Here is a 72089-nt window from a genome sequence, read left to right as displayed (position 1 = left end):
TGAATGGAAAACCGCTTTTAAAACCAAGTTTGGGTTATATGAATGGTTAGTCATTGATGGAAAGATTAAGAAGAAGTGAAGAACTAGCTTCTCCTAAGCTCCTCCTAGGCACGGATCAACTTCAATGGAGATAAACCGAATGTAGAACACCTCTAGAAGATGTAGAACCTGCGGATTAGGATTCCTAATCCATAGAAGGAAGCATCCAAGCTCAAGCCTCAAGGGATTGCACACTTCAAAGAGAAGGAAAATAGGTTTTCCTAGGGTATTTTGAAGGCACTCTCTAAGACTTTCTCTCTTGGAATTTCGGTGACTTTGAGGGAGAAACTTGGCTCAATGGCTCTCAAATTTCTGAATATTCAAAGTAAATACAAATGGTGAAGGAAACACTTAAGTAAGCTCGGTTTTGCACACTTTGGGCGCCTAAATCAAAAGGTGACATGTGGCGCCCAAAATTTGAATTCAAATTTGAAATTTGAATTCAAATTTTGGCTCCCATGTGCTACTCCGAAAATTCAGGTACCTAAGGTGAATCTAAGTGTAATTTGGAGTGTCATTTAGGGTTAATTTGAGGTCACATGTTCAGCCACCAAAGGTGCAAAACATGTGACTCAAATGTAACTTAAATGGCTTCCAAATTAAACCTAATTTAACCTAATTAGCCTACTTTAGTATTCCTTGTATTTTCCTAATCTAATGACCTAAATACAATGGTCAAACAAATACAATGGAAAGGAAAAATTACAAGAATGAAAATGAGCCCAATATTGGGTACCAAAAGCCCAAAGGCCCATGAAGCCCAAAACTAGGCCCAACTAGCCTAAATCCTAAAATGCTACTCTATGTGGTCCAAAATACAAGACCAAAATATATGATACCTATACTAACATGATGTATACAAAACATATGAAAAATAGCTATAACAAACTATGGCCCATGAAAAGTTCAACTTGGGCCTTCCCAGGCCCATAAGGCCCATTGGGCCCTGACTGGCCCAAACCTTCATGTCTAGCCAACTCCTCTTGGTTCTTTGAGTATGTCACCTCTTGCACTCCAAAGCATGATTCCATCATCCCCTCCTTCTTGAAAAGGATTTGTCCTCAAATCTCGAGGATGAATGGAAGAAGAAAAAATTAACACCTACATATAAAACATGCAAGGAATAAGAAGTAACATTGTAAGAGAAAAGATCATGGATCCTAAGAGGAGTCCTAGTATCTAACCTAACAAAGAAAGATAAAATATTAGACTCTCTAGAAATAGGTTCCTCTTCTAAGCATAACCTAGAAGTAAAACCTAAAAATGTAAGAACACTATGACTAAGACAATGAAAAGACTGATTTTTAAACACTATAACATCTTGCCTAAAGTACCCTAAATGGTATCCTAGGCTTTTCCTAAAATATAAAGAAAATACTACTAAAAAACGTCCTAAACAATTTTGGATTTGATTGTTTATTAGATACTCATAGTCATATAATCTATTTTTGTCTTGTAGGGAAGGAAACATATTAAGTTCAAAATAAGAACTTCCCATAAGATCAAACATAGAATATAGATTATTACAAGTTAGATCTACTAAACAATGTAAACCGAAAATTGGGTGCTTTAGAAAATCCAAAGAAATACTTCCTTCCTTGTGCACCTTCAAGGAAGTAGTATAAGGAGTAACACTAGGAATAGTCCACTCCTTCTTCATTATATCTCTAAGTTGAGAATTCTTGGTTTGAAATTTATTTTGTTTTTCATTCTCAACTCTAAGATAAGTGGCAGCATTAGGACAAGAGTCAAAACTTTTATGAATAAAGAGAGTTCTTTTCAAGTCTTGTTTGGTCATAAAATAACTCTCTTTTGTCACAAATGTCTTAGTGGAGTCCCCTTTATCCACACTCTGTCCTTCTTTCTTTTCTTTGTTTCTTTTCTTTTTCATTTGCTTTTGATCCTCAAACACTTGGGGTGGTGTTAAAGGATTAAAAACAATTTCCTTATTTTTATGAATGAAGGATATTTTGTTAGTGAGGCCATCATGTATAGTTTGTTTATCAAATTGCCATGGCCTACCAAGCAAAATATGACAAGCTTCCATAGGGATCACATCACATAAAACTTTATCTTTATAATCCCCTATAGAAAACTTGACCTTCACTTGTTGATTCACCTCCAATTCCTCACCTTCATTGAGTCAATGAAGTTTGTAAGGGTGAGGGTGAGGAATGGTGGTAAGGGCTAACTTGTTAATCAACCTTGTACTACAACAATTTGAACATGATCCACTATCAACAATGAGAGAACAAGTTCTTTTGGAAACTAAACATCTTGTGTGAAAGATGTTCTCTCTTTGTGATAGTGAAGTGGGACAAGGTTGACTTCCAAGAAGCCTTTTGACCATAAGAAGATCACCATCAACAGGATATAGCTTTTCAATTTGAGGATCTTCCTTACTAGTCTCACTATCACTTGAAGTGGTAGAACTAGATTCATCAAGACTACTATAAATGTCTTGTCCTCTCAAAATCATGACCTTTTTAGTTGGACATTGAGAAGCTATATGGCCTCTCCCAAGACATTTAAAGCATTTGATGTCACTAGTTTTACTACTAGAAGTGACAACATTTTTATCATTTTCTTTTTCTTTTTCTTGACCCTTACTAGAGCTTTTAGAAGAGTCATATTGACCCTCCCTCTTGTAGTCATTCTTGATATAAGAGTTAGCTTGAGTTTTTCCTTTTAAAGAATTTTTCCTTAAATTTTGTTGTTCCACCCTTATACAAAGTTGGACCAAATCATCAAGGTCCCTATAAGGGAGTAACTCAACTCTATCTCTTATATCAAAATTTAGACCACTTAAAAACCTAGCAATGGTCAATCTTTCCTCTTCCCTTATGCCAGCCCTCATGAGATACAACTCCATCTTTTGTCTATACTCCTCAACACTCATATTCTTTTGTTGGAGTCTTTGGAGCTTATCCATAAGCTCCCTACTATAATAAGAAGGTATGTGCCTTCTTCTCATAGCACTCCTCAACTCATTCCAATAAGTGATTGGAGGGTCATTGTGAAGTCTTCTCTCTCTCTCTAAGGAGGTCCACCAATACATAGCTTGTCCTTGGAAAGCTAAGGTGGCCAAGGGAACTTTTCTTTCTTCACCTACTTGGTGACAAGTGAATATTTGCTCCACTTTCATTTCCCAATCCAAGTAGGCATCCACATCTTCTTTTCCATGAAAGTAAGGGAGATCAACCCTTGATTCCCTCACTTTGTGTTCCTTAATGACTCTCCTAGGTGTTGGTTGATAGTAAGCATCCATATGCATACTACCATCATTATCTTGGCTTTGAGAATCATTGGAGCTCTTGGTTGAGCTCCTAGAAGAACCTTTTGGACTTTTATTTTTATTCAATCTTTTCAAAAGTTTTTCTTCCCTTTGCTTAATCTTTTGGATTTCTTGTTCCAAAGCCATGATTTGTACTTCTTTTTCAAGTTTCTCTTTTTGTTTTTGAAGCATCTCATCATTTTTCCAAAGTTTTAGTGCTTCAACCTCCTTGACAATTCTTTCAAAACTTTTAGGAGTATCAAAGTCACTACTACCTTGAGTATGATGACTCATGGTTAAGCAAAAAGAATTTGTATGCTATGCAAAAAGTTATAAAATGTTTTTGGTATTTTCTAGGAATGAAAATAGCACTTGGAAGTCTAAGTGTACAAGTTGCACTATCAAGGGAGGTGAGCTACAAAGAGCCACTTAATAACCAAGCCTTTTCAAGTGGAAATCACTAAACTCCTTTGTGGTATTTCCAATTCCCCAAAACTTTTCACAAAAATTTTGTATGCTTTTTTTACAACTTTGTTTGTTTTTGACACTTAACTAAGCGTGAGCAAATAAAACTACACAATTCTAGACGTTTATAGGCAACAAAGTAAAGCAATTAAGTACAAGAAAACTTAAAAAGAAGCAAGTTAAGCAACTAGTCGGATATCCTAAGTGGAAGCTTCAAACATATGAAATTTCCAAGCCACTTCCACTAGTACTACACGTGAGAGTCTAGCAAGGATGTAGATATACCTGACCAGCTTCTTAATACTCCCTCCAAGCTTTACAAATTGATTTTAAAATACAAGAGAGATTGCAAAATTTAAACTAGCCTAGAAAGCAATAAATGGCGGTTTTGGTGACCAATTTAGTGACGGTTTTTGTTGTGCAAATTTTCCAACACTTAATCAAGTGTTTAATCCGCCACTAATCCTTCAATATGATGCTACTGGACCTGCAAAAGAAACACAACAAAGAGGTTAATGGTGGCTGCCTCACAAGGTGAAAGGAATGGTCACTCAAGTGAAGGAAGTTTAGGAGAAGTTTTGGTCACTAAATTAGGTCAAATTTTTAGGTCTTAGTGTCCAAACTTTTCCTACTCTTTGTTGAGAAATGCTTGATCCTTGAGCAAGTATTTGAGGCCACTTCCAGCACAGGGAAATTATTGAAAGAAAACTAGACAAGCAATAAAGCACAATTTGGAAAGCTTATACCAAAAGTTAAGAGTAATATGATGTATATGACAAGACTCAAAGAGGTTCAACAAGTAAAACTGAAAATTAAGACTCCAAATAAAAGCTAGCACTCAGAGAGAAGAGTTCCTAGATAGGTACTAGAATAGATGAACAAAACAAAAAAAAATTGAAGACAATTGGACAAGTATAGCAAAAGTAGTAGCCAAAACAATAACAAGGAATCAAGTGGATTTTTCAGCTTGTACACCTCTCGGCTTTTTCTTTATAAATTTTTTTCTCTATTTTTTTTTAATTATTTCTTTTTCCAGTATCAAATTAAGAGTCCAGAGATTATATTTGCCTTTTGTTTCAAATTTTTCAATGATTCCAAGCTATAGAAACCGATAATACAAATCAGCCAAAAATTAGGTCAAATTTCAAGTAACTTGAATAACTAGTGCACTAGTCTTTAGATTTTTGGTTTGGATTCCTTTTGAACTCTTTTCTTTTTGATCTTTTGAACACTTTAGGCTCTGCTTTATCTCTGTTTTCAGCCTCTAATTTTTTTAAAATTTGAATCCACAAAAAGAGTGCACTAGAAGTAGGTTTACACTTGAAAATTTGAGTCACAAAACTTTTTATAAGATTTTCAATGGAATGTAATTTGAAAACTTAAGAACATAATAGAAACCTAACTCTAAAGAAACTTGCTAGGACTAATAGCAAATTATGAACACAATAAGGTAAAAGAAAAAGCACATATAGGTAGGCAAAAGAGAAACAAAACCGAGAGCAATATGTAGACACAAAATTCAAAATAAAACTAGGTTAAACATGCTATTCAAGGAATTTGCAACATATAAAGACTAAACACAAACTTCTAAGACAAAACAAAGATTCAAAACCAAAATCTAAATGCAATGCATGAGGTCCAATCACGGACACATACAAGAATGGAGAGACTCAAAATAAAATCAAAAAAAATAGCACAAGCAAATAATTCCTAAACAAGTTGATTGAGGAAGAAATTCAAGAACAATCAACAATGGATCTATGAACACAAGAACTTCAAAATATAGATCCGAAAATTGAACAACTCAAACAAGACAAGACAAGAAACACACAAACACAAAACGGACACAAAATTTTGAAGAACACTTATCTCCTTGAAGACCTTGCTCTTGATACCAAAATTGATGGAAAGATTAAGAAGAAGTGAAGAACTAGCTTCTCCTAAGCTCCTCCTAGGCACGGATCAACTTCAATGGAGATAAACCGAATGTAGAACACCTCTAGAAGATGTAGAACCTGCGGATTAGGATTCCTAATCCATAGAAGGAAGCATCCAAGCTCAAGCCTCAAGGGATTGCACACTTCAAAGAGAAGGAAAATAGGTTTTCCTAGGGTATTTTGAAGGCACTCTCTAAGACTTTCTCTCTTGGAATTTCGGTGACTTTGAGGGAGAAACTTGGCTCAATGGCTCTCAAATTTCTGAATATTCAAAGTAAATACAAATGGTGAAGGAAACACTTAAGTAAGCTCGGTTTTGCACACTTTGGGCGCCTAAATCAAAAGGTGACATGTGGCGCCCAAAATTTGAATTCAAATTTGAAATTTGAATTCAAATTTTGGCTCCCATGTGCTACTCCGAAAATTCAGGTACCTAAGGTGCATCTAAGTGTAATTTGGAGTGTCATTTAGGGTTAATTTGAGGTCACATGTTCAGCCACCAAAGGTGCAAAACATGTGACTCAAATGTAACTTAAATGGCTTCCAAATTAAACCTAATTTAACCTAATTAGCCTACTTTAGTATTCCTTGTATTTTCCTAATCTAATGACCTAAATACAATGGTCAAACAAATACAATGGAAAGGAAAAATTACAAGAATGAAAATGAGCCCAATATTGGGTACCAAAAGCCCAAAGGCCCATGAAGCCCAAAACTAGGCCCAACTAGCCTAAATCCTAAAATGCTACTCTATGTGGTCCAAAATACAAGACCAAAATATATGATACCTATACTAACATGATGTATACAAAACATATGAAAAATAGCTATAACAAACTATGGCCCATGAAAAGTTCAACTTGGGCCTTCCCAGGCCCATAAGGCCCATTGGGCCCTGACTGGCCCAAACCTTCATGTCTAGCCAACTCCTCTTGGTTCTTTGAGTATGTCACCTCTTGCACTCCAAAGCATGATTCCATCAGTCATGCCCTTTGGTTTGACCAACGCTCCTAGCACATTTATGAGGTTAATGAACCATGTCTTAAGGGATTGTATAGGCAGGTTTGTAGTTGTTTATTTTGATGACATCCTTATCTATAGTAAATGCCTTAAAGAACATTTAGGACACCTTAGAAATGTCTTACTCATTCTTAGGGACAACCATCTCTATGCTAACTTAGAAAAATGCACATTTTGCCAAGAGAATGTGAATTTCTTAGGTTTTGTAGTTGGCAAAGAGGGGGTTAAGGTTGACCCCGAAAAGGTTAAGGCCATTCAAGAGTGGCCTACCCCTAAGAGTGTGGGAGACATTAGGAGTTTCCATGGGTTAGCAAGCTTCTATAGGAGGTTTGTTAAAGATTTCTCCACCATAGCATCTCCTCTTAATGAGTTGGTCAAGAAGGATGTGCCTTTTATATGGGGGGAGAAACAAGAGAAGGCTTTTAATAACTTAAAGGACCAACTCACACATGCACCCATTTTAGCTCTTCCAAATTTTTCCCAAACTTTTGAGCTAGAATGTGATGCAAGTGGAATAGGAATAGGTGCGGTTTTACTTCAAAGTGGCCACCCCATTGCTTATTTTAGTGAAAAACTTAGTGGTCCCACCTTGAATTATCCCACCTATGATAAAGAGCTTTATGCTCTCATTAGAGCCCTCAAAACTTGGGAACATTACTTAGTGACTAAGGACTTTATCATTCATACCGATCATGAGTCACTAAAGTATTTGAGAGGGCAAGGTAAGTTAAACAAAAGGCATGCTAAGTGGGTGGAATATTTAGAGCAATTTCCATATGTAATTAAATACAAGAAGGGAAAAAGTAATGTGGTGGCCGATGCACTTTCTAGGAGATACACATTACTTACTACTTTGAGTTCCCAAATTCTTGGATTTGATAACATTAGGGAATTGTATGAAAATGATCTAGATTTTCAATCCACTTATAAACAATGTCTAAAAAGAGCCTTTGATGGATTCTACATCATTGATGGGTACTTGTTTAAAATGGGAAAAGTGTGCATACCCAAAGGATCCATTCGAAAGCTCTTAATTAAGGAAAGTCATGAAGGAGGTCTCATGGGCCATTTTGGAGTTGATAAAACTCTAAGTTTTATACAAGAAAAATTTTATTGGCCACACATGAGAGTAGATGTCCAAAGGTATTGTTCAAAATGCATAGCTTGTTTGCAAGCTAAATCCAAAGTTATGCCTCATGGACTCTACACACCTCTACCTATAGCTAGCACTCCTTGGGTTGACCTTAGCATGGATTTTATACTTGGTCTTCCAAGAACCCAAAGGGGTCATGATTCTATTTTTGTGGTAGTGGACCGATTTTCAAAAATGGCTCACTTTATTCCATGCCACAAAGTAGATGATGCTAGCCATATCTCAAGACTTTTCTTTAAAGAAGTTGTTAGATTACATGGAATCCCTAAAACAATAGTTTCAGATAGGGATGTTAAGTTCCTTAGTCATTTTTGGAAAACACTTTGGGAAAGACTAGGAACTCAACTTCTATTTTCTACTACTTGTCACCCACAAACTGATGGGCAAACTGAAGTAGTAAATAGATCCCTATCTACACTATTGAGGGTTATCTTAAGGAACAACAAAAAGTCTTGGGATGAACATCTTCCTCACATTGAGTTTGCATATAATAGGGTAGTTCACAAGACTACCAATCTTTCTCCTTTTGAGGTTGTTTATGGCTTTAACCCTCTCACTCCTTTGGATATACTTCCATTGCCTAGTACTTCTTCTTACTTGCATAAAGAAGGAGTGTCTAAGGCTGATTTTATTAGAAAACTTCATGAGAAGGTTAAAGACCAAATTGAAAAACAAACTCAAAAGTATATTGAATACAACAACAAAGGGAGAAAGAAACTTACTTTTAAAGAGGGAGACTTAGTTTGGCTTCATTTAAGAAAAGAAAGATTTCCCACTCAAAGGAAGTCCAAACTAAGTCCAAGAGGAGATGGTCCATTCAAAGTCCTCCAAAAGATAAATGATAATGCTTATAAGATAGATTTACCTTCTGATTATGGTGTTAGTAATACATTTAATGTTTGTGATCTTATGCCTTTTTCAGGTGATGCTGACACTGATGATGAGATAGTAGATCTGAGGACAGATCCTTCTCAAGAAGGAGGGTATGATGGAGGACCATCCAAGGAAGATGTACACTTGAAGGCCATTGGACCTTTGACTAGGTCCATGGTTAGGAAGCTAGAGGAGGCTTCTAAAGAGGAGGTGCTTCTTAGACCTTTGCTCATCATGAGCATTGATTATAGTTCCTCTTATTAGTCCCTTAAGTTTCCATTGTATATACTTGTATAGTTGTCTTTTTATACCTTGTATATAGTAGATACTTGTATAGGTGCATTTTTGCCTTTGTATTTGTAAGGCACTTTGTTTTCTTTTCTAGTAGCTTTTGTACATAGATTCTAGGGTAGGTTACTTGGACACTTTGACTCCATTTAACCTAACCTAGAAATATATTCCTTTTTAGTTTTCTAGTAGGAGTGGCAATAGCAAAATAGAGAGTGTCCTTAGTAAGCTAGAGTGTGCTCCTAGCAATTTAGCCAAAGGTGGTCCTAGGCTAAAATTTTAATATTGGGCTCATTTTACTCCTAATTTTTCATAGATTTGATTTAGCTAGGTTTCATTCACATTGGATGAACCTAACTAAACCAAATTAACCTTTTTAGAAATGGATGGAGTAACTTAAGACCAAAAAGCCGCCCACCTTGGAGTGTGTTCACACTTGGCCGGATTTGTGTTCACACTTGGTTCCTTGGCCGAATTGCTTGAGGCCTTCTTAGCTTGGAAGCTTGAAGCACAAGCTTCTCCTTGGTTAGCTTACCAAGCAAGCCAAGTGAGAAGCTTGCTCTCCAAGCCTTCTTAACTTGGACGGTTATAGCTAGACTCAACCATGGTTCCTAGTGAACCATGGTCAAGACTAGCTTGCTCTCTAAGCTTCCTACTCCTATATACTTGTAAACCTAACCTTGTTAGACACTTTTGATGAATTAAAGATTGCATTTTCTGAGTTGAGTTCAGATTTCTCTCTTCCAAAAGTCCCTAAACCTCTTTGAGTGCATCCAATTCTCTTATCCCTTCCATAGAAGAGTGTGGTGAGAATTGAAGGGGCTTATCTCTTCTTCAAGGAGTGGCGCCTCTTGGGAGTGTTCCTCCACCAACCGTGGTGGCTTTAAGGCTTCCTCCTCCATAGGAAGCCTTAACCAAGCATAGGAAGGATCAAGGAGTTCAAGGTCTAGGGAGGAGCTTGAAGGAGACTCACATCAATCCGGGTTTCTTCTACAAGTCTTCCATCATAAGAGAGGTAGACCGAATTGACCTAGTGACTAAGGAGAGGATTTGAGGCAAAAATGCTCACTCAAATTCATATAGTCCAAAGTATTTACAAGGTGCATGGTTTAGGGCATTTATAGGGGAGGGAGCATCTAGGGTTGCATTTGGAAGTGTATGGCCAAAATTTGCATGCCAAATGCACTTCAAATGAAACCCAAATTAACCCAAGATGTTACTTGGTGGCCAAGGATGGAATCTTTGGGTTTGGCTAAGCTACAACTAGGTGCATGATAAGACCATGCAACCTAGGTGCCCTCCACTTGGGCCTAAGCCTTTCCAAGTCCAAAAATTGATCAATGTTCACCAAAAAAATATGTCTAGGCCTATTTCTCACCCTAATAGAATACCCTAGTCCAAAAATAAATCCTATAATCTAAGGCACCTCATAATACAAGGGTAAAATAGGAAATACAAGTGAAAATAAATCATATGACTAAAATACCCCAAAATACAAGGATAAAATGGGAAATACAAGTAAAATAAATCCTATGTCTAAGATACCCAAAATACAAGGGTAAAAATGGGAAAAATAAAGACAAGGGCAAAATAGGCATAAAAGATAAATTCTATGCTAACAAGGCTTGGGAGATTGATCAATATCCTTTAACCACAAGAATTATGTCTATAGGTTGTTAGCTCTTTATCCTCTTCCAATCCCCTAGCCATCGACCTATTGATGGGTCCCACATGAAGCTCCAAGGATGGTCCTCCATCATCCCCTCCTTCTTGAGAAGGCTTTGACCTCAAATCTTTAAGCTCATCCATTCCATTGGTCCCTTCAAAAGATGTGAGACCATAATTAGGGAAATAAACTACTAAAACTTTTTTACTCAATCCTTAAGTACATGATTAGATGGATGAGAGTGCTAGGGGTAGTGGGGAGTGATGGAATAACACTAAGGCCAAGAAGACCAAGAGGTGATATATTGAAGGAAGCAAGAGGAATGGGTTAGTGTTGAAAAACCATAGGAGGAGTAAGCCTACTTTTGGGCCTTAGCTCCTAAGTTTTTATAGCATTTATTTTTATTCCTATTTTTGCCCTTATCTTTAATTTCCTATTTTACCCTTGTATTTTGGGGTGCTTAGGACTTTTAGAATTTATTTTCCTTGTATTTCCCATTTTGCCTTTGTATTATGGGGTGCTCTAGATAATTAGGTTTTTAATTTTGGGCTAGGGTGTTAATTAGAGGGTGATGCATGTTTTTTGGTGTCATTGGGTCTATTTTTGGTGTTAGAAAGGCTTAGGCCCAAGTGGAGGGCAAAGGTTGCATGGTCTTATCATGCACCTAGATATAGCCAATCTAAACCCAAAGATTCCATCCTTGACCACCAAGTTGCATCTATGGTTCATTTGCATTTCATTTGGAATGCATTTGCCTACTCCAAATGCAACCCTAGATGCCTCCCCTCCTATAAATACCCAACACCCCACACCTTGTAAATACTTTGAATTATATGATATTGAGTGAGCCTTTTGTGCCTCAAAATCCCATCCTTAGTCCCCTTGGTCATTTCGGCCACCTATCCTTCTCATCTTCACCGTGAGTGTTCTCACCTTTAGGAGTGGCCTTCATCCATCAATGAAGTGAGCCAAAACCCTAGAGTACCACCTTAGCATTTCATCAAACACCTAGCCTCCATAAACACCATTCGCCCATCTCCATCTCCAAGGCTAGAAACCTTGAGTTCTATGATCCAAGGAGTCCGGTCATCCCTCTTTCACGCTCTTAACTCAATCCATGCAAGGAGGGTTGCCATCAAGTGGTATCAGAGCCAATGGTTCTTCAAGGATAATCTCTAGTCTATTTTGAGTCTTTTAAAAATCCGGTCATGTCATGGTGTCTTCTTGCTTGTCTTGAAGTTGTGCTTGATAGATCATATTCATGCTATATTCTCATGGTCTATGTGTCTTGTTTTGTTCATTGATTCATGCCATAAATTTCCTTATGAATCATCTTGGTGCCTAGGTTTCTTTGTAGGATCCGTCCATTTTTGTTTAAGTTTGGGTGGCTGGAAAATTTTGTGCATGATAAGAAAAATGATGATCATGTGTTTTTATTTTATAATCTATTAAGTTTTGTCATAAGAGTATGATTCTCCCTAATTTTTCTTGAAAGAAAAATCCAAATACACATGCCTAAAGACTTTCATGATCAAAATATGATATGCATGCTATATGTTTGTTGAAATGGCCATGGGATTTAGAGTGCTTTAGAGAGTCAATCATGCATGCTAATTAATCCTAGCATGTTCCTTGATATTTAACCATTCATGTGTGATTTGTATCTTTCACACATTGCAAAAATCGGCCATCTTGCTTTCCTTTTCCATTTGCACTTAATATGAACATGTTTTGCTTGATAATTTGAGGTTGAAAAGTGATTATATGTGCTTATTTTACTGCTGGACTTTATTACACAAAAAGCTCAAAGAAACTAAAATTATTGACTCATTAAGCCATCACTAATTGCTAAAAGGATACTCCAAATTTTTTGCTAATCAAAATCAACAAACACAAGTGTAAAACCCAAGCAAAGGAGGAATATTAATATAAAAAAAAAGCAAGAAAGTGGCTGGACATTATCATTAAAAAAAAAAAGTGCCAAAACAAGTGAAAAAAAAATGCAAACAAAAGGGATCATTTGCTAGACTTGTGGACTTTTGGACAATTTTTCCTACCTTAGCAATTGGAGTTATTCTTTGGACCTTTGGACTATGTTTTAGTGGCTGAATGAGACTTTAAAATTTAACATGTTAAGTGCAACATTTTATCAAACACTTGCTACTCAATTCTAGTGTCATTCTAGGAATTAATCTTTTGAGTACTTGCCTTTCTTAATGTGCCTTCATTTTAGTTTTTGTGTCTTCTTTCTACTCTTAAGTTTTGTCACATATATCTCTACTTGAGTTTAGCCTTTTTAATTGTGCCTTTTTAGTTTTATTTCTTTGGACTCTTGTACTCTTGGGTGGTTTCTTCTTGATCTAGGTGTGGAAAGCTCCTAAAACTCATCACATACACTTTTGGTGAATTGATTGGAGGAACTGTCTAATTTGATTCCAAGACCTTTGGAAGGATTTCTACTATCAAAAAGAGTGCATACACATTGAGAGGCTAACTTTTGGTTGTTCCTTGTGAAGGGGTGACAAGTGGGAGACTTGAAGACTCAATTTCTTGAATTGTTTTATCTTTTGCACCATTTCTTTTAGGCCACTTGTATTTGGCCTTTGTTTATTCATTTTTGGTTTGTAATTGGCCATTTCTAAACCTCTTCACTTTGGTTTTATTTCATGTAGTTGAAGGTGATTTGAAAACCTTCACCTAGGACTTCGACTAGAGTATGTTTTAAGTGCTTTCCTTGTTGCATGTTTTAAAGCTTTTAGTAGTATAATTGCTTAGGTCCTTACTTTGCTTCCAATTACGTTTAGAAGGCTTGCTTTTGCCTACTAGGGGTAACGTTCACACACACACTTCATTGTTGTGCCAAATTGTTTTGTAAGAAAAGTTGAAAACGCTTAGTGATTTTTACTTGATAAGGCTTGGTTATTAAGTGATTCTTTGTAGTCCACCTCCCTTTGAAAGTTCATTTTGTACACTTAGGCCTTTCCTACCTATCTTGCACTTTGAAAACCTTTTGTGAAAACCCTTTTATCACTCACTCTTTGTGAAAAACTTTTTCAACCTTTTTGAAAATAAATTTGTGAAAACCTTTTCTTGATCAAAGATGAGTGATCATTCTAGTGTTCATGGTCATAATTCTTGTAGTACTAGGTCTAGTGTTAGGGATGAACTTAGGCAACTAAAAGAGTACCTAAGAAAAAAAAAAGAGGAAAATATAAAAAGAGAGGAAGAGTTGAGAAGAAAAGAAAAAGAGTTTGAAAAAAATAATGCGGAAATAAAAAGGTTACTTGCAAAATTAGTTGAGAGGAGAGAAACTAGTGGATCCAAACCTAGGGTTGTCTCAACTAGGTATCAAAATTCCAAAGAGGTTAGAATCCCTAAGAGTATGCATGAGGAAGAAAATACAAAAAGAGAGGATGAACTTAGAAGAAAAGAAAAAGAAAAGAAAATAGAAAAGAAAGAAAAATGAAGAAAAGTATAGAGAAAGTTCAAGAGTGGTTAGAAAATGAAACACAACCAACACTCTTAGAGAAGAGTAAGGAGGATAATGTTTCCTCCAAAGGGCTTATGCTTGAAGAGAGTCACTTTCCCATTGAAAATAATTTAAAAGAAACTCTCTTTATTCATCAAGACCTTAACTCTTTCTCTCACAATGCCACTAGTCATGAAGTTGATGGAAGAGAATAGGAGAAGTGGAAGATGTAGCTTCTCCTTAGTTCTCCTTATGCACGGATCTTCAATCAAGGAGTTAGGACCGAGAACTTGAACACCTTTAGAAGAGGAATTCGTGAGGATTAGAAGCTCTAATCCATTGACGGAAGCATCCAAGCACAATTCTCAAGGGATTGCACACTTCAAAGAGTAGGAAGCTAGGTTTCCTAAGGGGATTGAAGGCACTCTCTTAAGGTTTTCTCTCTTGGATGGTTTCGGTGACTCTTGAGGGAATTTGGCTGAATACAAGTTCAGAAAATTCATATATTCAAAAGTGTATTACAAGTTGTAGGAAGTTGCATATATAGGAGAAAACTAGAGCTATTTGGCGGCACCTTGAGTGAACAAAAGTGGCGCCAAGTTTGAATTTCAAATTTGAATTTGAAATTCAAACTTTGGCCACCTCACTTAATCACATGGATGCTACCTCCATTTAGGTGTCATTTGGAAGTGATTTGAGGTGAATTTGGAGCTCACATGGCCGGACCCTTCCCATGCAAACCATGTGACTCAAATTCAACTCAAATTACTTCTAAATGATGTCTAAATGAAACCTAATTCTCCTATTAATGTTTTCTTCATATAATCCTATTCTAATGACCGAAATACATTGGTCTAATGAATACAATGAATAGAAAAAAATATAAGAAGAAGAATGAGCCCAATATTGGGTATCAAAAGCCCAAAGCCCAAGAAGCCCAAAATTAAGCCCAAAACACCTAAACCCTAATCTATGGTCAAAATACAAGACCAACATGAAAATAGATTCCTATACTAAGAAAGTACAATTAGACATGGTGTATAATCAATCAAGCCCAAGTGAGAAGCACCCTAGGCCCACCAAGCCCATTGGGCCCACTAAGCTCTGAAGCAGTCAAATCTTCAAGTAACCTCCTGGCCATAGATCTAGTGGTTGGGCCTTTAGCCCATGCTCTTCCATCATTCCCTCCCTCTTGAGAAGGATTCGTCCTCGAATCTGAAGACTCTTCCTCATCATCACTAGCACCTACAAAAGGTTTAAGATCACTAACATTAAAAGTGGTGCTGACTCCATAGTCAGAGGGTAAATCAAGTCTATAAGCGTTATCATTGATACGCTCTAAGACCTGAAAGGGACCATCTCCTCTAGGACTGAGTTTAGACTTCCTTTGATTTGGAAAACGTTCTTTTCTTAAATGAAGCCAAACCAAATCACCTTCCTCGAAGATCATAGACTTCTTGCCTTTACTTCCTTGTTTTGCATATTTCTCATTTTGATTTTGAATATGAATTTTAATCCTTTCATGAAGTTTCTTAACAAAATTAGCCCTTGAAGCCCCTTCCTTATGAATGAAATGTTCAACATTAGGAAGAGGTATCAAGTCCAAAGGAGTTAAAGGATTAAACCCATACACAGCCTCAAAAGGAGAAATATTGGTAGTTTTATGAACTACCCTATTGTAGGCAAATTCAATATGAGGTAAAAACTCATCCCAAGATTTGTGATTACCCTTTAGGACTGCCCTAAGCATAGTAGACAGAGATCTATTCACTACCTCAGTTTGGCCATCTGTTTGAGGATGACAAGTAGTTGAAAAGAGGAGTTTAGTTCCTAGTCTTGACCATAAGACACGCCAAAAGTGGCTTAGAAACTTTGTATCTCTATCTGAAACTATAGTTTTAGGAAGCCCATGAAGTTTAACCACATCTCTAAAGAAAAGTTTTGCAATATTGCTTGCATCATCTACTTTGTGGCATGGAATAAAATGAGCCATTTTACTGAAACGGTCCACTACCACAAAAATAGAATCCATTCCCCTTTGGGTTCTAGGTAAACCTAGCACAAAATCCATGCTAATATCCACCCAAGGAGAAGAAGCAACAGGCAAATGTGTGTATGTTCCATGAGGCATTACTTTAGACTTAGCTTGTAAACAAGCTAAACATCTAAAACAATGCCTTTGGACATCCTTTCGCATATGGGGCCAATAAAATTTTTCTTTTAGCAAACTAAGGGTTTTATCAACACCAAAGTGCCCCATAAGCCCACCTTCATGACTCTCTTTAATTAATAGTTTCCTAATGGATCCTTGGGGTATACACAATCTTCCTTCTTTGTATAAATACCCCTCAGCCATATAGAAACCATCAAAAGCTTTTTGTTGACATTTTTTATAATTAGCCCCGAATTCAAGATCTTCTTCATACAATTCCCTAATATTATCAAATCCAAGAATTTGAGTGCCTAGGGACACAAGCAAGGTATGTCTCCTAGATAAAGCATCAGCTACAACATTGGATTTTCCTTTCTTGAATTTAATAATATATGGAAATTGTTCAAGAAACTCTAACCATTTGGCATGTCTCTTATTTAATTTACCTTGACCTCTTAAATATTTAAGTGACTCATGGTCACTATGGATGACAAACTCTTTGGACACAAGATAGTGCTCCCAAGTTTGTAAAGCTCTAACCAATGCATACAACTCCTTATCATAGGTAGGGTAATTGAGGGAGGCACCTTTTAGTTTTTCACTAAAATATGCAATGGGGTGTCCTCCTTGCAATAACACAGCTCCTATGCCAACTCCTGATGCATCACATTCTAGCTCAAAAGTCTTTTCAAAATTAGGAAGAGCTAAAATGGGTGCATTAGTAAGTTGATCTTTAAGTAATTGAAATGCTTGGTCATGCTTTGAAGTCCATTCAAATAAAATATCTTTTTTGACAAGCTCATTCAAGGGTGAAGCAATGCTAGAGAAGTTAGGTACAAATCTTCTATAAAAACTTGCTAATCCATGAAAACTCCTAACTTCACTAACATTTTTAGGCTTGGGCCACTCTTGAATGGCTTTAATTTTCTCGGGATCTACTTGAACCCCATTTTTGCTTACAATGAACCCTAGGAAAACCACATGATCCACACAAAAAGTACATTTTTCAAGATTTGCAAATAATTGGTTTTCCCTAAGGATCATCATAACTTCTCTAAGATGTCCTAAATGATCATCTTGGGACCTACTATAGATTAATATGTCATCAAAATAAACAACAACAAATTTTCCTATACATTCTCTCAAGACATGATTCATAAGCCTCATGAATGTACTTGGTGCATTAGTTAAACCAAAAGGCATAACTAACCACTCATATAATCCAAATTTGGTCTTAAAAGCAGTTTTCCACTCATCACCCTTTTTAATTCTTATTTGGTGATAACCACTTTTAAGATCAATTTTAGAAAATATGGAAGCACCATGTAACTCATCAAGCATATCATCAAGTCTAGGGATTGGGTGCCTGTACTTGATTGTGATATTGTTAATGGCCCTACAATCACAACACATTCTCCATTTTCCATCTTTCTTGGGCACTAACAATACAGGCACAGCACAGGGACTCAAACTCTTTTGTACCCAACCCTTATTCAATAATTCATGGACTTGATTCTCGATCTCCTTAGTTTCTTGAGGATTTGTCCTATAGGCTGGTCTATTGGGTAGACTAGCCCCAGGCACAAAATCAATTTGATGTTCTATACCCCTAAAAGGAGGAAGGCCTTGTGGACCTTCACTAGGGAATATATCATCAAATTCTGTTAATAAATGAGAAACTTGAGGAGATAAAGAACTAAGTTCAATGCTTAAATTATGACACTGAAGCATACCTTTACAAAGAAGAATGTAAGAAGGTTTTTCAACAATCAAAGTTTCTTTTAAAGGTTCTTGTTGAATTCCTTCTTTTGGAAAAGATTTCTCTTCATCCTTCTTTGAAAACTTATGCTTCTTTTCCTTCTTTTCTTTTTTTTATTCAAGTTTTTTTTTTCTTCTTCTCTTTTCTTTTTCATTTGTACTTGATCCTCTATCACTTGTGAAGGAGACAAAGGATGAAGTACAAATTTCTTTTCTTTATGAGTGAAAGTAATTTCATTGGTAAGGCCATTGTGCATGGTTTTCTTGTCAAATTGCCATGGCCTTCCCAACAAAATATGGCAAGCTTCCATTGGAACTATGTCACAAACCACTTGGTCTTCATAGTTACCAATAGAGAACTTGACTTTCACTTGTTGATTAACATTAATATCCCCATCTTCATTAATCCAATGAAGTTGATATGGTTTCGGATGAGGAATAATAGTAAGACCAAGCTTCTCCACCAACCTTGTGCTACAACAGTTGCAACAAGACCCACTATCCACAATGAGAGAACAAGCATTGTTTAAAACTTTACACCTTGTGTGAAAAATGTTCTCCCTTTGTGAAAGATGGGACTCATGAGGTTGGCTTCCTAGTGTCGCCACCCGCCGAAACGGACCTTGGCATTCGCGACGATGGTCGGACTCTTTTTAATAGTTTTGGAAAATGATGGATTGTTAGAACGACTTATTCTCAAACTGAGACCTTATCGAACTAACAATTTTATTAAATGATTCACCAATCCATGTTAATCCCAAGCGGGACCCTCCATGGATTAGTAGTTTTCGCAAAAAGGGTTCTTGGAGTCGCCACCAATGTTTTACTCAAAACATTGGAAAAAGAGTTAAGGCAATTGATTTCGCAAATCAACTTAGGCCATTACAACCAAAGTTGGGTAAGGGAGTCGGTTACGTGCGGGGAAGGTGTTAGCACCCCACAACGCCCCTTTCGGGTTCCCTATGACAGATTATTTCATGAATAATAGCTTAAAATTATTAAATTACCCCTATTTATTAGAACGATATTAAGTGAATTATCTACATGATGAAAGCTTTAAACATGCAATGCAACAATCAGAAAGCGATAAAGAAAGCAATAAAAGACGAGTTTTGGAAGAAAACCTCTTGAAGCGTGCTTTTATATATTTAAAAGAACTAGGAGGCTTTTTGGCGCTCCTTCCCACTACACGCTCGCTTTCTCCTTTCCCTAAAATAAAATTTTTACTATGGAAATCAAATAGATTTCCCTTCGACTCGTTCGAATCTCAAGCAAATGGCTTATGATTCAAGAACTTCGTCGGATTGGCTTTCAGAGAGATTTCTAGGGCAGAGCACTGCTCAAAAACCCAAGAATACTCAGCCAGGGGGTCCAGAATAGCTGGAAAAAGTGTGGAAAGACGTCCAAATGACGTCCTATTTATAGGGATGAGGCGCAGTACGGCCCCTGGGTTCAATACGGCCCGTATTGAGTTTTTGTACCTCAATACGGCCGTATTGAATTCAGTACGGCCGTATTGAAATACAGAAACTTCAATACGGCCGTATTGGTTTCAGTACGGCCGTATTGTAGTACAAAATGTGCAGTACGGCCGTACTGAACTCCAAGGAGGCCGTATTGAGCTCCAAACCTCCCACTTTCTTATTTTTGGCTACTCTAAGACCTCTAAACCTACAGATAGTCATCCTATGGTCTTCTGGGAGTCCTTCTGGCTGACTTTCCTTTGATCTTTGAGAGTCTTCGAGTCTTATTTCCGACCCGGACAATTTTAGGGGTCTACAGCTGCCCCCCCTTTACTTAGTCAAACGGTTTTTTGGTGTACCGGTTGACAAGTAAAGGAGTTGACCCAACTGTCCGGGGAATAGGCCATCCTTCTGACTTGTAGTGTCTTCCGGTGGAAAATTGTTGAGTAGCCTCTCCAGGTTGAGTTTGCCCTCTCCAGGGTGAGTATTAGTCGTCGCCTCTCCAGGCTCGCGTGAGTCTTGCCCTCTCCAGGGTGAGTATTAGTCGTCGCCTCTCCAGGCTAGCGTGAGTCTTGCCCTCTCCAGGGTGAGTATTAGTCGTCGCCTCTGCAGGCTAGCGTGAGTCTTGCCCTCTCCAGGGTGAGTATTAGTCGTCGCCTCTCCAGGCTAGCGTGAGTCTTGCCCTCTCCAGGGTGAGTATTAGTCGTCGCCTCTCCAGGCTAGCGATGATTTTGTCTCCACAGTCCACGATGCTGCTTCGACGGTTGTTTTTTGATTTTGATGCCGCTGAGGGCTGGATAACGCAGGGATCCGTCTAAGGGATGTGCAGTTACTCATAGGTTCTTGTGTCCCAACTTTCCATTGCGTAGTTGGTGCCCATTGGGAAATTCTGTTTCCGTGGGGGTGCAGACACAAAGATGCTCTTCCTGAGGTGAGCGATGCCTTATGATTGGCTGACGTCCTTTCGACGTTGGTGGAGTATCCCGGTTATCCTTATTCGGGTGACTCTTTTTGATTTTCTTGGTTTTGTTGCCTCTGCGTAGGCTGTTATCCGCTGGGGGATTTTGTCGTTTTGTTGTGATTAGCCTCTTCTGTTAGGCAGATCATCTTGACGCTTGATGTTTGGCTCGATGCCGAATTCCGCTTGGGGAATGATTATTGATCTTTTTTGATTTTTCTCTTTTTGAAGGGGTGCCTCTAAGTAGGCGAATGATCTTGATGTTCGGTGTTCGGCTGAGTGCCGGATTCCGCTTGGGGAATGGTTATTGATGTTTTTGATTTTTTTGCTTTTTGAAGGGGTGCCTCTGAGTAGGCGAATGGGGATTGAAGATCTTATGTATCCCAGAGTATTATTTAGGAAGCCTCTGCAGGCTTAGCTTCACTCATCGCTTGAGTTGGAAAGCTATCTTTCACTGAGGAAGTCAAAAGTCCTTTGACTTAGATATTCTGTTTGGATGATCAAGCCTCCCTTGGGGAATCTTGCTGATCTTGCTTTGATAGCTTTCACTGGGGAATTTAGTCCGAGCGTGGAAGCTGAGATATCTCTGGGGAGTATTATTTCGGCGAGCCTCTCCAGGCTCAGTTATTTTGGAGAGAGTATTATTTCGGCAAGCCTCTCCAGGCTCAATTATTCTGTATAATTTTTGGATTTTCTGTTCAGCCCAAGAGTGCAAGTTGAGATGTCTCTTGGGGAGTATTATTTCGGCAAGCCTCTCCAGGCTCAGTTATTTTGTACAATTGGGGGGTTTTCTGTATTTTGCCTTTTTTTGTTGATTTTTGGCTTTTTCTGTATTTTTGCCTTTTTTCGTTGATTTTTGGCTTTTTCTGTATTTTTGCCTTTTTTGTTGATTTTTGGCTTTTTCTGTACGGAAATTAAAGTGCTAAAGAATTTGGATTCAAAAGTGGGAAATTTCATTTATTAAATAGAATGAAATTTGTACAATGGAAATGAAGAGAAGTGGGGCACAGCCCGATCAATCAAATACATAAAAAGCAAGAAAGATAGCCGGTCTTCACTCCTCTACCGACGGATCTTGTGGAGGGTCTGGGAAGCGACGGTGTAGCCAGACCGACAGGCTGTCAAACTCCTGTCTAAGGGCGTCGATACTGTGCTGAGCAGTATCGAATCGAGTGTCGATGCTCTGCTGCAAGGCGTCGAAACGAGCATCGAAGTAGGCCCTGTCTTGCTGTGAGGTGCCGGCCTCTGGCTGCGGGTTCACGTCACCTGAGAGCTCGATGTTCTCGAAGAGCTCGCTGAAGGTGTCGCGTGTGGTCGCCCGTACAAATTGCCTCCCTGCCCTGGCAATGATCTTCATGTTGATCAGGGTGGCAGCATTGATGGGCTTGGGCGCCAACTCCCCTGCGTCTATGCCATCGGGGCATCCCCAAGTCTCGGCGAGTCGTGAAAGGAACGTGGAGACCATGATGTAGCCTCGCCGAGCGTCACTACCCTCTCTTGCCCCCAGATTCTTTATGTGCTCGAGGAAAAAGAATCCGGGGTTGGCTTTCTGTCCAGTGACCATGCAATAGAGAGCCAGTAGATCCTGTCGTGTCACTGACTCTGGGCTCTTTGGTCTGGCATGGATGGAGCCTGTGACCAGCTTGTGGCAAATGCGGAGCGCTGTCGGGAGCCGAGTACCCTTCACTCCGGCGTGGTAGTCTATCTGACCCGTAAGCTCTCTCCACATTTCGTTTGTGGTCAGATTATCGGGGCACTCGCAGATGGCGTCCCGATACTCCAGCTGATCGGCTCGCTGGAAGAAGCCAGCCTGGACATTGAATTCGTCCAGCGTTAGGGAGCGGTATCCTCCCATCATCCAAAAGTCCACTGAATAGACCGTCGCACCGTAACTGTTCGTCGACTCTGTCATGCCGACGGTAGCTAGGAACTCCTTCGTTGCCGTCGGATAGATCCTAGGGTGGGGGTCAAGGAGGAACCCCCATCCTATGGCGTTGATGTAGCCAACGACCTCATCCTCCCATTCCATCGCTCGAAGGATGTTGAGGTCGAGCACCCTTGACGGTTGGAATATAAACGACTCAAGGAGCTCCAGCCTTTCTTGATGTCGCGCGGTCATCTCGATTTGCGCGGGGACCCTGTGCCTCTTTCTTGATGATTCGGCCATTTCTCAGAATTTGGGAAGATCTCAGACACACTCACAAAGAAAGTATGCAAAGGAGTGAAGAATGCTGTGCAGAAATGAGAGGGGAAGGGGCCTATTTATAGAAAAATTTACGTCAGTACGGCCCGTATTGGATTCAATACGGCCGTACTGACTTGGCCGTTAGTGTGCAAAACGGGAGACCAATACGGGCCGTATTGGATTCAATACGCCCGTATTGGTGTGTCTGTTGAGGTCAATACGGGCGTATTTCGTTCAGTACGCCTGTATTGAACTGAAGGGTTGCCCGTAACCCTAATTTCAGTACGGGCGTACTGAACTGGGTACGGGCGTATTGAGCCCTCTTTTTTTTTTTTTTTTTTTTTTTTTTTTTTTAGATAAACAGAGAATAAGTGATCTTCCATTACACCTATCATCTGTATGCATGTATGCGGTATGATGCACCTAATTCTATTTGATTCATTTTTCAAAAGAATTAACCGATGCGTTTCTCTGTTTGAATTTTGCCATTCCTCCAAACGGGCTGTGCGATGCCGATTTCTGTAACCGAGGAATAATGCGTGTTATATCGAGATTGGTGTCATCAACCAAGTAATCCTTCTCCTCCTTTAGAAGACGTGTCAACCCTCCTATTGACCACTATATCTCCATGTTTCCACTAGATTATCCTAAAATCGTTTGGGACAAGAGAGAAAAGAAAGGAAAGATATTTTTGTTCTGAAGTTTGTGTTTTAGAGGGGATTTATTTTTCAAAAATGGTTTTTGTAAGAATGGTTGGCCAAGGTAGGCTTATGTGTTTAGGTTTGTTTGATTAAACACTTATGAGGTTAAGGTAGTCTTGTTATTGACGTTGTGATTTGACAACTTAGATAGCTTCCCTTGAACCTTTCTTTTTGAATTCGGCTCATGGTACCATCATGGATTTCTTTTGCTTTTTTGATTGTCCTTATTTTTTGCCTAAAACACCCTTTTGTGGCGTCTTAGCGGACCTTTGTTTTTGTTTATTTTTGTAACCCTAACTTTTGCCTAGGTCACCCTTTTGTGGGATTCCTAGCGGGTTCTTTGCTCTTATTTTTGCGCAGCCCCCTTTTTGGGTTTCCTGCCGAGCTTTTTGTTTTTAGGATTTCTTTTTTTTATCCATGATGGCACTTGTTGAGGCCAAGGAAAGGTGCTCCAAGTTGTCACGCACACTTCCACATAAAAATGATGCGGGTTTATTTAAGACGATTTTAACCTCATTCATGTTTATTCAAACAGGGTTAAAAAATAATGTGGCTTAGAAATTTATTGTAAGCAAGAAGAGAAGCAGTAAGAAATAATAAAGAATGATTTTATTATAATCATAATGGAAACATGTGCCCTATCGAGGCTCGGGGGTCGGGCTGTCCCCGAGTAGTAATCTCTAATAGTCATCAGGTCTATACATCCCTATCGGAAGGAGAAAAACACTTGATGACGACGACCGGCCTTGACGCTTGTGAACCGGCCTTCCTAAAGATCTGGCTTAAAGAACGTCGAGAAGGATCTTGATTCCTCTTCGTCCTTTGATCTTTATTAGGGTTGTATCCTAACCCTTGTTCCCCCAGATTATCCTTGATAATAGGTAGCTCGGGAATTCCTTGGGAATCCTTGCCAAGTCCTTATCCTGGCAAGTATCCGTTCTTGGTGAGCATGGAGGCTACCTTCTTCATTTCTCGGGGAAACGTTTCAACATTGGCAATTTCCAATGCTTGGAAGGCGGTTTCTAGAGCTTCCTCCGCTGCATCCACGTAAGGTATGGTGGATGGCTTGCTGATGAGTATATCGTCTTCAGCTTGTACAGTCACCAGCTTGTCACCCACAATGAATTTGACTTTCTGGTGGAGCGTAGAAGGAACAGCTTTTGCATCATGAATCCAAGGTCGGCCGAGGAGACAGCTGTATGCGGGAGTAATGTCCATCACTTGAAATTCGACGTTGAAGATGGTGGGTCCAATTTGGATTGGAAGATTGACTTCTCCCACCACTTCTCTTTTAGAACCATCGAAGGCTCGAACGATCATGTTGCTCGGGCGCATTTGGACTCCCTTGATTGCCACTTGATCAAGCGTTCTTTTGGGCATCACATTCAAGGAAGATCCGTTGTCTACCAAGACTTTTGCGATGTGATACTCCTTGCACTTTACAGAGATGTGCAAGGGCTTGTTGTTATTTGGTCCCTCAGCGGGGATTTCTTCATCGGTGAAAGTGAGGTGATCATTAGCCGTGATGTGACTAACAATCCCCTCAAACTTGTCTTGGGAGATAGTATGCGATACATATGCCTCGTTCAAGACTTTCAACAGAGCTTGCCGATGCGGTTCGGAGCTTAGGATCAAAGACAACAGCGTAATCTTTGCTGGCGTCTTATGAAGTTGATCCACGATGGAGTACTCGCTCTGTCGGATATATTTTAACAGCTCATCAGTCTCCTCCTCGGATTCTTTATTTTCCTCGGTTTTTTCTTCTTTTTCTTTCCTTTTATTCTTGGGAGCTTTGTCATGAAGATCTTCGGGAGTGTAGATCCTGCCACTCCTAGTCATGCCCCCAAGTCCAGCGATGTTAGAGATATCGCTGTCGGCAGAAGAATGGATGTTGTATATCCATGGCACAGCCTTATTTGATTTGTAAGGGAAAGGCCTTGGAGCAGTGATCCTTAATGGTGCCGGACCTTCCCCTTTGTTCGTCTTGATTACCAACAACGGAGTTGACGTGTGTTCGCTTGGCGCGGTTGTTGGCTTACACTTGATAATGAACGGCGTGCGATCCATTCTTTGAACATACGCATCGATTTAATTCTTTCTTTTTATTAATGTTTATTAATGATTTATTAGGAGGGATGTATGAAATGAAAACCTAGATCCCTCCATGATCTTTGATAAGAATGCATGATATGAGATGATGGCGATGAATATGCATGCATTGTGTTTATTCAACTAAGCATTATCATGTTTTCGGGATGTCCCTAAGATGATGCATGATATTGCTTAGTTTGGATAAATAACCTTTTTTCTTTTTTCGGGTATTTTGTTTTGTATATATATTTTTTTTATTTTTTTGGGTGAAAATGGAAACTACCTATATGAATGTGATGAAGGTAGATGTTAACACCATGTAATGGAAGATTCTTATTTCTATTTATTCTTATTTTTAAAAAAGGGATGTTGTATGTTTAAAGAAATGCAATGTATGTTCAAACAATTTCACATAATCAATGCACAAACAATTCACTCATCCACGAACAGTCACGAGCGAATCACGAGGTAGGGGTATCCTGCAGAAAAGTGCATATTCAAGGAGGTTCTAACTGTTCTCACCGGTCTGAGGCCCCCAAGGTGCCCCCATTATAGGGACCCAATTCCTCTCGTCGTAAGCCGATGGAAAGTTCCAACGCACTGTCGGACTTGAGTTCATGGTTATCACCTTGAGTGATGCTTTCCGACAACGGTCTACGGGCACCTATAGACCCATTCGACAACCGGCCGTACTAACATCCACTCCCTATGGCTTACCACTTATGCCCCCGGGTATAGAGGGAACTGTTGTGTGCAAAGGTTTGTGTGCAGTTTATATTTCAAACAATTGCGAAAATTTAAACATACAACAGTTATTAAAGCCAAATAGATAAAAACATGTTATCATACAAGTAAGGGGTAATGAAGTAATTTTAAACTATTATTTTTAGAAACAATCCATCACTAAATGGGACTGACTCTCGAGGCTTCCCCAGCGGAGTCGCCATCTGTCGCCACCCGCCGAAACGGACCTTGGCATTCGCGACGATGGTCGGACTCTTTTTAATAGTTTTGGAAAATGATGGATTGTTAGAACGACTTATTCTCAAACTGAGACCTTATCGAACTAACAATTTTATTAAATGATTCACCAATCCATGTTAATCCCAAGCGGGACCCTCCATGGATTAGTAGTTTTCGCAAAAAGGGTTCTTGGAGTCGCCACCAATGTTTTACTCAAAACATTGGAAAAAGAGTTAAGGCAATTGATTTCGCAAATCAACTTAGGCCATTACAACCAGAGTTGGGTAAGGGAGTCGGTTACGTGCGGGGAAGGTGTTAGCACCCCACAACGCCCCTTTCGGGTTCCCTATGACAGATTATTTCATGAATAATAGCTTAAAATTATTAAATTACCCCTATTTATTAGAACGATATTAAGTGAATTATCTACATGATGAAAGCTTTAAACATGCAATGCAACAATCAGAAAGTGATAAAGAAAGCAATAAAAGGCGAGTTTTGGAAGAAAACCTCTTGAAGCGTGCTTTTATATATTTAAAAGAACTAGGAGGCTTTTTGGCGCTCCTTCCCACTACACGCTCGCTTTCTCCTTTCCCTAAAATAAAATTTTTACTATGGAAATCAAATAGATTTCCCTTCGACTCGTTCGAATCTCAAGCAAATGGCTTATGATTCAAGAACTTCGTCGGATTGGCTTTCAGAGAGATTTCTAGGGCAGAGCACTGCTCAAAAACCCAAGAATACTCAGCCAGGGGGTCCAGAATAGCTGGAAAAAGTGTGGAAAGACGTCCAAATGACGTCCTATTTATAGGGATGAGGCGCAGTACGGCCCCTGGGTTCAATACGGCCCGTATTGAGTTTTTGTACTTCAATACGGCCGTATTGAATTCAGTACGGCCGTATTGAAATACAGAAACTTCAATACGGCCGTATTGGTTTCAGTACGGCCGTATTGTAGTACAAAATGTGCAGTACGGCCGTACTGAACTCCAAGGAGGCCGTATTGAGCTCCAAACCTCCCACTTTCTTATTTTTGGCTACTCTAAGACCTCTAAACCTACAGATAGTCATCCTATGGTCTTCTGGGAGTCCTTCTGGCTGACTTTCCTTTGATCTTTGAGAGTCTTCGAGTCTTATTTCCGACCCGGACAATTTTAGGGGTCTACACCTAGAAGCCTTCTAATCATGAGAAGTTGACCATCACAAGGATATGCACTTTCAATGAAATGGTCTTCCTCACTTGATTCACTATCACTTGAAGTAGTGGAACTAGATTCATCAACACTACTATAAATGTCTTGCCCCTTCAAAATCATCACCTTTTTAGTTGGGAATTGAGAGGCTATGTGTCCTCTCCCAAGACACTTAAAGCATTTGATATCACTAGTTTTGCTACTAGAAGTGACAATATTTTTATTTTTCTCATTTTCTTTTTCTTTTTCTTTTTCTTTGCCAAATTTCTTAGAGGTATCAAATTGACCCTCTCTCTTGTAGTCTTTCTTAACATAAGGGTTAGATTGAGTTTTTCCTTTAAAAGAAGATTTTCTCAAATTTTGTTGTTCCACCCTTATACAAAGTTGGACCAAATCATCAAGGTCCCTATAAGGTAGTAACTCAACTCTATCTCTTATGTCAAAATTAAGACCACTTAGAAATCTAGCAATGGTCAATCTTTCTTCTTCCCTTATCCCAGCCCTCATGAGATATAACTCCATTTTTTGCCTATACTCCTCAACACTCATACCTTTTTGTTGGAGTCTTTGGAGCTTATCCATAAGCTCCCTACTAAAATAAGAAGGTATGTGCCTTCTTCTCATAGCACTCCTCAACTCATTCCAATAAGTGATGGGAGGATCATTGTGAAGTCTTCTCTCTCTTTCCAAGGATGTCCACCAATACATGGCTTGTCCTTGAAAAGCTAGGGTGGCCAAAGGAACCTTTCTTTCCTCACCTACTTGATGACAAGTGAAGATTTGCTCCACTTTCATCTCCCAATCTAAGTAGGCGTCCACATTTTCTTTTCCATGAAAGTAAGGGAGATCAACCCTTGATTCCCTCACTTTGTGTTCTTTAATGACTCTTCTAGGTGTTGGTTGGTAGTATGCATCTAAATTCAAACTACCATCATTTTCTTGACTTTGAGAATCATGGGAGCTCTTGGTTGAGCTCCTAGAAGAACCTTTTGGACTTTTATTTTTATTTAATCTTTTCAAAAGTTTTTCTTCTCGTTGCTTAATCATTTGAATCTCTTGTTCTAAAGCCATGATTTGTACTTCTTTTTCAAGTTTTTCTTTTTGTTTTTGAAGTACTTCATCTTGCTTCCAAAGTTTTAGTGCTTCAACCTCCTTTACAATTCTTTTAAAACTTTTAGGAGATTGAAAATCACTACTACTTTGAGAATGTTGACTCATGATTAAGCAATAAGAGTTTATATGCTATGCAAAAAGTTATAAAATGTTTTTGGTATTTTCTAGGAATGAAAATAGAACTTAGAAGTCTAAGTGTACAAGTTGCACTATCAAGGGAGGTGAGCTACAAAGAGCCACTTAATAACCAAGCCTTTTCAAGTGGAAATCACTAAACTCCTTTGTGGTATTTCCAATTCCCCAAAACTTTTCACAAAAATTTTGTATGCTTTTCACAAATTTGTTTGTTTTTGACACTTAACTAAGCGTGAGCAAATAAAACTACACAATTCTAGACGTTTATAGGCAACAAAGTAAAGCAATTAAGTACAAGAAAACTTAAAAAGAAGCAAGTTAAGCAACTAGTCAGATATCCTAAGTGGAAGCTTGAAACATATGAAATTTCCAAGCCACTTCCACTAGTACTACACGTGAGAGTCTATCAAGGATGTAGATATACCTGACCAGCTTCTTAATACTCCCTCCAAGCTTTACAAATTGGTTTAAAAATACAAGAGAATTGACAAAAATTAAACTAGCCTAAAAAGCAATAAAGTGGCGGCTTTGGTGACCAATTAGTGGCGGTTTTGTGTTCAACTTTTCTAACACTTGTTTAAGTGTCTTAATCCGCCACTAATCCTTCAAATGGATGCTACTGGACCTGCAAAAGATACACAACAAGAGGTTAAGGGTGGCTGCCTCACAAGGTGAAGGAAAAGGTCACTCAAGTGAAAGAAGTTTAGGATAAGTTTTGGCCACTAAATTAGGTCAAATTTTTAGGTCTTAGTGTCCAAACTTTTCCTAATCTTTGTTGAGCAATGCTTGATCCTTGAGCAAGGATTTGAGGCCACTTCCAGCACAGGAATTTATTGAAAGAAAACTAGACAAGCAATAAAAGCACAATTTGAAAAGCTTATACCAAAATTAAGAGTAATAGATGTATATGACAAGACTCAAAGAGGTTCAACAAGTAAAACTGAAAATTAAGACTCCAAATAAAAGCTAGCACTTAGAGAGAAGAGTTCCTAGATAGGTACTAGAATAGATGAACAAAACAAAAAAAATTTGAAGACAATTGGACAAGTATAGCAAAAGTAGTAGCCAAAACAATTACAAGGAATCAAGTAGGTTTTTCAACTTGTATACCTCTCGGCTTTTTCCTTTTAATTTTCTTTATCTATTTTTTTTTAATTCTTTCTTTTTCTATCTTCAAGTTAAGAGTCCAGAGAGTATATTTGCCTTTTGTTTCAAATTTTTATATGATTCCAAGCTATAGAAAAATGAGAAAACAAAACAGCCAAAAATTAGGTCAAATTTCAAGTAACTTGAGTAACTAGTGCACTAGTCTTTAGGTTTTTGGTTTGGATTCCTTTTGAACTCTTTTCTTTTTGATCTTTTGAACACTTTAGGCTCTGTTTTATCTCTGTTTTCAGCCTCTAATTTTTTTAAATTTGAATCCACAAGAAGAGTGCACTAGAAGTAGGTTTACACTTGAAATTTTGAGTCACAAAAATTTTTATAAGATTTTCAATGGAATGTGATTTGAAAACTTAAGAACATAATAGAAACCTAACTCTAAAGAAACTTGCTAGGACTAATAGCAAATTATGAACACAATAAGGTAAAGAAAAAGCACATATAGGTAGGCACAAATGAGCAATGACCGGATACCAAAATGTAGACACAAAAATCAAAATAAAACTAGGTTAAACATGCTATTCAAGGAATTGGCAACATGTAAGGATTAAACACAAACTTCTAAGACAAAACATAGATTCAAAACCAAAATCTAAATGCAATGCATGAGGTCCAATCATGGACACATACAAGAATGGAGAGACTCAAAATAAAATCAAAATAGCACAAGCAAATAGTTCCTAAACAAGTTGATTGAGGAAGAAATTCAAAAACAATCAACCAATGGATCTATGGAACAAAAAGTGAGACAAAGCATATAGATCCGAATTGAAACTATAACAAAACAATAAGAACAGCAAGAACAACACAAAATCACAAGAAGAAGACGGACACAAGAAGAAGAACTTATCTCCTTGAAGAACCTTGCTCTTGATACCAAAATTGATGGAAGAGAATAGGAGAAGTGGAAGATGTAGCTTCTCCTTAGTTCTCCTTATGCACGGATCTTCAATCAAGGAGTTAGGACCGAGAACTTGAACACCTTTAGAAGAGGAATTCGTGAGGATTAGAAGCTCTAATCCATTGACGGAAGCATCCAAGCACAATTCTCAAGGGATTGCACACTTCAAAGAGTAGGAAGCTAGGTTTCCTAAGGGGATTGAAGGCACTCTCTTAAGGTTTTCTCTCTTGGATGGTTTCGGTGACTCTTGAGGGAATTTGGCTGAATACAAGTTCAGAAAATTCATATATTCAAAAGTGTATTACAAGTTGTAGGAAGTTGCATATATAGGAGAAAACTAGAGCTATTTGGCGGCACCTTGAGTGAACAAAAGTGGCGCCAAGTTTGAATTTCAAATTTGAATTTGAAATTCAAACTTTGGCCACCTCACTTAATCACACGGATGCTACCTCCATTTAGGTGTCATTTGGAAGTGATTTGAGGTGAATTTGGAGCTCACATGGCCGGACCCTTCCCATGCAAACCATGTGACTCAAATTCAACTCAAATTACTTCTAAATGATGTCTAAATGAAACCTAATTCTCCTATTAATGTTTTCTTCATATAATCCTATTCTAATGACCGAAATACATTGGTCTAATGAATACAATGAATAGAAAAAAATATAAGAAGAAGAATGAGCCCAATATTGGGTATCAAAAGCCCAAAGCCCAAGAAGCCCAAAATTAAGCCCAAAACACCTAAACCCTAATCTATGGTCAAAATACAAGACCAACATGAAAATAGATTCCTATACTAAGAAAGTACAATTAGACATGGTGTATAATCAATCAAGCCCAAGTGAGAAGCACCCTAGGCCCACCAAGCTCATTGGGCCCACTAAGCTCTGAAGCAGTCAAATCTTCAAGTAACCTCCTGGCCATAGCTCTAGTGGTTGGGCCTTTAGCCCATGCTCTTCCATCAGAAGTGGAGATTCAAAAACATGTCCTTTTTAAAGAAAAAGAATCTCAACTTCAAGATTTAGTGAAGAAGAAGTGGACCTCACTTAGTCCCACTTCTTGTGCTACTTCCTTGGTGGTGCCCAAGGAAGATAAGCCTTCCTTCTTTAAGACTTTCTCCCCTTTAGTTCCCTTCATAAAGCACCCAACTTTAGATTTGTATGATTTGTTGGATACATCTCATGGTGTCCTATATTCTATTTTTGATCTTGAGGGAAGTTCAAACTTATTTGAACTTAACTTGGATACTTCCCTACAAGACAAACTTAGATTATATGAGTTTTCTAAACTCCTCTTAGCACCTTTTTCTCATATGTATCTAACAAATTATGCAATACAAAGTTGTTTAGGTAATTTTTTAGTTAAGTTTTCTTTATTTTCAAATACATACCTAGGTCATTACTGTCGCCACCGGCCCGAAACGGGCTTTCGGCATTCGCGAAGGATGGTTGGACTCTTTTATTTGTTTAAAAATATGGATTGCCAGAATGACTTATTCTCAAACTGAGACCTTGTCAAACGAGCAATTTTATTAAAAGGCTCACCAATCCATATTAATCACAAGCGGGACCCTCCATGGATTAGCGGTTTTCATAAAAAGGAAGGGTTCATGGAGTCGCCACCAATGTTTTACTCAAAACATTGGAAAAAGAAGTTTAAGGCAATCGATTCAAAAATCGACTTCGGCCATTACAACCAGAGTCGGGTAAGGGAGTCGGTTACGCGTGGGGAAGGTGTTAGCACCCCACAGCGCCCCTTTCGGGTTCCCTATGACAGATTATTCCTAGAATAATAGCGCAAAAATTACTAAATTACCCCTATTTATTATAAGCGATTATAAGCGAAATATCTACATGATGATAATTTAAGTATGCAACACTCAGAAAGCAGTAAAAGAAAGGATTTAAGAAGGAAACCTTTGAAGCGTGCTTTTCTATGTATTTAAACAGAAATTGGGAAGCTTTTTGGCGTTCCCTCACTCTACAAGCCCGCTCGCTCCCTCCTAGAAAATTTTAACTATGGAAATCCGGAGGATTTCCCTTCGACTCAGTTCGAGACTCAAGCAAAAAGCTCAGAACTCGAGAACTTTGTCGGATCAACTCTCCGAGTGATTTCTAGGCAGAGCACTGCTCAAAAAAACCCAGAATACTCAAGAAGAGGGTTAAAACTCAGTGTAAAAGTGTATAATGACGTTGAAATGACGCCATATTTATAGGGATGAGGCGCAATACGGCCTCTGGGGGTCAATACGGTCTGTATTGAAGTTTTGAACTACAATACGGCCGTATTGAATTCAATACGGCCGTATTGAAGTTCAAAAACCTCAATACGGCCGTATTGAAGTTCAGTGCAGCCGTATTGAGTTCAAAAACCTCAATACGGCCGTATTGAAGTTCAGTGCAGCCGTATTGAGTTCAGTGCAGCCGTATTGAAGTTCAGAAACTTCAATACGGCCGTACTGAACCCTTGGGAGGCCGTATTGGGCTTCATTCCCTCCACTTTCTTATTTTTTGCTACTCTAAGACCTCTAGACCTATAGAGAACCCTCCTTGGGCCTTCTGGAAGTCCTTCTGGCTGATCTTCCTTCAGTCTTCGAGAGTCTTCAAGCTTTATTTCCGACCCGGACAATTTTAGGGGTCTACAATTACATTGGGCACTTCCAACAAGATATTTTAGTTTTTAGGACTAATACATTAGTGTGCTATAGTTTTAGTCTTTTTACCTTTTTAGGTTTTAGTTATACACCTAGACTTCACCATGGGGAGGATCCTATCCTTAACATTAGAGAGTCTAGTCCTTTTAATTTACACAATCTTTTTAGCATTTTTAGTAGAACTCCTCTTAGGATACACTTTCCATTTCTATCATATACTATTACCTCTAATGCTTATTTTTATGTTTTTGTTGGTCATGATGCCCACCATGAGGAACCTCTTGATTTGAGGTCAAATCATTTTCAAAAGGGAGGGAATGATGGAATAACACTAAGGCCAAGAAGACCAAGAGGTGATATATTGAAGGAAGCAAGAGGAATGGGTTAGTGTTGAAAAACCATAGGAGGAGTAAGCCTACTTTTGGGCCTTAGCTCCTAAGTTTTTATAGCATTTATTTTTATTCCTATTTTTGCCCTTATCTTTAATTTCCTATTTTACCCTTGTATTTTGGGGTGCTTAGGACTTTTAGAATTTATTTTCCTTGTATTTCCCATTTTGCCTTTGTATTATGGGGTGCTCTAGATAATTAGGTTTTTAATTTTGGGCTAGGGTGTTAATTAGAGGGTGATGCATGTTTTTTGGTGTCATTGGGTCTATTTTTGGTGTTAGAAAGGCTTAGGCCCAAGTGGAGGGCAAAGGTTGCATGGTCTTATCATGCACCTAGATATAGCCAATCTAAACCCAAAGATTCCATCATTGGCCACCAAGTTGCATCTATGGTTCATTTGCATTTCATTTGGAATGCATTTGCCTACTCCAAATGCAACCCTAGATGCCTCCCCTCCTATAAATACCCAACACCCCACACCTTGTAAATACTTTGGATTATATGATATTGAGTGAGCCTTTTGTGCCTCAAAATCCCATCCTTAGTCACTAGTTAGTTTCGGCTAACCTCCTCCTATCTCCACCCTTGGAGAATAGGAAACCTAGAGTGGCCTCCACCTACACTTGGAGTGAGCCAACTTGAGCAACCATACACCACCACCCTAAACACCTTCACGCCTACCTTCCCTTTTTCCACCCTAAATCTTCCTTTGTGTCTTCCCTTTGGTGAACTAGATCAAGGGCAAGGTCTTTCCCTTCATACTCTACATCATCCATGGAAGGAGGAAGCCATCAGGGAGGCCCAAAAAGGCATCACCAAGCATGCATATAAGCAAATTTAGAAAAATTTAATGGCCCCATGTAAGCCATTCATCAAATCATCTAGCTTAAGGATTGGGTGCCTATATTTATTGATGGTTTTCTAAAATTGGTGCACATCCTCCATTGCCATCTTTCTTTAGCACCGAAAGAATGAGGATGGCACAAGGGCTAAGGTTCTCTTGAACCTAGCCCTTCATTATTTTTCAAAGGAAAAACTTTTTTCTTTTCTTTTCTTTTTGCTTTTGATTTTGTTTTTTTGCTCTTCATATTTCTTGGCTTTCAATTTGAGTTGGTCCTCATTCACTTGAAAAAGTGATAGAGGACACCACACAAATTTCTTACCCAAGTGTTGGAAACTTATTTTATTCATGAGGCCATCATGGATTGTTTTCTTATCAAATTGCCATGGCCTCCCAAGCAAGACATGACTAACCTCCAATGGTACTATGTCACACAAAACTTCTTCTTGATATTTTCTAATGGAGATTGGTATGCTTGCTTGTTGGTTAACTACAATACCTCTTTCCTCATTGATCCATTGCATTTTGTAAGGTTTAGGATGAGGTTCTGCAGTCAAGGCTAGCTTATCAACCAATATAGTACTACAATAATTAAAAGTAGACCCACTATCTACAATGAGAGAACAAGTGCTTTCTAGAACCTTGCATTTAGTTTGAAACAAGTTCTCTCTTTGAGATTGGTTAATTTCACTAAATTAATTGCTAAGGAGCCTTCTAACCAATAATAAGTCTCTTTTGTTGAGATTCATAGTGGTGAATCAACTCACATCTGGAGAATGAAGGTTTTGATGATCACAAAGTTTGGAACAAGGTTGAGCAAGGACATCAACAAGTTAAAAAAAAAGTCAAGAAAAAATGTGGCTATTATGTTGTGTAATAGGAATAGCTTATAATTGTATTGTTTTGTTGAGTTTATTTTTCGTGTGTATGCTTTGTGCATGAGCTAATCTTTATCTAATCTGATCAAGAGTGAGTATGATGATGAGTTTGAAACTTGAGAAGTTATTTTGAGACATAAAACAGAGTTTTTGAAAATTGACTCAAAGTAATCTATTATCATTAAATATAATCGATTATTCCAGCAACAGGTAAAAAGGATGCCTTGCTGCAATAATCGACTATTTGTGAAATAATCGATTATCCCAAGAATCACTCTCTGGAATAATCGATTATCCTGCAAAATAATCGATTAAATTTCTCGTGGTTGATTTCCAGAAATCATGAAGAACAAAATAATCGATTATTCTTTAAAATAATCGAATATCTGGTTCTGAAAATGTTATAAATAGTTTAAACATTTTGAAACTTTAGAACAAGAGAAGAATAAGATTGAACAGAGTGAAAAACGTGTTTGTGAAGTCTTTGTGACCTTCTTGGAGTGTTTTCTTTGTGAAACCAAGAAGCAAAACGTTTTCGAAATGTTTTGAGAAAAGATCATCATCATCATCACATTATTGAAAGAGAGAAGGATTAAGATTTGATTCTGAATTCCAGGTGAATTCGTTCCTTTAATTCTTTGTGAATAGTTGTAAATCTTAAGTAGGTTACTCAAGTGGTAAGGAATTTTTGTAGTGGGTTTCTACAAGGTGTGCTTTCTTGGGGTCAAGAAAGTGATTATCTTGAATGTAGGAGTGTATGCATGTGTGGTATGCTTGTAAAACTTCTTCATTAAGATAGTGGAACAAATCTTGATCAGGTTATGATTGAGGACTGGATGTAGGTCACATGTGGAGTGGCTGAACCAGGATAAAAGACTTGTGCAATCTTCTCTTACCCTTATCCTTTACTTTGAGTATTCTTGATTAACATGTTTGTATGCATGACATTGGTTTAAACTGAATCAAAGTATTTCATATTGATTGTTCTTAATCTTGAAGTTTATCAACAATTAATCAAGAAAGCATATAGGATTCATTCTTCATTAACAAGTCTTTAAGGAACTTCTTTGAAAACTCATATTAGAAAAGTTTGAATTGAAATAAAGATCCTAAGAACTCTGAAAATTTTTAAAGTGTCATAGAATCCAATTCACCCCCCCTCTTGGATTGAGCCATTCTTTTCTAACAATTGGTATCTAGAGCAAGGTTCTTGAGTGTTATTCAAGATTTCAAAAATGGCCAATAGCAACCTACCTTATTGTGAGGGTGTGTCTATTCATAGACCTTCTATTTTAAATGGTGAGAACTATGTCTACTAGAAAATTAGGTTGAGAATTTTCATTGAAGCAATTGACATTGTTGTGTGGGATGCAATTGAAAATGGACCCTGTATCCCTATGACCAAAGATGATGATGGGAAAAGAGAAAAACATTGGAGTGAGTGGAGTGATGATGGGAGAAAAAGAGCCCAATATGACTATAGAGCCAAGAACATCATTACATGTACATTGTCTATTGATGAATTTTTTAGAATTTCACAATGCAAATCTGCTAAGAGTTTGTTAACAGAAGAGTTATGGGAAGTTAAGGGTTTGGCGCGCATATAAACCGTTCAAAATGCTTCATGAATGCCTAAGGTCACCCAGATTGTATCAGTAAAACCCTTTAAAAACACTATCTACTATGAATAATCGATTATTTTTAGAATAATCGATTATTCCAGAGAGTTGTTTTTCCTAACTTTGCCCAGATAATCGATTATTTTCAAGATAATCGATTATTCCAGAGGCCTTTCAAATTCCTCTTCCCATATAATCGATTATTACCCTAGATAATCGATTATTCCAGAGACTCTTGAAAATCTTCATACTAGATAATTGATTATTGCCCAAATAATAGATTATTACAGAGGCTCTTGGAATTCTTCATCTCCCAGATAATCGATTATTACCCAAATAATCGATTATTATTATAGGTTCACTTGAAATAATCGATTATATTTTAAGATAATCGATTATTCCATAGAAGTTCTGCTTCTCAGAATTTTAACCTTTCAAATTACTCTAAGTCTAATTTGCTCCTTGAATACTCTCTTTTATGCATCAATGTATCATACTCATTTCAAACAATCATACAATTACTCTCAAATCATAATCAATTCAAACAAGATTCATTGATTATCCCTAGTTCAATTCTTAATTGGTTAAATCTTTCCCTTGGTAGAGGTTTTGTAAAAATGTTAGCTAATTGCTTACTAGTTTCAACAAACTCTAAAACACAATCATTCCTTTGGACATGATCTCTCAAAAAGTGGTGTCTTATCTCTATATGTTTAGTCCTAGAGTGCAAAATTGGGTTTTTGGTCAAATTTATTGCACTTGTATTATCACATCTCAGAGATATTTTATTTAACTCAGTTCCATAATCTCTTAGTTGTTGCTTCATCCAAAGAATTTGAGCATAACTCCCAGCTGCTATATACTCAGCCTCAGCTGTACTTAGTGCAACACAAGCTTGCTTTTTGCTATGCCATGAGACAAGTGCACTACCTAGTAGGTGACAAGTACCACTTGTGCTTTTTCTATCTAGTCTACACCCAGCATAGTCTGAATCTGAGTAGCTTATCAGACTTAGTGAGACTCCCTTTAGATACCACAAACCTACATTAGTTGTACCTTTCAAATATTTAAGAATTCCCTTTACACTCTTCATGTGAGATTCTTTTGGATTTGCCTGAAATCTTGCACATAAGCACACAGCAAACATTATATTGGGCCTACTAGCTGTCAAGTATAAGAGTGATCCAATGATACCTCTATACTTTGAGTTATCAACAACTATGCCCTTCTCAGCTAAGTCAAGATTGCAAGTGTTTGATATTGGTGTGGCAGCCTCCTTACACCCTTCCATACCAAACTTTTTCAATAGTTCATTGCAATACTTGCTTTGACTTATGAAAATTCCTTCACTCATTTGTTTGATTTGCAACCCCAAAAAGAATGTAATCTCCCCCATCATTGACATTTCAAATTCTCCTTGCATAGTTTTAGCAAATTCTTTGCATAGAGAGACATTGGTAGATCCAAATACAATATCATCCGCATAGATTTGAACATACATTGTATCATTGTTAAACTTTTTCACAAACAATGTATTATCTACTTTTCCTCTTACATAGTCATTCTCAATCAAAAATTTGCTCAACCTGTCATACCATGATCTTAGAGCTTGCTTCAAGCCATAAAGTGCCTTTTTAAGTTTGTACACATGATTAGGACTTTTAAAATCCACAAAGCCTGGTGGTTGCTCCACATACACTTCCTCTTGTATCAACCCATTGAGAAAAGCACTTTTCACATCCATTTGATAAAGCTTGAAATTCATTATTGAGGAATAAGCAAGAAGTAATCTAATGGCTTCTATCCTTGCTACAGGGGCAAAAGTCTCATCATAGTCAATTCCCTCTTCTTGATTATACCCCTTAGCCACTAGCCTTGCCTTATTTCTTATAATTATCCTAGATTCTTCAAGCTTATTTCTAAAAACCCACTTGGTTCCTATAATTGGATAATCAGTTGGTAATGGAACTAAATCCCATACTTCATTTCTTTCAAACTAATTTAGTTCCTCTTGCATGGCCATTAACCAATGTTCATCTTTAAGTGCTTCATCAATACTCTTAGGTTCAACTTGTGACACAAAAGCCATAGTATTGCAAATATTCTTAATGGCACTCCTAGTTGAAACTCCCTTACCAATATTTCCAATTATATTATCCATTGATAAGTCCCTAGAAGTTTTCCATTCCTTAGGCAATTGTTCACTAGTTTCCTTTGTGTTTTCATGTGATTCACTCTCTTTAGGCTTTTTATTAGATTCACTCTCTAATAGAGTTTGATCAAGCAAATCAATCAAGTCATCAATTTCAGTTTGCCTTGTCTCTTGTTTGTTGGTCTCATCAAATACAACATGGACAGATTCTTCAACAACTAGAGTTCTCTTGTTATAGATTCTATAGGCTTTGCTATTTGTAGAATATCCTAAAAAGATTGTCTCATCAGCCTTTGCATCAAAATTTCCAAGTTGCTCTTTCCCATTGTTCAGCACAAATCACTTACACCCAAACACTCTAAAATATGAAATGTTAGGCTTCCTTCCATTGTAAATTTCATAGGGTGTTTTCTTTAATATAGGCCGGATCAGAACTTTGTTTAACACATGACAAGCTGTGTTAATAGCATCAGCCCAAAAGTATTTTGGCAATTTTGTCTCATTCAACATAGTCCTAGCTAGTTCTTCATGAGACCTATTTTTCCTCTCAACAACTCCATTTTGTTGAGGTGTCCTAGGTGTTGAGAAATTATGGTTTATACCATGCTCTTCACAGAATTTTTGGAACAAAATGTTTTGAAATTCACCTCCATGGTCACTTCTTATAGAGGTAATGTTTGAATTCTTTTCATTTTCGACAAGCTTGGCAAATTTTCTAAAGGCATTAAAAACATCATTTTTATTTGCAAGAAACATAACCCATGTGAATCTTGAGTAGTCATCTACAATAACTAACCTATAGTAATTCCCACCTAGACTCATGGTTCTTGAAGGACCAAACAAATACATGTGAATCAATTGCAAAGGTCTAGTTGTGGAAATTTGATTTTTTCTTTTAAAGCTAGCCTTCACTTGCTTGCCCTTTTGACAAGCATCACATAGTTTGTCCTTACTAAACTTGAGTTTAGGTAGTCCTACCACTAATTCTTTCCTACTCAGTTTATTTAAATGATCCATATGAATATGTGCAACTCTCCTATGCCAAAGCCAAATGTTGTCTTCTTGGGTTATTAAGCACTTAGTGTTGAAAATTGCTATTGAGTGTTCTAAGTCAAGCATATATATGTTATCAATTCTTTTTCCAATGAATCTGATTTCCTTTGTCTTTTTATCACATATCAAGCAACACGTATTATCAAATTCAATTTTAAATCCTTTGTCACTTAGTTGACTTATACTCAGCAAATTATGTTTCAGCCCATCAACAACCAATACATTCTCAATCAATGTTTGAGAGAAGGAGTTACCAACATTACCATGACCAAGAATTCTCCCTTTGTTGTTGTCACCATAGGTAACATACCCTTCATTTTTCAATTTCAGACTTGAGAATTTTGAAGGATCTCCAGTCATATGCCTTGAGTAGTCACTATCAAGATACCATAGTAAGTTCTTGGCCCTCAAGCATTCCTACAACAAAGATTCAGAGAAAACATTTAGGTACCCATGTGAAGGGTCCTTGTAGGTTAGTTCTCAGCCTTTGGCTCTTTTCAATCCAAACCATTTCTCCATTTGGAACTCCATATTTCCTAGAGTAGCAGTTTCTTATTGTGTGACCTTTTTTACAACAATAATAGCAAGTTGTTTGTTTAGAGAAATTGCTTTTAAATTTTCTGAAATCTTGGTTTTTCTTAAAGACTCCTTTCTTTGACTTGAATGGCATGCTCATGCTTTGATTAAAACCAAGTCCACTCCTATCAAAAGTGTTTCTTTGTTTTCCCAAAAGAATATTCAAATTTGCATTTCCATTTGTGAACTTTGCAAGAGTGGATTTTAAATCATTTTCTTTTTCAAAAATCTTGCAATTTTCACAAACATCTTTTGAGGAGGAGGAAGTTCCACAATGAGCTTCACTAAAGTTGAAAATAGTTTGAAGATTTTCATGCTCGTGTTTCAAATCCTCAAGCTCTTGTTCAGCTTTAATTAAAGCATTTTCATACCATTTCAACTTGTTTTTAAGCTTTGAATTCAAGGCATCTAATTTCACAGCCTCTTTATGAATTTGTATAAAAGCTTCTTGGAGTTGATCATAGTCCGGATTAGATTCAAGGTCAAAATCACTTACAATTGTGTCTTGGTCAGCTCCAGCCATCAAACACAAGTTGTTCTCTTCAAATTTGGATTCATCACTTGTTGTGCTTGAGTCATTATCTTCCCAAGCAATGTAGGCTCTTTTCCCTTTGCCATTTTTCTTCATTTTCTTCATTTTCTTCTCCTCTTTTTGCTTCTTCAAGAGGTTTGGACACTCAGCTTTTATATGTCCCGGTTTTCCACACTCAAAGCAATTGAAGGAGGATGTGCTTGCTTCCTCTTTCTTATTAGTCTTTCTATTGAACTTGTAGGGGGAATTCCTCTTTTTCCTTAAGAATTTTCTGAACTTCTTCACCAGCAAGTTGAAGTTCTCAGTTTCGGAATCATCGGAGCTTGATTCTTCACACACCTCTTTACCTTTGGCAGATTTCAAGGCCTTTAATGACACTCTTTTACCCTTCTTGTCCTGCTATTCATTTTCTTCAAATATGTGCAGCTTTTGCTCATGTTCTCTTAGCTTCCCAAAGAGAGTAGCAAGGGACAAAGAGGTCAAATCCTTTGATTCTTCTATGGTTGTCACCTTTGCTTGCCATGATCTGTCCAAGCATTGCAGCACTTTCAAATTCAACTCTTCTTTTTCAAATTTCCTGCCAAGGTCAACAAGGTGATTTATCAAGTGTGTAAATCTCTTTTGAAAGTCAGAAATAGATTCACCATTGTTCATCCTAAACAATTCATATTCTCTTATGAGAGTGTGCTTTCTAGATCTCTTTACATCACTTGTTCCTTCATGAGTGACTTGCAAAGTATCCCACATTTCTTTAGCAGATTTGCATTGTGATATTCTAAAAAAACTCATCAATAGACAATGCAGATGTAATAATGTTTTTGGCTCTATAGTCATATTGGGCTCTTTTCTTTTCATCATCATTCCACTCACTCCAATGTTTTTCTCTCTTCTCGTCATCATCTTTTGTCATAGGGATATAGGGTCCATTTTCTATTGCATCCCATACAGAAATATCAATTGCTTCAATGAAAATTCTCATCCTAATTTTCCAGTAAACATAGTTTTCACCATTGAAAACAGGAGGTCTATGAATAGACACACCTTCACCATAGGGTAGGTTGCTATTGGCCATTTTTGAAATCTTGAATAACTCTCAAGAACCTTGCTCTAGATACCAATTGTTAGAAAAGAATGGCTCAATCCAAGAGGGGAGTGAATTGAATTCTATGACACTTTAAAAATTTTCAGAGTATTTATGATCTTTATTTCAATTAAACTTTTCTAAAAATGAATTTTCAATGAAGTTCCTTAAAGACTTGTTATTGAACAATGAATCCTATATGCTTTCTTGATTAACCAATTATGAGGTTCAAAGATAATACCAATTTGTAATGCTTTGATTCAGTTCAAACCAATGTTAATCATGCACACAAGTTAATCAAGAATAATCTTCTTTAATGTACAATCAAGATATTACACAAAGTAAAAGATAAGAGTAAGAGAAGATTGCACAAGTTTTTTATCCTGGTTCAGCCACTCCACATGTGACCTACATCCAGTCCTCAATCATAACCTGATCAAGATTTGTTCCACTATCTTAATGAAGAAGGTTTACAAGCATACCACACATGCATATACTTCTACATTCAAGATAACCACTTTCTCGACCTCAAGAAAGCACCCCTTGTAGAAACCCACTACAAGAATTCCTTACCACTTGAGAAACCCTCTCAAGATTTACAAGTATTCACAAAGAATTAAGGAACGAATTCACCTGGAATTCAGAAGAAAATCTTAATCTCTTTATTTTCAAGAATGTGATGATGATGATCTTTTCTCAAAGCTTTTCACAAACGTTTTTCTTCTTAGATTCACAAAGAAAACTCTCCAAGATTGTCACAAAGACTTCACAAAAACGCTTTTCTAATTTTGATTCTCAATTCTAACTCTGTTCAGAAGTTTCAAAATGTTCAAACTATTTATAAAAGTTTTAGAACCAGATAATCGATTATTTTAAAGAATAATCGATTATTTTGTTCTTCATATTTTCTAGAAATCCTCCAAGAACAATTTAATCGATTATTTTGCTGGATAATCGATTATTCCAAAGAGTCATTTCTGGGATAATTGATTATTTCACAAATAATCGATTATTGTAGCAAGGCGTCCCTTTTTTCCTGTTGCTGGAATAATCGATTATATTTAATGATAATTGATTATTTTGAGTTAGTTTTCAAAACTTTGTTTTAAGTCTCAAAATAACTTCTTAATCCTTTTAACTCATCATCATACACTCCTTAATCAGATTAGACATAGATTTAGCTCATGCACATAGCACACACAAAAGATAAACTCAATCAAAACAATTTTATACACTATAAACTACTCCTATTACATAGCATCTTCCTTTGACTTTGTTTTTCACTTCTTTGTTGTTGATGTCCTTGGTACACATTTGTTATCATCAAAACTCTTCAAACTTCATAGGTGATCTCATCAATCTCAGCCTCTCCAATCTCAACAAAGACTTCACGCAATGTCTATAAACAGGAAGCAACATTTAATGCAAAATCTTAAGCATTAAATAAGAAGATCGAACTAGTCATGAACGACTATATTCTACTTCAACGGATATTTGCAATGGGAAAAATTCTACAAGACAATATATAAATGCCCTTCTTGTGTGTTGGGCTGGGTTGGGCTGGGCTGAGCCCCACCACCACTAGTGGGGCATAGGGACTTATACTCCCATCACAAATCAATCAGCAAATGTGATCAAATACATCTTTTTAAATTGGACCCACCATAGAGAGACCCAACTTTAATCGAATCCATCATGCTTACTACACCCGCGTGCACCACAAACTATTATCCGTACGAAAAAAGATTTCAGAAAGTTATAAACATTTTTGATCTTTCACTATATATTTTACAGTTATGCCACTTCAAACCGTTTTCCACGGATCCCAATATTGCTTCTCCTCTGTACAGCCACTAACTTTTTAAGCTCATTGAAATCTCTATAAGGTAAAAGTTCAACTTTGTCTCTTATTTCAAGATTTAGACCACTTTAAAATCTAGAAATGGTGGTCCTCTCTTCTTCCCTTATACCGACCCTCATCATAAGTAACTCCATTTTTTGCCTATATTCCTCCACACTAGATGACCCTTGTTTCAACCTTTGAAGCTTATCAATAAGCTCACGGTCATAGTATGAGGGAATATGCCTTCTTCTTAAGGCACTACGGAGTTCATTCCAATATTGAATTGGGGGCTCATGATGCAATCTTCTCTCTTTTTGCAAAGAGGTCCACCAATACATAGCATGCCCTTAAAAGCTAAGGGTTGCTAATTAAACCTTTTTCTCCTCACTTACCCCATGGCAAGAGAAGAGTTGCTCAACCTTTATTTCCCAATCCAAATAAGTTTCAACATTGTCTTTTCCAAAAAATGAAGGAAGGTTGAGGTTAGGTTCCTTATTGGATGACTCCCTTTGTCTTTGTGTTCTTGGTGGCCTTTGATAATAATCATCATTGTGATGACTACTATAATGGCTATCACTTGGGGGGTGGTAGGATGTTGACTACCCTCACTTTCACTTCTAGGAATTCTTACCCATTTGCCTCTTTGGGACCTAGTTGGGGGAACTCTTGGTTTGGATCCCCCAACTTCCCCCCCCCCCCATGACTAATTTAGCAAGCATCTCTTTTATTTCTTTGTTATTTTTCTCATTTTCTCTCTCTTTTCTCCTATAATCTTCCTCTCTTTTCTCACTTTCCTCTTCTTTTCTTTTTATGTATTCCCTAAGTTCTCTAAGTTCATCCCTAAAACTATGTCTACTACTATGGGTATTTTGACCACGTACACTTGAATGATCACTCATCTTTGATCAAGAAAGGTTTTCACAAAGGATTCTTGAAAATATTTTCACAAAGAGTGAGTGATAAAGGTTTTCACAAAAGGTTTTGAGTGCAAGATTAGTGATTGGAGGCCTAAGTGCACAAAGTGAACTATCAAGGGAGGTGGACTACTAAGAATCTCTTAAGAACCAAGCCTTTTCTAGTAGAAATCACTAAGCCCCCTTACACCTTTCTAACAAACATCAATTTTGGTACAAAAGTGTGAGTGTGTGCACGAACCCTTAGTAGGGAAATTTATGGCCTTCTAAATGCACAAGAGAACCTAAAGCATGCATACTAACAATAAGAAGGAGTAAAAGAAAGCAATGAAACATATATTAGTCAGAGGCCCTAGGGTGGAAGCTTGAAGTGACCTTGGGGGTATTCAAGACACTTCCACAAGTACTAAGCGAACTTATTACAAAAATTAATTAGTTAAGAGGCCAATTACAACCCAACAAATGAATAGGGACCAAGACACAAGTGGCCCAACAAAAATAACAAGAAAGAGAAAGAAAATGGCATAAAAGAGAAAATAAGAAATTAAAATATTCAAGCCTCCAATGGTGGTTCCTTCACAATGAGCAAACTTGGTTAGTCCTCTCCCAAGGTGTCTACACTCCAAGACTTTTAGTAATCCTTCCAAAGCACTTTGGGCTACACGGACAACTCCTCCCACTCAATATCCCAAAAGTTGCAAGGGAAATTTGAAGTATACTTCATCTACATCAAGTAAACCAACCAAGAGCAAGAAGGAGGCCAAAGAAATAAAAACTAAAAAGGATAAATTAGAAAGGCTAAACTCTAGGGGAATATAGATGGGACAAAATATAAAGAATTCCAAGAAAGACAAGTAAAAAAAATTAAGGCGCATTTAAAAAGGCAAGCACTCAAATGAAATCCTAGAATGGCTCTAGAGTAGAATTGATGGAAACATGCCAAGGCCAAGGAAACCAAGAAGTGATACATTAAAGCAACCAAGAGGAATGGGATGACTTTGAAGACCTTTTCATATGTTTGTAAATATAGTAGTTACTTGTATAGGTTTATTTTTACTTTTGTATTTGTGAGGCACTTTGTTTCCTCTTTATAGATCATTGTATAGGGAATTTAGAGTAGGTTCTTTGGAGACTTTTACTCCATTTGACCTTGTATTAAAGGTCAACCATTTTTACATTTTTCAGTAGTAGAAGTGGATGACAGTTAGCAAAGAGTGTAAGTGCAACTAGTAAATGGGGCATAGTTGGGCCTAGGCCAAATTTTATATATTGGGCTTATTTTGATCCATATTTTCCAAGGAATTGATTTAGCTAGGCCTCACCATAATTTGGTGAACCTAACTAAACCAATTCCGGGATTTTTGGGTTGGATTAATTATGGAAAATATGTCTTTGGCCGCCCACCTCATCCTTGGTCGAATTAGCTTACTCACTTGGCTTTTTTGGGAAGCTTGTTCTACAAACTTCTAACTTAGCTTGCTTCCAAGCTTCTAAGTTACAAGCTTTCTCCACAAGCCTCCCAAACCAAGTGATGAGTCATTATTTTCCCCTATTTTCTTACCTTTCTATACTTATTTTAATCTCTGATTTGCACTTAATTGTTGATTATCTGCACTGTTTTCTATTTGGGCTTTAATTGGACCGGTAATTCATATTTTAACTAATTTGAATTTTCTGAATCTAATTATTCCAAATTTTTATTTTCAGGGCAGTTTAATAATTAACTGGGCTTGGAATTAATTTCTGGACTTCAAGTGGAGCTGCCACATCATCTGCCACATCATCTGCCATGTCACCACTGCACCATTTTCCACCTCAGCATTTAATTTCATTTTGTATTCTGTTTTATTGTAATTTTTGGGTCAAACCTGACTTGGGGCCCATTTTGACTCTTGTAGGTTTTATTTTAGGGTTTTAGGGCAGCCACTAGGGGATATTGTGATGTGACTACGTAGCTGATTCCTTCTCTTTGTTTTTCATTACGTTTTCTCTCTGGTTGTAGTTGTTCTTACGTTTTGCTCTCTTTAGCTATCATTTTCGTTTTACTCTCTTCTTCTCCTCTTATATGCATTTTGTATCTGAACTGAACCATTGCATTGAAGAAATACAGATTGTCCATTTTCGTTTTGTTCTCTTTCCTTACATTTCCGTTTCCATTTTCGTTTCCATTTTCGTTTTTGTTTTCGTTTTATTTTCTGTTTGTATTTTCATTTTTGTTCTATTTTCTTTAATGGAAGGCTAAAATCCCTGGGTTGGCTCCTTGAGTAGATTGCAATCTCTGTTTGAGGTTCAGTTATGGTTGTATATCTCTGTTCTGCTTTGTCTTCTTCATTTAACCTATGTATGAGTGTCCATGCTTAATGGGCTGTGCTCAATGCCACAGTTGCTTAATCTGTGAAGAGGTTGATGTTGTATACGTTTTCTTAATTCATGTAGGGAAATCTCGGGTTAATCTTCGCTTAGTTGGTTAACTCGGATGGAACAAGGATTAAGTGGTTAACAGAGTAATCTTTTGAGAACCAGGGATAAAAGAGTTGCAATCTGAACAGGGAACCAATCCGTTTTACTTGCTGAGTTATTTCGTTTTATTGTGTATAAACTGAAAATCTGAACCAAACCCCCCCACTTCGTGTGTTTAAGCCTTTAACAGTAAAAGATGGTCCTTAGGAGACGACCTAGGAGTCACTTCCTAGTACTACATTTAATTGTATAAATTTGACTGGATACGGCTTCGATCACCAAGGTGGACAGTCAAGCTAAGCTAACCTTGGTTCTCTTGAACCATGGTTAGTCTAGCTTGCTCCACAAGCTTACCTTGACCGAATTTACTAGTATGTCTTGCACCCTTGGGGAGCTTGTGCTACAAGCTTCTAACTTAGCTTGCTTCCCAAGCTTCTAAGTTAGAAGCTTGCTCAACAAGCCTCCCAAACCATTGTGGATGGACAAGTTAAGCCAACCATGGTTCTCTTGAACCATGGTTAAGCTTAGCTTCCTCCACAAGCTACCTACTTCTATATATTTCTAAACCTCTCATTTGTACACACTTTTGAGTATATGAATTCAGAATTTTACACTAAAATTCTCTCTCTCAAGAATCACAATTTCGTGGAGAAGAATCTTCTCCCCTAAGCTTCTCAACAAAGGATTTCCTCCTTTGTTCTTTGGTTCCTCAAGTTTCTTCCTCTTCAAGGAAGAAACCAAACCTCCTCAAGTTGCTTCTACAAACTTTGGAGCTTGTGTTTGCTTCATCAAAGTCACCATTAAAGACCTCAAAAGCTAGATTGGGACTTGAAGGTGGAGCTTGGAGAGGAACATCAATCACCTCCTCAAGTATTTTCCATCATTTTTGGTATCAAAGCCTTGGTGCTCTTGAGGTTATGCTTTCTTTTCTCTAAAATTATTTCCATCTTGTCTACATCTTCCTTTACATGTCTTGATTGTGTTTTCTGTATGGATCTAGTTTTTCCACATATTTTTGATGGATCCACATGTCACATTAATTGATTGGTTTATTAGTCTCGCTTGTTCCTTTGTTCTTGAATCAATCTGGTTTTACCTTTAGGATTCTTTGTGCTTGTGCATTTTTAATTTGTTTGAGTCTTGCCTATTCCTTAAATATGAATCTGTGATTGGATTATAAAAATGAATAGCATGTTTTTTTTTGTTTTTGAATCATATGTTTTGTCTAGAGTCATGTGTAGTCCTTTACATGTTATTAATTCTTAGACTAGCTTGTTGAACCTTGATTTTTTGTCTTGATTTGTGTTAATATTTGGTGCGGTTTTTGCTTTGTAATCTTTTTGGCTGACCTATATGTGCTTTTATTTTACATATTTGAGTTCTTAATTTGCTATTAGTTCTAGCAAATTTCTTAGAGTTAGGTTTCTTTTATGTCTTCTAAAAGTTTGTCAAAAATATTGTAAACACTAATTGCTTCCATAGGTTTCCTTGTGTTTTGTGTTGGGGCTGAAACTTATACATCTTTTAAGTCCATTAAAACATAGGCAAAACATAGGTATTAGTGTTCTAAAAGCATTGGAAAACATAAGAAAAAAGTGCTTGAAAATTACCTAAAGGTTTTTGCAAAAAATTGTGAGCACTAGAAACAAACACACTAGTATACCTCTTGTTTTGTAAAATTTTTGGCAGAATATTTTATACACAAAACCGAGATTTCTACATGTTTAAAAGGCATTAATACTCCTGTGTTGTAAAAGAAAAAGAAGTGAAAAAGAATTGACAAAAGAAAATTAAAAGAAAGAATCAAAAGAAAAGCCAAAAGGAGCGGAAGAATTGTGAACATTGCTCTCGGATTTCTTGGTTTTGTCTTGTATATTTTTCTGTCCAGCCATAACATGAATTAATTGTGTTGATTCTTTCCTTTCTTAATCTTAGATTTTAATTTTTTAATCCATTCTAGAGCCATTGGTAGGAGTTTCCTTTGAGTGCTTGCTTCATTGTGTGCCTTAATTGTTGCTTGTCTTTCATTGGAACTCTTTCTTGTTTGTCTCATCTAATCTACCAATTGGTGTAGCTTCCTTTAATTGTCCTTTTTCATTTTTTCTAAATTACTCCAGAAACTATAAGGTGTGTTGAGTGCTTCTTTGAAGGTGTGGAAATCCAAAGAACAAGGGTAGCCTCTTGGAATGTTTGTGGAGACTTTGGAGGTTGTTCTTCTCTTTGGAGGAAAGCTCTTGGTGGGAGACTAAACACCTAGGAGCAATCAACATCAAAATTGCTTCTAAGAGAGGAGTGAAACACTTGTGAGGCTACTCGAAAATAGGAAGGCTGATCAAGAATGGAAGGAGCAAAGGAAATTTTTAGAAAAAAAATTTTAGTGGCTGATTATTTTTTTCTAATTTTGTGCAGCCACTACATTTCATTTGTTGTAAATTTTCATTTCATTTCTTGTGACTTTTTTTATGTTATTTGTACAAGGCCTTTAGGTGTGTCTTGGAGTGCCTTTGGTGCATTTCCATCTCTCCCTAGAGTTTTCAACTAGGTAGCTACGTTTAGTTCTTGTGAGAGTGGTCCTTGGAAGTCCTTGGTACTTTCCAAGCTCTCACATAGGTTTAAAGATTTACACACCTAGTTTATGTTTTCAAGTCCTTTATGTTTTAAGCAATTTATGTTTAGGGTTTAGGGTTTAGGGTTTAAGCCACAAGGAAAGAGGTGTCATGCATCATTTTTCATGTTTCATGCATGTCGCAACCCGAAAATTTCCGATCTTGCGACCTATGGTTTATACATGTAGACCCCTAAAATTGTCCGGGTCGGAAATAAGACTCGAAGACTCTCGAAGACCGAAGGAAAGTCAGCCGAAAGGACTCCTGGAAGACCCTGGAAGACCCTAGGATGATTCTTCATAGGTTTAGAAGTCTTAGAGTAGCTTAAAATAAGGATGTGGGAGGATTGGAGCTCAATACGGCCTCCTAGAAGTTCAGTACGGCCGTACTGAACAATTTGAACTACAATACGGCCGTACTGAAACCAATACGGCCGTACTGAAGTTTTTGAACTTCAGTACGGCCGTACTGAATTCAATACGGCCGTACTGTAGTTCAAAACTTCAGTACGGGCCGTATTGATGTCAGAGGCCGTACTGCGCCTCACTCCTATATATAGGACGTCATTTGGACGTCATTCCACACATTTGGAGACTTTTTCCAGACTTTTGGACCCTCTGGCTGAGTATTCTGGGGTTTTTGAGCAGTGTTCTGCCCTAGAAGTCTCTCCGAGAGCCGATCCGACAAAGTTCTTGAGTTCTGAGCATTTAGCTTGAGGATTCGAACTAGTCGAAGGGAAATCTTTTTGATTTCCATAGTAAAAATTATTTTTAGGGAAGGAACGAGCGAGCGTGTAATGGGAAGGAGCGCCAAAAAGCCTCCTAACGTCTGTTTAAATATATAAAAGCACGCTTCAAAGGTTTCTTTTCCAAATCCCTTCTTTTACCTGTAGACCCCTAAAATTGTCCGGGTCGGAAATAAAACTCGAAGACCCTCAAAGATCGAAGGAAAGTCAGCCAGAAGGACTCCTAGAAGACCATAGGATGGCTATCTGTAGGTTTAGAGGTCTTAGAGTAGCTTAAAATAAGGAAGTGGAGGGAATGAAGCCCAATACGGCCGTACTAAACTTAATACGGCCGTATTGAAGCTTCAACACGGCCGCAGTGAACTCAATACGGCGTATTGAAGTTTCTGAAACTTCAATACGGCCGTACTGAAATCAATACGGCCGTATTGAAGCTTCAATACAGCCGCAGTGAACTCAATACGGCGTATTGAAGTTTCTGAAAACTTCAATACGGCCGTACTGAAATCAATACGGCCGTATTGAAGCTTCAATACAGCCGCAGTGAACTCAATACGGGCGCATTGAAATTTCTGAATTTCAATACGGCCGTATTGAACTCAATACGACCGTATTGAAGTTCAAAAATTTCAATACGGCCGTATTGATTCCAGGGACCGTATTGAGCCTGTTCCCTATAAATATGACGCCATTTGGACGTCATAACACACTTTTACACACAGTTTTAACCCTCTTTTTGAGTATTCTGGGTTTTTTTTGAGCAGTGCTCTGCCTAGAAATCACTCGGAGAGTTGATCCGACGAAGTTCTTGAGCCCCGAGCCATTTTGCTTGAGGATCGAACCTAGTCGAAGGGAAATCCTCCGGATTTCCATAGTCAAAATTTTATAGGAGGGAGCGAGCGGGCTTGTAGAGCGAGGGAACGCCAAAAAGCTTCCCAGTTTTACTTGATATATAAAAAGCACGCTTCAAAGGTTTCTTCTTCAAAATCCTTCCTTTTACTGCTTTCTGTGTGCATATTTAACTGTCATCATGTAGATAGTTAATTTATAATCGCTTATAATAAATAGGGGTAATTTAGTAATTTTACGCTATTATTTTAGAAATAATCTGTCATAGGGAACCCGAAAGGGGCGCTGTGGGGTGCTAACACCTTCCCCACGCGTAACCGACTCCCTTACCCGACTCTGGTTGTAATGGCCGAAGTCGATTTTTGAATCGATTGCCTTATCCCTTTTTCCAATGTTTTGAGTAAAACATTGGTGGCGACTCCAAAGAACCCTCCTTTTACGAAAACCGCTAATCCATGGAGGGTCCCGCTTGGGATTAACATGGATTGGTGAGACTTTTAATAAATAAATTGGATAAGATCGACAAGGTCTCAGTTTGAGAATAAGTCGTTCTAATAATCCAATACATTTTCAAAACTAAAATAAAAGCGAGCTCGACCGTCTTCGCGACCGCCGAGGCCCGTTTGGGCCAGTGGCGACATTACCGCTTTCTGATTGTTGCATTGCATATTTAGAATTTTCATCATGTAAATATTCCGCTTATAATCGTTTCTAATAAATAGGGGTAATTTAGTAATTTTACACTGTTATTTATGAAATAATCCGTCATAGGGAACCCGAAAGGGGCGTTGTGGGGTGCTAACACCTTCCCCGCACGTAACCGACTCCCTTACCCAACTCTGGTTGTAATGGCCAAGGTTGATTTGCGAAAATCAATTGCCTTATCCCTTTTTCCAATGTTTTGAGTAAAACATTGGTGGCGACTCCAAGAACCCTTCTTTTTGCGAAAACCACTAATCCATGGAGGGTCCCGCTTGGGATTAACATGGATTGGTGAATCATTTAATAAAATTGTTAGTTCGATGAGGTCTCAGTTTGAGAATAAGTCGTTCTAACAATCTATCATTTTTCAAAACTTAAAAAGAGTCCAACCATCGTCGCGAATGCCAAGGTCCGTTTCGGCGGGTGGCGACAGATGGCGACTCCACTAGGGAAGCCTCGAGAGTCAGTCCCATTTAGTGATGGATTATTTCTAAAATAATAAGTTTAAAATTGCTTCATTACCCCTCGCTTGTATGATAATATGTTTTATCTAGCTGGCTTTAATAACTGTTGTATGTTTAAATTTTCGCAATTGTTTGAAATAAAAACTGCACACAAACCTTTGCACACAATAGTTCCCTCTATACCTGGGGGCATGAGTGGAAAGCCATAGGGAGTGGATGTTAGTACGGCCGGTTGTCGAATGGGTCTATAGGTACCCGTAGACCGTTGTCGGAAAACATCACTCAAGGTGATAACCATGAACTCGAGTCCGACAGTGCGTTGGAGCTTTCCATCGACTTACGACGAGAGGAATTGGGTCCCTATAATGGGGGCACCTTGGGGGCCTCAGACCAGTGAGAACAGTTAGAACCTCCTTGAATATGCACTTTTCTGCAGGATACCCCTACCTCGTGATTCGCTCGTGACTGTTCGTGGATGAGTGAATTGTTTGTGCATTGTTTATGTGACATTGTTTGAGCATACATTGCATTCTTTAAACATACAACATTCCCTTTTAAAATAAGAATAAATAGGAATAAGAATCTTCCATTACATGGTGTTAACATCTACCTTCATCACATTCATATAGGTAGTTTCCATTTTCACCCAAAAAAAATATATATATACAAAAAAAAAAAAACAAAAAAAAAACAAAATATCCAAAAAAAGATATTTATCCAAACCAAGCAATATCATGCATCATCTTAGGAGCATCCCGAAAACATGATAATGCTTAGTTGAATAAACACAATGCATGCATATTCAACGCCATCATCTCATATCATGCATTCTTATCGAAGATCATGGAGGGATCTAGGTTTGCATTTCATACATCCCTCCTAGTAATTCATTAATAAACAATAATAAAAAGAAAGGATTAATCGATGCGTATGTTCAGAATGGATCGCACGCCATTTGTTATTAAGTGTAAGCCAACAACCGCGCCAAGCAAACGCACATCAACTCCGTTGTTGGTAATCAAGACAAATAAAGGGGAAGGTCCGACACCGTTAAGGATCACTTCTCCAAGACCTTTTCCCTACGAATCGAATAAGGTTGTGCCATGGATATACGACATCCATTCTTCTGCCGACAGCGATATCTCTAACATCGCTGGACTTGGGGGCATGACTAGGAGTGGCAGGATCTACACTCCCGAAGATCTTCATGACAAAGCTCCCAAGAATAAAGGAAAAGAAAAAGAGAAAACCGAGGAAAATAAAGAATCCGAGGAGGAGACTGATGAGCTGTTAAAATATATCCGACAGAGCGAGTACTCCATCATGGATCAACTTCATAAGACGCCAGCAAAGATTACTCTGTTGTCGTTGATCCTATGCTCCGAACCGCATCGGCAAGCTCTGTTGAAAGTCTTGAACGAGGCATACGTGTCGCACACTATCTCCCAAGACAAATTTGAGGGGATTGTTAGTCACATCACGGCTAATGATCACCTCACTTTCACCGATGAAGAAATCCCCGCTGAGGGACCGAACCACAACAAGCCCTTGCACATCTCTGTAAAGTGCAAAGAGTATCACATCGCTAAAGTCTTGGTGGATAACGAATCTTCCTTGAATGTGATGCCAAAAAGAACGTTCGATCAAATGGCAATCAAGGGAGTCCAAATGCGCCCGAGCAACATGATCGTCCGAGCTTTCGACGGTTCTAAAAGAGAAGTGGTGGGAGAAATCAATCTTCCAATCCAAATTGGACCCACCATCTTCAATGTCGAATTTCAAGTGATGGATATTACTCCCGCATACAGCTGTCTCCTCGGCCGACCTTGGATTCATGATGCGAAAGCTGTTCCCTCTACGCTCCACCAGAAAGTCAAATTCATAGTGGATGACAAGCTGGTGACCGTACAAGCTGAAGATGACATACTCATCAGCAAGCCATCTGCCATACCTTACGTGGATGCAGCAGAGGAAGCTCTAGAGACCGCCTTCCAAGCATTGGAGATCGCCAATGTTGAAACGTTTCCCCGAGAGATGAAGAAGGTAGCCTACATGCTCACCAAGAACGGATACTTGCTTGGACAAGGACTTGGCAAGGATTCCCAAGGGATTCCCGAGCTACCCATTATTAAGGATAATCCGGGGAAACAAGGGTTAGGATACAACCCTAATAAAGATCAAAGGACGAAGAGGAACCAAGATCCTTCTCGACGTTCTTTAAGCCAGATCTTTAGGAAGGCCGGTTCACAAGCGTCAAGGCCGGTCGTCGTCATCAAGTGCTCTTCTTCTTCCGATAGGGATGTATAGACCTGATAACTGTTAGAGATCACTCCTCGGGGGCAGCCCGACCCCCGAGCCTCGATAGGGCACATGTTTCCATTATGATTATAATAAAATCATTCTTTATTCTTTCTTATTGCTTCTTTTCTTGCTTGCAATAAATTTCTAGACCGCATTATTTTTAACCCTGTTTGAATAAGCATAAATGAGGTTAAAATCGTCTTAATAACAATAAACCCGCATCATTTTTATGTGGAAGTGTGTGACAACTTGGAGCACCTTTCCTTGGCCTCGACAGGTGCCATCATGGATAAAAAAAGAAATCCTAAAAAACAAAAAGCTCGGCAGGAAACCCAAAAAGGGGGGCTGCGCAAAAATAAGAGCAAAGAACCCGCTAGGAATCCCACAAAAGGGTGACCTAGGCAAAAATTAGGGTTGCAAAACTAAACAAAAACAAAGGTCCGCTAAGACACCACAAAGGGGTGTTTTAGGCAAAAATAAGAACAATCAAAAAAGCAAAAGAAACCCATGATGGTACCATGAACCGAATTCAAAAAGAAAGGTTCAAGGAAAGCTATCTAAAGTTGTCAAATCACAACGTCAAATAACAAGACTTTCTTAACTTCATAAGTGTTTAATCAAACAAGCCTAAACACATGAGCCTGCCTTGGCCAGCCATTCTTACAAAAACCATTTTCAAAATAATAATAATCCCCTCTAAAACACAAACTTTTGAACAAAAAGAATATCTTTCCTTTCTTTTCTCTTGTCCCAAACGATTTTAGAATAATCTAGTGGAAACATGGAGATATAGTGGTCAATAGGAGGGTTGACATGTCTTCTAAAGGAAGGGAAGGATCACTTGGTTGATGACACCAATCTCGATATAACACGCATCATTCCTCGGTTACAGAAATCGGCAGCGCACAGCCTGTCTAGAGGAATGGCAAAATCCAAGCAAAGAAACGCATCGGTTAATTCTTTTGAAAAAATAAATCAAATAGAATTAGGTGCATCATACCGCATACATGCATACAGATGATAGGTGTACTGGAAGATCACTTATTCTCTGTTTATTGAAAAAACCAAAAATAAAAAAAAATCAAACTTCAGAAAAAACAATGCGCCCGTACCATGTTCAGTATGCCCGTACTAAAATTAGGGTTATGAACAAATTTTTAACTCAATACAGGCGTACTGAAATGGATACAGCCGTATTGGCCTTTAGTTGCACATTTAAAGACCTTATCATGAGGCAATCGCATAAAATAGAAAAATAGAAAAAAATTGCTTGTGTATGACAACAGTCAACAGAAAAAGCCAAAAAACGACAAAAAAGGCAAAAATTCAGAAAATCAACCGCATCATACAGAATAACTGAGCCTGGAGAGGCTTGCCGAAATAATACTCCCTCATCATACAGAATAACTGAGCCTGGAGAGGCTTGCCGAAATAATACTCCCCCATCGTACAGAATAACTGAGCCTGGAGAGGCTTGCCGAAATAATACTCCCTCATCATACAGAATAACTGAGCCTGGAGAGGCTTGCCGAAATAATACTCCCTCATCATACAGAATGACTGAGCCTGGAGAGGCTTGCCGAAATAATACTCCCCAATCGTACAGAATAACTGAGCCTGGAGAGGCTTGCCGAAATAATACTCCCCAATCGTACAGAATAACTGAGCCTAGAGAGGCTTGCCGAAATAATACTCCCCAGAGACATCTCAGCTCACACTCTTGGACCAAATCCCCAGTAAGAGCTATCAAAGCAAGATCAGTAAGATCCCCCAATGGAAGCAATGATCATCCAAACGAAATATCTGAGTCAAAGGACTCAGACTTCCTCAGTGGAAGATAGCTTTCCAACTCGAGCGACGAGTGAAGCTAAGCCTGAAGAGGCTTTCTAAATAATACTCTGGGATACATAAGATCTTCAATCCCCATTCGCCTACTCAGAGGCACTCCTTCAAAAAAAAAAGAAAAAAATCAAAAACATCAACAACCATTCCCCAAGCGGAATCCGGCACTCAGCCGAACACCAAACATCAAGATAATTTGCCTACTCAGAGGCACTCCTTCAAAAAAAAGAAAATCCGAACAGATCAATAACCATTCCCCAAGCGGAATCCGGCACTCAGCTGAACACCAAACATCAAGATAATTCGCCTACTCAGAGGCACTCCTTCAAAAAGAGAAAATCCAAAAAAGATCAATAATCATTCCCCAAGCGGAATTCGGCATTCAGCCAATCACCGAACGTCAAGATAATCCGCCTAACAGAAGAGGCCAATCAAGATCAATACGACAGAATCCCCCAGCGGATAACAGCCTACGCAGAGGCAACAAAATCAGAAAATCAAAAGAGTCACCCGAATAAGGATAACCGGGATACTCCACCAACGTCGAAAGGACGTCAGCCAATCATAAGGCATCGCTCACCTCAGGAAGAGCATCTTTGTGTCTGCATCCCCACGGAATCAGAATTTCCCAGTGGGCACCAACTACGCAATGGAAAGTTGGGACACAAGAACCTATGAGTAACTGCACATCCCCTAAACGGATCCCTGCGTTATACAGCCCTCAGCAGCACCAAAATCAAAAACAACCGTCGAAGCAGCATCGTGGACTGTGGAGACAAAATCATCACAATAGAATCCCCCAGCGGATAACAGCCTACGCAGAGGCAATAAAACCAGAAAATCAAAAAGAGTCACCCGAATAAGGATAACCGGGATACTCCACCACCGTCGAAAAGACGTCAGCCAACCATAAGGCACCGCTCACATCAGAAAGAGCATCTTTGTGTCTGCACCCCCAAGGAATCATAAATTCCCCAGTGGGCACCAACTACGCAATGGAAAGTTGGGACACAAGAACCTATGAGTAACTGCACATCCCCTAGACGGATCCCTGCGTTATCCAGCCCTCAGTGGCACAAAAATCAAAAACAATCGTCGAAGCAGCATCGTGGACTGTGGAGACAAAATCATCACAAATCCCTGGAGAGGGCAAACTCACACTGCCAACGTCGTCAGAAACACGGAGGCAGACCCTGGGGAGGGCAAACCGCAGACCCTGGAGAGGGCAAACTCACGCTACCAAAGTGACTAGAAGCACGGAGGTACGCAACCCTGGGGAGGGCAAACCGCAGACCCTGGAGAGGGCAAACTCAGCTGTCAAGGTTGTCAGAAACACCGAGACAGAGCCTGGAGAGGCGGTACTCAGCTACCCCGTCGTCAGAAACACGGAGGTATGCAACCCTGGGGAGGGCAAACCGCAGACCCTGGAGAGGGCAAACTCAGCTGCCAAGGTTGTCAGAAACACCGAGGCAGAGCCTGGAGAGGCGGTACTCAGCTACCCCGTCGTCAGAAACAACGGAGGTATGCAACTGTCAAGGTTGTCAGAAACACCGAGACAGAGCCTGGAGAGGCGGGTACTCAGCTACCCCGTCGTCAGAAACAACGGAGGTATGCAACTGCCAATGTCGTCAGAAACACAGAGGCAGAGCCTGGAGAGGCGGTACTCAGCCACCAACGTCGTCAGAAACACGGAGGTGTGCAACTGCTAACGTCGTCAGAAACACGGAGGCAGAGCCTGGAGAGGCGGGTACTCAGCTACCGAGGTTTTCAGAAACACCGAGGTATGCACGAGCCTGGAGAGGCGACGACTAATACTCAACCTGGAGAGGCTACTCAACAATTTTCCACCGGAAGACACTACAAGTCGGAAGGATGGCTTATTCCCCGGACAATTGGGTCAACTCCTTTACTTGTCAACCGGTACACCAAAAAGTCGTTTGACTAAGTAAAGGGGGGGCAGCTGTAGACCCCTAAAATTGTCCGGGTCGGAAATAAGACTCGAAGACTCTCGAAGACCGAAGGAAAGTCAGCCGAAAGGACTCCTGGAAGACCCTGGAAGACCCTAGGATGATTCTTCATAGGTTTAGAAGTCTTAGAGTAGCTTAAAATAAGGATGTGGGAGGATTGGAGCTCAATACGGCCTCCTAGAAGTTCAGTACGGCCGTACTGAACAATTTGAACTACAATACGGCCGTACTGTAGTTCAAAACTTCAGTACGGGCCGTATTGATGTCAGAGGCCGTACTGCGCCTCACTCCTATATATAGGACGTCATTTGGACGTCATTCCACACATTTGGAGACTTTTTCCAGACTTTTGGACCCTCTGGCTGAGTATTCTGGGGTTTTTGAGCAGTGTTCTGCCCTAGAAGTCTCTCCGAGAGCCGATCCGACAAAGTTCTTGAGTTCTGAGCATTTAGCTTGAGGATTCGAACTAGTCGAAGGGAAATCTTTTTGATTTCCATAGTAAAAATTATTTTTAGGGAAGGAACGAGCGAGCGTGTAGTGGGAAGGAGCGCCAAAAAGCCTCCTAACGTCTGTTTAAATATATAAAAGGATGCTTCAAAGGTTTCTTTTCCAAATCCCTTCTTTTACCGCTTTCTGATTGTTGCATTGCATATTTAGAATTTTCATCATGTAAATATTCCGCTTATAATCGTTTCTAATAAATAGGGGTAATTTAGTAATTTTACACTGTTATTTATGAAATAATCCGTCATAGGGAACCCGAAAGGGGCGTTGTGGGGTGCTAACACCTTCCCCGCACGTAACCGACTCCCTTACCCAACTCTGGTTGTAATGGCCAAGGTTGATTTGCGAAAATCAATTGCCTTATCCCTTTTTCCAATGTTTTGAGTAAAACATTGGTGACGACTCCAAGAACCCTTCTTTTTGCGAAAACCACTAATCCATGGAGGGTCCCGCTTGGGATTAACATGGATTGGTGAATCATTTAATAAAATTGTTAGTTCGATGAGGTCTCAGTTTGAGAATAAGTCGTTCTAACAATCCATCATTTTTCAAAACTTAAAAAGAGTCCAACCATCGTCGCGAATGCCAAGGTCCGTTTCGGCGGGTGGCGACAATACATCCTTTTGAAAGTCTCATCAATTAAGAAATGCCCGGACACCAGACTAATCCTTAATCAATGGTTTTGAAAATAGGTTCTATGGAGTCGCCACCAATATTTTACTCAAAACATTGGAAAAAGAAAAGGCTTTTTAAAGTCGAATAATGGCCTGGATAACCAGAATTGGGTTCGGGAGTCGTTACGTGTAGGGAAGGTATTAAGCACCCCTACAACGCCCTTAATCGGTACCTATGACGAAATTAACATTATAAATAATAATAATAATATAAATATTAAATCCCCTTTTATTAATGATTATTTACATGCTTGAAATTTAAATTAAACAATTGACTCTAAAATATCTACATGATTGTTTTTATTATAACAATATTTATCAAAAATAAGAAATAAAAGAGAGAGAAGAAGATTAATTGAAATACCTCGTAGCAAGCTTTGTTAAATCTTCCGATATGGAAATTTTAGGTGCTTTGTGGCAACCTTTCACACTACACAAATACCTCACAAATCTCAAGAAATACAATAGAAGGGAGAGATAGAGAAATTTCAAGCTCTGAGGAACTTTTAGGAACTTGGAACGACCCGTTCCAAATTGGGAACGGGCCGTTCTAATTTTGGAATAGTCCGTTCCGGGCCACTGAAACCAATTTATTTGGGCTTCAGGCCTTCTGATGTCCTATCCTATTATTTACATGCTTCAGGAGCTCCTTCCCTTCATAACAGAGGTCCATTTCCTTATTTGTATGCCCCCGGGCAAACTTGGGTGTCTACAACTGCCCCTCTTTACTTGTCCTTTGGAATAGTAATGTGTTGCTTTTTCAAAGGCAAGTAAAGACGTGGACATTTTGTCCGGGTCTTCTCTTTGTCTCTTTGGTGCTGGCGCTCCTGCATTGTTTCCCTTGGATAGGTGTATTTGCTCGTATCTTCACCCTTTAGAGCAGTTGCGTACTCTATTAGGTAACAAGGCTGACAAACTATACACCTGATCTTTAGTCTTCGAGTAGAAGCTCTATTATTTCTCTTGTGATAATGTGTCCCTTTATTTGTAGCTTCTTTCACTCTAAGGTCAGGTAACCCTCTTCAATCTTGTACTAGTTTTAGGGATCTAGCAAGCCTTTTACTAAGGTCGGGTAACCCTCTTTGTTCTAGTTTTGGGGATCTAGCAACCCTTTCACTAAGGTCAGGTAACCCTCTTTGTACTAGTTTTGGGGATCTAGCAACCCTTTAACTAAGGTCAGGTAACCCACTTTGTACTAGTTTTGGGGATCTAACAACCCTTTCACTAAGGTCAGGTAACCCTTTTTGTTCTAGTTTTGGGGATCTAGCAACTCTTTCACTAAGGTCAGGTAACCCACTTTGTACTAGTTTTGGGGATCTAGCAACCCTTTCACTAAGGTTAGGTAACCCACTTTGTACTAGTTTTGGGGATCTAGCAACCCTTTCACTAAGGTCAGGTAACCCACTTTGTACTTGTACTTGATGTCTTCTCATTGGCGTTATGGGATGAAAGACTACCCCTAGGTGGATGGGCAGGAGAGGTTTGATGTGCCCCTGTGTTGGTGGGCAAAGATAGATGGATGACAGGGATTCTAGTGTTGCCCCTGTCATGTGAGTATTGTGATGCCTCTCCAAGCGCCTGCTTGTGGTAGGTTTTTTTTTTCTGAATTTCATTTTTGTTTAGCTTCGGCTCTTTCATGTTTGAAGCTTGCCTTTTTCTGCTATTTTTCTAAATGCTTCAGCTTTTTCAACATTTACGAAGCTTGCCTTTCTTCTATTTTATCTTTTGTTGTCATCATTGGTGGAGGGATCCCATCCCATGATGATGTTATTTGCTGAATATTTATTGATGAGTAATATTTTGGAAGCCACTCCTGGCTTTGGTTAGGGAGCCATTTCTGGTCTTGGCATTCTCTTAGATCATCCTTCATTCGGTTGAGGAGTAGGGCGCGATGGCCTTTTCATGCTTGTGAACTTGATTATTCTTCCTCATCCGGTTCTATCCCGTCTTGCTGTTGATCTTTTGTTCATGGTGGCTATATGAGACCACTTGTATGGAATGCCCTTGTTGGGGCTATGCCTTTTGACATGATCTTGGCTCTTAAGGCACTATCTAGCTGTTGATCATTTTTTTTACGAATATTTCGGTCTCTTGATTCCTCCAACAAGTGATGGATAGACACAAACAAAGAATGCAAGAATGCAAAAGAAAATGCAGAGTAGGCATGGATTGGATTTTTTTCATTTTTTTTAAATGAACTTATACCCTTTTGTGCATGCTTGTGCCATATGCATGTTATGCAATGATGCTTCTATGTTAATGCTTAAAATGAAAATTTATTTTTGTTTTCAAGAAATTAATCTATGCGCATTGATCAATGACATGGACTATTAGCCTTTAGCCTTGTCGAATTTAGTGTTGCTTCTTGAACCTAAGGTTTGTGTAGTTCAGCCCTCTTGCTTGTACCGGATATGATATGTTAGCCCTTAGATCAGGTGTACCTAGACTCTGTTTTAGGGCACCTCCATCTTTTCCTTGCGAGTGTTCACTGTGCATACTCCGTGTATCTCTCAGATTTATCTTAATTCCATATAGGTCAAGAGGAAAGAGAAGAGGGGATATATACATATATTTTTTTTTTGCAAAAGTTTTGTTAGAAAGGATTTTTTCAAAAGTGGTTTTAGAAGAATGGCTGGCCAAGGTAGGCTAGTGGTTTAGGCTGATGAACAAGCACATTCAAAGTGAGGAAATCATTTTCTGCGTTAGCTTATTATTTCCTACAAAGTTAAGCGATGACTTGGGATTGCATATTGATTAAATGATCTTCCCGAGCCGCCTTTCGGTTTTCAGCTCGGGATGCCGCTTTGTCCTAACTTTTGCATAGGTTACTTGAGATGTGTTTCCTAGCGGACATTTTTTTTTCTCATTTTTGCCTAGGTTACCCTTTTTGTTTGTGAGTCTCCTAGAGGACCTTGCCCTAATTTTTTCGCAGCCCCCTTAGTGGGTTTCCTGCCAGGCTTTTTATTTTTGCAACATTTGTGATCATTTTTCATTCCTTCATTAAAGGGGGATGCCCCTTGCACTGATTTCGTTTGGACCTCTATCCGCAAGTCATGCCAAAATTGATTGATCTTTATGTGTTCCTTATCGGGTATTAAGCCATTGTTTTTAATGACATCCCTATTTCAAATATGCTTATTCATTTAAGGTTTGTTGACAAGGCTTAGAATGTTGAAGGAGGAAAAGAATTGAAGTAGAAAGATATTTGGCATTAAAGATAATATTTTTTTGATTTACACGTGCCCTTTTAATGTAGCTCAAAGGCTCGGGCATGCCCTGAGTTCGTGATTCACACACAGAGAAGTAGGAGGTTTCCCCTTAGAAAGGCCTAGGTGATTTGACTATAGAGCTAGTCCTCCACTTGCTTGATGTATCTATGGCCTTTCATAGGAGGTGACTGTAGGTAGGAGCAACAATAGAGTTTTGGCATAGAATTTTCATGGAGTCTTGTTTCTCTTTTTTCCTTGAAAGGAATACCAACTTACGCTTTCAACTCTGGAAGACATTACCTTTTTTGAATCCGTAACTTTTGCATAGGACGTATCCTATCGGGACTATTGATTTTCTTTATTTTTTATTCTTTTTCTTTGAACCTTAATTTTTGCCTAGGACACCCTTTGCGGGTTTTCGTCCTAGCAGGCTTTCGACAAAAAATTTCTTCAAACATGATACTCCTCTTCCATATTGAAATTATCTTAATAAGAAAATTCTATCCACTTGCCCTACACGTTTGAGATTTGTCTCCTCCTTAGTAATGTTGAATGGGTCATTTGATAATGATGCTTGGATTCTCGTGGAACCCCGACATGGCTTCATCCTTATTGTATGGGGAAAGGTCTGACGTCTTGATAGTTAATTTTGGCATTCCTTTCCCTTTGCTCCCTTGGATAATAAGTAGTTTCACCATTGAGCGTCCTGCGTTCCATCGTGTGGGCTTGGCTACTAGCGACTTACTTTCCATTACTTTCGACTAACACACATAGGTTAATTTCCCTTTTTATTCTCATTTATTCTTTTACAAGGAGGAATATGTTCTAAATGAATGTAATGCAAAATGTAGAGAAAGTTGAGAATAATAAATATCAGTCTCATTGATTTGTTTATTTGTGAATGCTCAAATAGATTTTGACAGTATTAAAGCAAGAATCTATTTTAGATTCTAAGAAGACTTACTTTAACAAACATATCAAAGCAAGGGTCAAACCATAGTATTTTAAAGATGATTTGGGTTTTTCTTTAAAGTGCAGATACTGTTGTATATTAGAACATTCACTTTTCTTAACTTTCTATACATACGGCAACCTAATCCTCCTTAGCTAATAAAATAAAATGAATGAAATTAATGAGCTAATCTAGAATGCATGTCATTTTTTTTTGCCTAATCTTTATCATGTTTCTATTATCTAAAGGGGAATGATGCATGGTAAATATGAGATTTCTTTTATTGATTTTTTTTTACAAAAAGGAAACTACCTATATGATGTTAATGGAATAGTGACCTAAGAATGTACAAAGGGGTATACAATTTTTATTATTATTTTTTATTATTTGTTTGCTTATTTTAAAGTTCCAATCCATCTTATTAGAACAAAATAATACAAACAAATGCACACACACATGCTCAATCAATGTACACCCACGAACGATCGTGTTCAAATCCTTGGTTTGTGGTCCCTGTCAAGAAAAGTGCATTGTATAGGATGGTTCTAATCTCACTGGTTCTCAAGGCTCCCAAGGTGCCCCCATTATAGGGACCCAGTATCTCTGTCGTCGTCACCTGGCAAACTCTAACGTCTGTCGCAGTATTTCGGGCTAGAGTAATCGGTTATCACCTTGAGTGTGATTTCTGACAAGGCTCGTAGGCTCCAGGGCCAAACTTGGGCCGGTCGTACGTCAACCACTCCCTATGTTTAATACCCTCACGCCCCCGGGTGTAGGGGAAATGTTGTGTACAAAGGTTTGTGTATAATTTTTTTTATTCAAACAGATGCAGAATTTAAACAGACAAACAAATATTATAGCCAAACAAATAAAGCAAACAAAGTAAAGGGGAAAAATATTTAAATTATTATTTTTATTTTATTAAATTCATCAATTAAATGGGACTGACCCTCTTTAAACGTCCCCAGTGGAGTCGCCATCTATCGCAAACCGAAAATTTTTGATCTTGCGACCTATGGTTTAAACATCATTTTGAAAGTCTTATCAATTAAGGAATGCCCGGACACCAGACTAATCCTTAATCAATGGTTTTGAAAATAGGTTCTATGGAGTCGCCACCAATATTTTACTCAAAACATTGGAAAAAGAAAAGGCTTTTTAAAGTCCAATAATGGCCTAGATAACCAGAATTGGGTTCAGGGGTCGGTTATGTGTAGGGAAGGAATTAAGCACCCCTAAAACGCTCTTAATCGGTACCCTATGATGAAGTTAACATTATAAATAATAATAATATAAATATTAAATCCCCTTTTATTAATGATTATTTACATGCTTGAAATTTAAATTAAACAATTGACTCTAAAATATCTACATGATTGTTTTTATTATAACAATATTTATCATAAATAAGAAATAAAAGAGAGAAAAGAAGATTAATTGAAATACCTCATAGCAAGCTTTGTTAAATCTTCCGATATGGAAATTCTAGGTGCTTTGTGGCAACCTTTCACACTACACAAATACCTCACAAATCTCAAGAAATACAGTAGAAGGGAGAGAGAGAGAAATTTCAAGCTCTGAGGAGTCTTGGACGAAAGTTTTGAGCCATGAGAACTGTGCTCAGGCTGTCTATTTATAGGCATCAGAAAGTGGCCAGAACGACCCGTTCCAAAATCAGAACGACCCGTTCTAAGTCCGAACGTTGTGTGTTAATTTTGTGACTGAAACGACCCGTTCTAAAACTAGAACGGCCCATTCCGGAAGTGAGATTAACACATAATTTCCTAGACTGGAATGGCCGATACAAACAAGAGCTTGTAGGCCATTTTAATAACTTGGAACGGCCTGTTCCAATTTAGGAACAACCCGTTCTAGTTAAGGTTTTACCCTTTTTTGAGGAGTTTGGAACGGTCCGTTCCAATCTTGGAATGGCCCGTTCCAATCTTAGAACGTCCCGTTCCAATTTAGTGATAGACCGTTCCAAAATAGGGTTTTAGGCCCTTTTAGGAACTTGGAACGGCCTGTTACAAATTGGGAACGACCCGTTCTAGATTGGGAACGGGTCGTTCCTATTTTGGAACCCGTTCTGGGCCAGTGAAACCAATTTATTTGGGCTTCAGGCCTTCTGATGTCCTATCCTATTGTTTGCATGCTTCGGGAGCTCCTTCCCTTCATAACAGAGGTCCATTTCCTTGTTTGTATGCCCCTGGACGAAATTGGGTGTCAACAATGCAAACCAAGGTGTGTCATGCATAGTTTTAAGGAGAAAGAAAAAGAGAGGGAAACATAAACTTTGACAAAACTTGGATGAGGAAAGATCAAAATAGAGTTAATGTAATGTTCAACATGTTCATCATGTTCTTGAAACAAAAATTTCCAGCCAGGATAAAATAGAGAAAAGCACAAAAGAACTTATTTTAAGAGAAACCTAAAAGAGAACAAGGAGGCTCATGAACAAGTAATGAACCACTCAACAAGAACACAATATTTTAAACAAGTTTTGAGAATATAAAATCAAAGATAACATCAAGACATGTAAGAAGACATAGACATGGCAAGGAAAAAAAATTTAGAGACATAAGAGAAGAAACAAGTCACCCTTGAAGACAACCATGGCTTTGATACCACATGATGGGCACCTTCCTTCCATGTTGTGTTCTTTGGATTCTAAGGAGGAGCTCCCTCTTTCTCCATGGACTAGGAAGAAGGATGATGGTTGGATGTTCCTCAAGGGTGGTGAAAAACAAAGTTGGAAGTATGGAGGGAGGAGGTGGGCGAATAAGGAGGACGAGAGGTGGAAGGGGTTTTTGGTGCTCTTGGCTAGCTCTCTCCACCAAGGGATGGTGGAGGCCACTCAAGGGAGCTCAAACTCACTCTAAGGAGAGAGGATAAGAGAATGGCTGTGAAGACCTAGGAGATTAAGGAAGGCTTTTTGAGGCAACAAGGCTCACTCAAAATGCATATATTCTAAAGTGGGTACAAGGTGGAGGGACTATAGTACTTATCGAGAGAGGAGAGAATCTAGGGTTTCTTGGGAGCATTTGGCTGAAAATTTCAAGCCCAAATACACCCTAAATGAACCCTAGATGCAGCCCAAATGAAATGACTCTCATCTCTCCAAAAAGACTAAAGTACCCTTAGTCCTAGAAAATGAAAGAAATAGACTTTTGACCTCACAAGTCAAGGTTAAGTCCCTAAATAAATTCTAAGACTAATTTGGCCCCATAATACAAAGGCTAAATAAAAATACAAAATAAAATCCTAATATCTAATGTACCCCAAAATACAAGGGCAAAATTGGAAAGGAAAGCAACAAACTAAGGAGAGGGCCCAAAATCCACACACATGTTGATCATGGATTTTGGTGTGGTGTGTTCTTCATCTTTCTCTACTCTCCTAGCCGTGGACCTTGTGATAGGCCCTATATGATGTCTCAAGGATGGTCCTCCATCACTCAAGAAACACAAAAGGGAGAGAGAGAAAGAAAGAGAATTTCTAAGCTATATAGTCCAAAATAGGTAAGATTTTTGGTCCAACTTTGCTCCCTAAGCATTGTGCACGAGGAATCTATTTATAGGCCTTAGATCTAAGTAGAACAACTGTTCTGGCCACCGGAATGGGGCATTCTAGATTAGTTCGTTATGGCCAAAATTTGAATTTGAAATGGCTCATTCCAAATTAATATTTTGCTCATAACAACCTAGGTTAGAACGACCTATTTTGACCTAGGAATTTTAGGCCTTTTTTGATGATTTGGAATGGTCTGTTCCAATTTGGGAACGACCTGCTTCCAGCTCCTATTTCATCCCTTCGTGCTTTTGGGCCACTTGATGTTGTTCGAGTCTGTTCAAGTGTCATAATGGGTCTTCAAAGTATTCTTTCCTTGTTTTGGATATCATGGACGAAATTGGGTGTTTACACCCAATTTAAATTTTCGAGTGTCAAGGAGGTTCCTATAGAGTGACGAGGCTACCACATTGCACCTTCAAAATTTTCATATATAAAAGCTTACTTCAGAAGTTCTGTTCTCTATTCTTTCTCTTATTTATTACTTTTTTATTACCTTAAATAATGCATATTTAGAATCAAAATCATATAGATAACATAGTCATATATCTATAATAAAAAAGGGTAAAAATAGTAATCTCCGCTTAATTTTGCTAATGAATACGTCATAGGGTACTAATACTAGGCCCTGCGGGGTGCCAAACTCTTTCCTCAAGTGTAACCGAACCTCGTACCCAACTCTATTTTCAAAACTATTTTCTTTTTTCGATCTTTTGAGCAAAAAACTGGTGACGACTCCATGAACCTTTCAAAACCATCGACGAAGGTTTAGTCTAATCATCGGGTATACTGACATTGATGAGATTTTCAAATTGGACATCAGGTCATCTCACGTCGGGTTCCGACAATGTTGTCACACATAACAACTAATGGAGATCTTCTGTAATAATGATGAGTAGTCTAAGTGGCTTAACATTATCGAATCACAGCAACTAGTATAAAACCATAATAAATGGATAGTATAAATGATGGAATAACACTAAGGCCAAGAAGACCAAGAGGTGATATATTGAAGGAGGCAAGAGGAATGGGTTAGTGTTGAAAAACCATAGGAGGAGTAAGCCTATTTTTGGGCCTTAGCTCCTAAGTTTTTATAGCATTTATTTTTATTCCTATTTTTGCCCTTGTCTTTAATTTCCTATTTTACCCTTGTATTTTGGTTGTATCTTAGTCATAGGATTTATTTTCTTTTGTATTTCCCATTTTACCCTTGTATTATGAGGTGCTTTAGATCATAGGTTTTTAAATTTGGGCTAAGGTATTTAATTAGGGAGTTAGACGCATTTTTGGTGGTGTTTGGACATGTTTTTGGACTTAGAAAGGCTTAGGCCCAAGTGGAGGGCAAAGGTTGCATGGTCTTATCATGCACCTAGATGTAGCCTAACTAAACCCAAAGATTCTATCCTTGGCCACCAAGTTGCATCTAGGGTTAATTTGGGTTTCATTTGGTGTGCATTTGGCACCCTAAATGCAACCCTAGATGCCTCTCACTCCTATAAATATCCTAGGCACCACACCTTGTAAATACTTTGGAATATATGAATTTGAGTGAGCATTTTTGCCTCAAATCCTCTCCTTAGTCACTAGGTCAATTCGGCCTACCTCTCTTATCTCCTCCTTAGAGTGGGTTTAGGGATACCTTGAATGGCCTTCACCTCCACTTAGTGAAGAGAGCCAACTAGAACACCCAAAACACCATCCTCCCAACCTTTCTCCTATTCGCCCAAGACTCCACCTTTCACGCCCACCATCACTTAGCCTCACCCTTGAAGGAACGTCCACCCTCTAAGGTCACCATCTTGGCCTTGGAAAGGAGCTCCTCTTCACTATTGAACGTTTGATCATCCCCTTGGTGGAAGGAGTCCATCATTTGGTATCTAGAGCTTTGGTTATCTTCAAGGGTAACTAGTGTTCTTTCATTTTCTTTGAGTCTTTATCTTTTTGAGTCATTATTTGCGTCATCTTTGGTGTCTTTGTCATCCATGCAAATATTGCTTCAAATATCTCCTCATATTATTCTATGGTTCATTAGTTGTTCATGAGCCTCCTTTTGTGCTTTAGGGTTTTTCTTGAGTCTTAGGTTCTTGTGTGCCATTTTTGCTTTTACACTTGAGTGCTGGAAAAATATATTATGAACATCAAGAACATGTCTTGCATCTCTTTTTTATCTTTTTACCTTTTAAGTTTTGTCAAAATTGTGTTTCTCTCACCCATCTCAAAAAGACAAAAATCTATATGTATGATGCACCCATTTGATGTATGAGAAAAATGAAAATATTTGATGTATGTGCTTTTCCATGAGGTGGCTGAAAATTTACTGCACCATTTAGAAGTCATTCATGCATGTTGATTAGTCCTTGGCATGCTCCAAATTTGTATTGAAATCTATGTGTTATTTGCCTCCTACACATACATGATTGGCCACCTTTCCATGCACATCATTACATGATTATTCCTTTGTCCTTTGTGCACATGTGTGAGTGGTTAAATTTTGTGTGTGAGTGCTGGAATCTTTGACAAAAAATCTGCACAAAAAGAAAGAATTAGTACAAGACACACTCCACTCACAATATGCCTCATCACCCACTCATGTGTTGCCACTTGTCTCTCTAAATTTGACTCCTTTATGTGCTGCATTTTTAATCACCCACAAGTGTAAAAACGAAGAAACATTTAAAAGAAAAATAGAAACAAAATCTGGACAAAAATATTGAAAAAAAAACGTGACCAAAAAGGCCAAAAGAAAATAAAAGAAAACAAAAGGATTTGTTGCTAAACTTGTGTACATTTGACCTAATTACCCTTGCACATTGGAGTTAGACTTTGGACTGAATTTTTGGACCTTATTGGACCCTTTTGAGACACAAAACCGTGGCTGGACCTCTACCAAAAAGGACTTAAAAAATTCACAAGTGAAAACCATTAAAGTTTTAACTCCATTCTAGTGCCATTCTAGGACTTTTCCTTTGTGTGCTAGCCTTTTTAATGTGTCTTAATTTTTTTCTTGTCTTCTTTGGAATTCTTATGTTTGTCTCATTAATCTCTCTTTGAGTTTAGCCTTTTAATTGAGAATTTTCAGTTTTATTCCTTTGGCCTCCTTCTTGTTCTTGGTTGGTTTGTTATCTTTGGGTGTAGGTGAAGTACTACCTCCAAGAAACCCTTAGCAAAACTTCTTTGGGGGATTGAGTGGAGACTAAATCCTTGAGGTCCCAAGTGCTTTGGAGAAGGATATCATATCTCAAAGAGTGCAAACACCAAAGGAGAGGACTAACTTTGTTTGTTCCTTGTGAAGGGGAGCCAAATTGGAGGAGTTGAAGACCTTTAATTTCTTTTGTTTCTTACTTGCTCATTTTGCTCAATTTTTGTCCTTTTTGTATTTTGGGCCTTTACTTTCATTTATTTTGGGTTGTAATTGGTCATTTTAAACCTCTTAGTCTTAGGGTAATTCAAGTAGTGCTTGTAGGAGTGGCTTGAATACCACCAAGGTCACTTCAAGCTCCCACCCTAGGGAATCCGACTAGCACATGCTTTAATTGATTTCTTTGCATGTTTTATAGCTTTGGTAGTATAATTGCTTAGGTTCTTTTACCTTGCTTGTTTCGTTTTTAGAAGGCTACAATTTGCCTATTAGGGGGTCGTGCACACACACACACACGCTTAACTTTATGCAAAAAATTGTTTTGTGAGAAAAGTGTGAAAAGGCTTAGTGATTCTTACTTGAAAAGGCTTGGTTTTTAAGTGATTCCTTGTAGTCCACC

This window comes from Cajanus cajan, chromosome 2, assembly GCF_000230855.2.
Source record: "Cajanus cajan strain Asha chromosome 2, NIPB_CcT2T_4, whole genome shotgun sequence".
NCBI classification, from domain to species: Eukaryota; Viridiplantae; Streptophyta; class Magnoliopsida; order Fabales; family Fabaceae; genus Cajanus; species Cajanus cajan.
The sequence above is the reverse complement of the archived record's forward strand: the minus strand, read 5'-3'. Positions refer to the sequence as shown.